Here is a 72,089-nt window from a genome sequence, read left to right on the forward strand (position 1 = left end):
TCTAGCATCTTCAAGAGGATAATTTTTGAACTTAATAAGATACCGTCAGATAATCTTACCATGTCGTAGTACCTTGTCTTCATGCCGAAGAATAGCTTCGGGTTGTAGCACCTCTTCTTGGTCTTCAACTTCGGAAGAGGTCTTCAATAATTGGTTCACTTGGTGGCTCTCCTTTGTAGGGATTAAGTAGGCTTACATGAAAGGCATTGTGTATGAGCCAATGGTTGGGCAACTTGAGTTGATAAGCCGTCTCATTGATGGACTTCAAGATTTGAAAAGAACCATAGTATCTTTTTGCTAGTTTAGCATAATACTTTTGATGGCCCGTAGGATTTTTGCCCGTCGTTTGCCTTAATCGAGCCTTAGGAAACTTGTGCAAGACCCAATCATTTTCTTTGAACATTAAGGCCCTTCTGTGCTTATCATCAACAACTTTTTGCCTTTGTTGAGAGATGGATATAGCCTCCTTAATCTTTTGAAAAGATTCTTGTAGGTCACGGCTATACTCACCGGCGGCGAAGATCTTCCCATGTACTTTGAGTAGCAAGGGACTTTTAGGTCTTCCCTCAATGATCTCAAAAGGTGCTTTTCTCGTAGAAGTATGTACAATATTATTGTAGGCATACTCTACAAGAGGTAAGTACTTTTCCCGTTGTGAGCGTTGATCTACTTCGGTAACATAAGTCTTGAGTAGATCGAGTATCGTAAGATTGGCTATCTCACTTTGGCCATCCGTTTGTGGGTGATAGACCGAAGAGAAATTCAATCTTGTTCCTAGATTTTCAAAGAGACCTTTCCAAAAATTACTGGTCATTCTAGGATCTCTATCTAACACGATGGATGTGGGTAATCCATGGTGCTTGAAAATCTGCGATATCAAGAGAGTTGCCATTTGATGTGCCTTAATAGTCTTTTTGACAGTAATAAAATGTGCTTGCTTGCTAAACCTGTCGACTATTGTCCATATTCCCGTATTCCCATGGATACACTTGGGTACTCCAAAGATGAAATCCATGGATATACTCTCTCGTGGTGAATTCGGGATAGGAAATGGCTGGAGTAATCCAAGTTGCTTCCCTCTATCATACTTGGTCTTTTGGCATACTACACAATTTTAGACATACTCTTGTATGTCCACTTTCATGGTAGGACAATAGAAGTATGTCTCTACTCCTCGGAGAATAGGTTGAATACCTCTATGCCCCGCATATGGAGGAGCATGGGATTCATACATAACTTTCTCACGAAGGGAATGTGTAACACATAGCCTATTTCCGTGGAGAAGATAACCATCCTGCAAGGTGAATGGTTCCTCTTTCTTCCCCAAAGCAAGGGCTGACATTATGTCTCTAAAGTCAGGGTCAGTAGCATACTCATCTATCATAGAAGATAGATCATTGTGAGTAGCTATAGACACCGCATTAACTTTTGGTTGTCGTGAAAGTGCATTGGCCACTTGATTGTGCTTACCAGCAATGTGAGCAATATGAAAATTAAATTGCAAAAGAAAATTTTCCCACCTCATTTCTTTGTCGGAAAGCTTGGTTTGCGTCATGAAATACTTGAGACTTTGGTGATCAGTTTGTAGAATAAATGGAGTCCCCAATAAGTAGTGCTTCCATGTGTCTAGGGCATGTAGAATAGCTAAAAGCTCTTTCTCATAAATGCCCAAGACTCGGATATCAATATTGAGCCTTCAGCTCTCATATGCTATGGCATGCCCTTCTTGAAGCAAACTGCTCCAAGACAATCACCACAAGCATCACATTGGACCTCAAATGGCTTTGAGAGATCTGGAGTACGAGGACTGGTTGGGAAGTAAGCTTCTCTTTGAGCTTATCAAAAGCATTTTGCTCCTTAGCAATCCATACATACTTAACGTTCTTCTTAGTTAAGTCATGTAGTGGTCCTGCTACTTGAGAGAGTTTTTCTATGAAGCGTCTATAGTATGCACACATACCAATAAAGCTTCTTAGCTCATGTAGATTCCTTGGGTTAGGCCATGCTTTTATTACCTCTAACTTCGATGGATTCATAAGGATACCATCTTGAGAGATAATATGACCTAAGTATTGAATCTCTTGAAGGAAAAATTCACTTTTCTTTTGGTTGAGAAAAAGCTTACTCTCCCTCAATGCTTGAAAAATCACTTGGAGATGTTGCTTATGTTCCTCCAAAGACTTGGAGTAGATGATGATATCATCAAAGAACACTCCAATGGATTTACAATAAGGTCTAAAATTTTTCTCCATCAGACATGAACATAGCTGGTGCATTAGTCAAGCCATGAGCATGACTATATATTCATAAAGACCAAACGTTGTGTGAAACGTGGTCTTTAGGATATCTTCATCCACTATCCTTATTTGATGATAGACACTCTTAAGGTAAGTCCTACTAAAGTAGGTAGAGCCTTGTAGCTTATCACAAACAGACCTTCTACCCAAGGCACGGGAAATCTGTTTTTGATAGTGATATAGTTTAGTGCTCAATAGTCCACACACATACAGTACGTACCAACTTTCTTTTGCACTAAAAGTAATGGGGAACAAAAGGGAGAGGAACTAGGCCTCACCATCCCTTTGTCTACCAATTCTTGTACTTGCCTCATGGTCTCCTCTTGTTGAGCTTGTGAGACTAGATAATAAGGAGACTTGTTAGGCGGCCAGCTTCCTGGAAGGAGCTCAATGCGATGGTCATCATCCCCTTGTTTTGGATGTAATTCCATAGGGATATCATCGATGAACACATCTTGGAATCCTTTTAGAAAATTAGACAAGTCTAACTCTTCTTGATTCCTACTATTTACATTTTATGAAAGTTTATGATCTTTTGGAGACTCTTTGACAAAAATCATGTACGTAGAAACTTAGCTCTTCATTGACTTATCAAAAGCAAGAGGATTTACAAGTGGAATAGTGCAACCACGCTCACTAGCATCTATATACATGTTCTTTCCCCTATAGGTGAAGTAGATTCTCCTTTCAAGGAACTTCATGTTGGCAGCCATGCAATCAAACCATGGCGCCCCTAGGATAGCATCCTCATGTTGCAGAGGAGAGATGAAGAAGTCTTCTTTGTCGACATAGCTTTGGACATGAAGCCTCAACTTCCCAATCAAGGGAGTAATGGAGGCTTGCTGTCCCTTGAAAGCTGCGTCAGCCATTACCATATCTCCCATCTCAAACGCTTGAATGCCCAACTTGGTGGCCAACTCCATTGATATGAAGTTGTGAGTAGAGTGAGGGTCAAACAAGATGAAGGCATCATGCTCTCTTACCTTTCCCCAAGCATAGGAAAGTGATGATCCTTTGCAATGAGCATCCTCTTTTGGAGCTTCGATGGTGGAAGCCCTAGGAGTCTCATTACGAGTATTCTTCTTGGGGCAAGAACGATGGTCCTTGCGAAAAGCTTCAAGCTCTTCAGGAGAGTTTGTTTTTACCTTTGTAAACTCCCTTCTCCTTGGACCAATTGTTGTTGTTGTCGTTGAAATTGCCTTAGGAAGAATTTTGAACATTGGTTTTCCCCTTTGCATCATTTTTGTCTTTGTTTTCCATCGGCTTGACATTATGTCTAGCCCCTTGATGGAAATTGATGCGTGAAGCAACCATGGTGTGATGGATTACTTTGCTAATAGTACCAGGCCGTTGAGAGTTGATGTATTAAGCCATCTCTTCAGGTAATACCGCATAGAATTGCTGCCTTTGCTTGGCAAAGTCTATCTTTTGAAAGACAATAGCCTTGAGATGTAAATCCCAAAACTTGTCTACATACTTGTGGATAGAATCATGGGAGAGAAGCTTCAAGCTGCGCCATTCAGTAAGCACTTTGTCCTTTGCATCGCTTGCAAGGAATTGCTTCATGATGGAAACTCATAGAGTTTTCCATGTCTTTGGGGCTTCACCATTGCCACGAAGGCTAGCCCACCATTGACGAGTTGATTTTTGGAAGTGCATAGCTACATGGCGTAGCTTGGAGGACTATGTGAAGCCCTCATCTCCAAAGGCCCCATCAAATTGATGGTGAATGAAGGCCAACACTTTGTCGGTAGCACCAAAGGTGCCATCATAGGTGAGAAAAGAGATACTCTTTCCTCCTCCTTGAACTTCTTTAGCTTTTGTGACCTTCGCCATGCAGGAAATGATTTGCGATGTCCTCCCCCTTGTATTCTCTAGGAGAATAGCCATAGCTTTCGTCGGAAGAGGAGGAAGGTGAAGAAGAAGGAGAAGAGGGTGACCTCTTCCTATCCCTTTTCTTCCTTTGTTTCCTCTCTTCCCTTTCGGAGTTGTTGGAATTAGGGTTGCAGAGAAACACACACAGCTTGGAGAAGACGAAGGAATCTCAAGGCACACAATAGAGAGTGTATTACTTGCTGTGCAATGGAAAGATAGATAGCCCTAGAGTGATCGGCGTATATACACTGCACGAGGGAAAAAAACTCCTAAAGAGGAAAAAAATGCCCCGGCGGTCCTAGTGTGTTCACACACATCACTACCACATGTATATGGTAACAAATCCCCCCTGGAGTGATGCGGTGAACGAGAGCTGGCACATGAGTAAGGGGAAGTGCCATGCCCTGAGGACAGGATCACTCCACAAAGGGGAGTAAGCCCAAAGCTTTGTGGAAAGCTTCAAGCTTCTCACGAGACAATGCCTTTGTGAAAAGATCTGCAAGGTTGTCCTGTGTTGGCACATAAGCCAAGTTGATCTCTCCTGCTGAGAGCCTCTCCCTGACATAGTGATAATGCACCTCAATGTGCTTTGTGCGAGCATGAAAAACTAGGTTCCTCGCAACTGCCAATGCGCTCTGACTGTCAGTGTAGATAGTGTTGGCAGTGTCCTGTCCAACACCCAAATCAGCCATAAGGCGTCTGAGCCGTACACACTCAACCGTAGCTGTGAAGACTGCCCTGTACTCAGCCTCACAACTCGAAGTGGCCACAGTAGGTTGCTTCTTGCTCAACCATGATATACATAAACTGCAAGCATGAAACAAAAACCACTTGTGGACACTCGCGTGTCAAAACAACTAGCCCAATCTGAGTCCGAAAAAGCATGTAAGTCTGGCGGCAATGATCCACCCTTGTGATAAAACAAGCCAAGATGTAAAGTGCCCCTAAGGTAGTAGAAAATCCTCTTGACAACCTGCCAATGCTTAGACCCTGGGCTATGCATAAATCTGCTGACCTGTGAGACTGCAAACTGAATATCCGGCCTCGTGTTGCATACATAAATGAGGCAGCCAATAGCAGTTTGGTAAAGAGTGACATCAGCATGATCACCAGCATCATGTAGACTCAACTTCAAACCTGTTTCCATGGGAGTGGAAATAGGTTTGCAATCCTCAAGTCCAAACTTACATAGCAACGTCTCTATGTAACTTTTCTGACACAAGGCAATACCACCATCACACTGCTTAAACTATATACCCAAATAATGATGCAACAGCCCCAAATCTTTCATCTTGAAAGTAGCATTCAAATCAGCCTTAAATTCAACAATATGTCTCTTATTTGGTCCAGTGATCAGCAAATCATCAACATAAAGAACCACAATGAGAAGTACATCACCCTCACGCTTTACATACAATGTGCTTTTTGTTGGACTATTACGAAAGCCTTGTTTGACCAAATGAGTGTCAGCTTTCTCATACCAAGCACGAGGAGATTGCTTCAACCCATAAAAAGCCTTGTTACATTTGCACACTTTGTTCTCTTGTCCTTTTATGACAAAACCGCGAGGCTGCGTTACATAAACTTCCTCAAATATGTCACCATTCAAGAAAGCAGTAACAATGTCTGATTGATGTACATCCCAACCAAAATGAGCTGCCAATGCACATAGAAAACGCACAGTAGTCATACGACAAGTGGGAGCAAAAGTCTCTTCATAATCTATGCCTTTTTGCTGTGCATAACCCTTTGCAACAAGTCGAGCCTTATGGCGATCGATCTCACCATCCGGCTTGCGTTTCAACTTGTAAACCCACTTCGTACCAATGGCCTTTTTGCCAGGAGGCAAATCACATAAAGTCCATGTGTCATTTTCTATAAGTGCATCATATTCTGATTGCATGGCAGCCATCCAATTTTCTGAATTTTGTGCTTCATCAAAATTCAGAGGCTCCTCAACATCATGTAAGCTAGACACAACCAAAGCATAACAATCTGATGCATAAGATGCATGGCGAGAGCCTGAATGAGTATGACTAGACAAAGGTGCATCCAATTTACTATCACGCAAAGTGTGCACCAGCCATTTTGGCATACCTCTAGCCTGCTCATTTTCAGCCCTTTCCTCATCAAGTACATCATGTACATCTACATCAGTAATAGGCTGATCTAGAACATTTTCAGAAACCCCCATAGGTTGTACATTTGCCTCATTGGAACTTACATTCGTATTTCCACCACTGAAAAGAGGCAACAAAGTGTCATAAATGTCCTGTGAGCTTACATTATTGTCTCTAGTACATGATAGCAAGGGCTGAACTGAATTTTCCACAAACACTACATACCGAGAAACTAGAATACGTTTGTTTGCGGATGATACAACCTGTAACCTTTGCATTCAGCACTATAACCAACAAAAATACATTTGACAGTCTTATCATTCAATTTTCTGCGCTGCACTTGTGGCACCAAAGCATATGCCAAACAGCCAAAAACATGCATGTGCTCAATAGAAGGTTTTCTATCATGCCATGCTTCATATGGAGTAATAGACTGCAAAGCTTTTGTAGGACACTTGTTAAGTACATAAGTGGCACACATAATGGCCTCAAGCCAAAAAGAATGCGGCAAAACTTGACTTTTGACCATACATCGTGCCATTTCCGTCAGTGACCTGTTTTTCCTCTCAGCAACACCATTTTGCTGAGGTGTATAAGGCACTGTACATTGGTGTTTTATCCCACGACTAGCCAGAAATGCATTAAATTCAAGACATATACTCCCCCCCTCGATCGGAACGGAGGGTGCCCATAGTACATTTCGAGACATTTTCAGCCATAGCCAAAAATTGTTTGAAGCACATAAAAACTTCGGACTTCGCTTTAAGCGGAAATACCCATGCATGCCTGGAGTAATCATCTATGAAAGTCATGAAGTATAGGTAATTGCCCAAGGACGGAGTTTGCATTGGCCCACAAACATCACTATGTACAAGCTGCAACCTGCATGTGGCCCGAACTGAACCATCCTTTGGAAATTTAGAACGCTGCATCTTACCCAAAATACAGCCTTCACAAACATGTTTGATAGGTGCTTCAAGAGGCGGCAAAGAAGCAACCATATCAGATTTATGCAAACGCAGCAAACTGGCAAAATTCAGATGACCAAAACGTGCATGCCAAAGTTTTGCATCTGAAATAGCCCTTGAATCTGCAACAACATTTGCAAAATTTTGTCCACACTTGTCATACAAAGTGAGCTTATACAGCCCACGGCACAAAAGGCCAGATGCAACAATTTCATCACCAAAACTGAGATCATGAACTGTACATCTGTCATCCACAAATTTGACTACAAGTCCAAGTCTAGCAAGTGCGGATACAGACAAGAGATTCTTCTTGATCCCAGGTACATAAAGTGCATCAACAAGTGTAAAGGAACTGCCATTAGCAGCAGTGAGCACAATCTTTCCAACTCCCTGAACTGGATAAGAGGCATTGTTGGCACAAGTGACTGAATTCCCATGAGGGACAGACTCGAGAGAGGTAAACAATTCACGATGTGAGGTAATGTGCTTTGTAGCACCACTGTCGAAATACCACACATGTGAATCTGCAGCAACTGACAAGCATGCATCATGGACAACAGGATTGTAAGTGCACTCTGCGCTAAACGCCCATTCTGCATCAACATCAGCAACACAGTCTCCTTTCACAGAAGACTCGACAATGGCTGCATTTGTAGTGGAACTAGCATTTGCAGTGGAACCACCCTCTTTCTTCTTAGCCTCTTTGGCCTTCAACTTAGGACACGACTTGATCAAGTGATCATTGGCTTTACAATAATGGCAACGCATCTTCTTTTTGCCCTTATCACCAGAATTGCCAGACGAAGTGCTGCCAGCAGAAACATTAGGAACATAATTTTTGCCACTCGCAACAGAACCATAAGAAGTGGTTGCATTACTGTTACCACCCTTTCTTTGAGAAGCAATAAAAGCCTGTTCAACTGCACCACGCTGCCTAGTCCTGTTTTTTCTGGAAAGTGACTCTTGCAACAACAATGTGCATAATGCATCAAACTTGACAACTTCAGGATTTCCTTGGGTCATAAGTCTCCAAGTACTGGCAAAAGTCTGGTAGGAATCTGGTAAGGCATCAAGAACAGTCTGCACAAGGGAACTATCTGAAATGACTTCACCTGCAGAAATAAGCTGCTCATTGATATCCTTGACACTAGCAAGGAAAGTGTCCATATCATCTTCCTCATGCATAATCTTCAACTCCAGCTCTTTACGTAGCAAAGCAATTTTAGCCTCATTGCGGCTTGCATAAAGACCTGCTAGAATATCCCAAGCCTGTTTTGCAGATTTTGTTGAACGGATGTGAGGAACAATGGTACGCTTCACAGACAACGCAATCAATGCATGAGCTTGCGCATCCTTAACATCCCAACGAGCTTGTTCTGCCATAGGCAAAAAAACTCTAACAGCTGCAATCCTTGCAGCAAGACCTACAACATCCTCAACATCGCCTACATCCTCAGAACCAGGACGTGCATCAATGCCCTGCACAATGTTCTAGACACCCTTTGACACAAGAACATGTTGCATCATATAAGCGCACATAGGGTAGTTGTCCCCATCCAACCTGTCCTCACATCAAACATCTTGAACACATTTGTGTTATTGTTGTCAGCCATGGTAAATGCTGCACCTGATGTGAAAACTGCCCGAAAATAGGAGAAACGGAGCGGGAACAACCTGTGCTATATAGCACAAACCGTAGAAGACTATATAAGGCACCTGTTATGCAGAAAACGGCACTGACAAAAATTCTGCACAAAATGACGAAATAGCCTGTGCAGTACTGCCTGTAGTGGAAACGGAGGCCGAAATGAGCCCAAATCAAAATTCTGAGCAGACCAAGCTCTTTGAGTCACCCCAAAATTTTAGTCGACCTGCGAACGCTCACCAAAGCTCACTGAAATCAGAGAAAGTGAGCAGGCGTGTGCTGGAGCAGCTGGCGACTAAGCCCGGGAGGACGTGACCTGCTCTGATACCAATTGTTGGAATTAGGGTTGCAGAGAAACACACACAACTTGGAGAAGACGAAGGAAGCTCAAGGCACACAATAGAGAGTGTATTACTTGGTGTGCAATGGAAAGATAGATAGCCCTAGAGTGATGGGCGTATATACAATGCACGGGGGAAAAAACCTCCTAAAGAGGGAAAAAATGCCCCGGCGGTCCTAGTGTGTTCACACACATCACTACCACATGTATATGGTAACAGGAGTGACGAGGAGAAGGACTATGTATTGATCTTTTCCTCTTGGGAGGAGTGGGCGATCGTCTAGACCGCCGTCTTCATGGAGCCATATCTTCAAAGGAACTTAAAATTTCATTGCTTTCTTGCTCTTTGGATTCCTTCTCTCGAATAAGAGAGAGTCTTCTTTTGGGGGTCTCTTCAAGAGGCCTCCTAAGCTCTCTCTCTTCTTGGAGAGGAAGGGAAATTCCATAAGCACGAAGTTGTTAAGTAACTTTGGCTTGCAAAGCAGGGTTGCCCATAGCTTGCTGCAACCTAGTGACGAGATAATTCACAAACATGGGAGCATCATCATTAGCACCTTCATGTGCAAAATCAAAGCTATCAATGTTCATTCTACTCTCTTGATTATTGTCATCCATTTTAACAAAATTTATGTATGTACTTAGTGTATGCTTTGGCAATTCAAAACCTTAGTTGCCACTCTTCTTAGCCTTTGAAAATTGGCTCTTAAGTATCTACACCCACGGCTCGAAGTGGTTAATTATAGAGAGTAGAGGAGTATGTCTAACATAGCAGAGTTGCCGAGGGCTAGCTCCTTTCGGACTTCTTATGGCTCAATAATGGTAAAGCCGTAGGCAAGTCTTAAAAGACTCCATTATTAAGTCCAAAGCTCCCGAGGTGTGCACCATATCCCACATAGTGGGCTCAACAAAACCGATAATAGATCCCATTTCCACTTATCCTAGCATAATTAACAACATCAACCATTTATAGGCTACTTAAGGACCTCTCTTCTTAAGCAAGAAAAGAGAAACCGAATGCTCTGATACCAATGTAATGGAATTGGCCTATTTAACTTGAGAGTAGCGAAAATTAAAGAGAGTACTTTTGAGAAATGACTTTGTGAGCATAGTGGGTGAACATGATTGAAAATAGCAACATAATCAAAGCAATTAGTTAACTTGGCATGAACAATACTTTTGCAAGAGAAAGAATTTAGAGAACATGACAACAGCTGAGGACCTGATTTATGTGGAGCCGGTCCCCCCTCCAATAGGCATTTGTATTATGATTTCTCCCATTAAGAGAGACTTGTTACAATACAATATTTGTGTTCCTTGTGACTTAGGCGATGCAATGAAGATGGAAAGCTTCATGCATCACAAGCGTAACATAAACTTGAAGAAAGCTTTAACTATCCCAAGCCTCAGTCTCAAGACCTCAAACACCTTCGAAGGTGGAGAGAGCTAGCAAGGAATGAGGGTAGGGAAGAGGAAGAAGAAACATTTCATAGGAGAAAGAATTAGTTCCTCACTTATCATAACTCTTCTTACTAGCATACATAATAGCATAGTAATGAAGAAGAAGGAGATGGCAAGCTTAAGCATTGAAGCATGGCTCTTGGCTGGATTTGCACTCCATAGCCAAGAGTGTTGGTGTAGGCTCTCAACCTCTACTTGCTTGGAAAAGGAGAGGGAGCTCTTGCACTTTGCGTAGCACACAATGAGAGTGTTTGTGAGTGTGTGTGGGTGAGTATTCCCTCTAAGCAACCCCCTAGCTTACTTGGGTCGACCCCCCCCCCCCCCCCCCCCCCCCCCCCCCCCCCCCCCCCCCCCCCCCCTCCCTTCCCCCTTGTAGCTCATGCTTGAAGCTCATTGAACCCCTCCAGGCCTAGCCAATCACAAGCAGGAGGCATTACAAGCAGCAAGGGTAGCCTTGGGAAAAGTGTCCCCCTTTCCCCTTTGAGAGAGAGGACTCGATAAATGCAAAATCAATTAATTAAATCTCTTTAATTATCATTGGACCCCTTGGGTGGCCAACCAATAGGCTTCAGGCACACCAGGAGGGCAACACGAGGAGGAACTTGACAAGTGTCCCTTTTGCTTTCTTTGTACCATTCATGCCTTGTGTGAGTGTGTGGGTGTTCTCTCTCATCCCCCCTCTTGTAGGGCTTGCCCCTTCCTTGTAGGGATTGAATCTTGACCTTTTGACACCTCAAGCCCCTTATGCATAGGTCCAGTTCCCACCACAAGCTTGGCCCTTAAGCACTTTAAGCTTGGGTTGGGTTCTCACCTCAAGTGCAACCCTAGCATCTCAAGCATGTCAAGCACCTCAATCATCAAGCACCTTAATCATCAAGCATGACAAGCACCTCGAGCTGGGTCTTGTTCCCGCCTCAAGCTCAGCCCTAGCTTACCTAAGGTCAAAGGAATTTTACACACATTATTGGAGGTCTTCAATGAAGCTAACCCTAAGGTCTTATGCTCAATTGGTTAGCCTTGCTCTTTGATAGACCATCTCTCATTCGGGCCCCTTTACCATTGGCCCCGTGTTGAGATAGATCTATAAGCACATGTCTATATCTTAACCCTTGTTCCCGTTTATTCTCCCACATTCGGTGATCAGTTTAATATGAGAAAATCATTTGGGTTGGTTAGATATTAGATTTTATGACACTCTTGTTATTTCGCCTGTAGAACCATCGCTTTTCAGGTATGGTAGCTTCTAGTTAGTATAGAGGCAGGCCCTTCTCTTGTAGCAATAGCAAAGCTTCCAGCTAACGCAGGGGAAAGGACTATAGCGGCTAAGGCATGGGTGCCTATTGGCCTGCAAGGCCTAGTGGTGGAGCCTCGCTCTGGACTCGGGCCTCGACATTCTCTCTCTCTCTCTCTCTCTCTCTCTCTCTCGCGCGCGCGCATTGTGGCACCTCACGCAGAGCACACTGTCCTAGAAGCTGTCGGATCAAGTTCATGGTGACACGTGGTCGAGGGAGGGGCTGGAATCCCTTCCGTCATTATACTTAGTATAGATAACAAATGTCTTAAAATCCTAGTGTCACTTTCTCATTTTCTCCCTTCCAAAGAAGCCTCTTACTATTAAATTCCTCTCCATAGCTTTACACATGCTATAGTGAACTTTCACCTTCTTTTGGTAGAGTTAGGGTATAAGGCAATGGTCACACGAGGCATAGTTATCAATTACTTTTCAAATAACTAAGCCTCGTTCGTGGTCATGCGTTGAATAATGAACATGCTTAGTACTACAATGCACCTCGCTTTGTTACTATGCCAATTTTGGCATAATTGCCTTCGTAGCCGTGCCAACCATTAAAGTTGCATAAAGCTTGCAATAGGCCCGAACTTCACTTTCTATGTGGCTGCGTTGCACTTGCTCGGGTGCGGCTTCTGTGCAGTGTGGACGTGGTAGCCACCGCTTCCGTAGTGCCTTTATCGGCTCAACAAGGTCAATTCAATGATGGCCACCTCCACGTGTTCGTGTTGTTCGATAAACTACGCTACGTGTATTCATTCAATGTTTTCGTCTCATTTATTAACGTGTTTATGCCATCCCTCCCCAACTCCCCCCAGGTGCGACCCGGCTCTTAAGCCCTTGCAACCACACCGTAGGATGCTACAAAATGTGGGCATTGGCTGCATTTGGTAGGTATCTGATGGAAACTGCTAAGGACGGAGAGTCAGAACAGCAGGCAGCACCCCCCTCAGGCGAGCTGCAGCTCAAAGCGGCGTCATCTTTCGGTGACCGCCCTCATCATCATCGTCTGCATGTGCCAGACCTGGTGCATCGCTCGTCGAGGTTGGTGGCCGCCTCTCAGTTTTTCTCCACTCATTTACTGCCCCCGGCCCCCCAGTTCTGAGCCCCGTTCTTACGTGCCCCTCTCCCTCTTTTCTCTCTCTGCGGCGGCGCGCGCGCACACAGCCTATTGCTCAGTTTGCTCTCTCTCTCTCTCTCTCTCACACACACACACACACACACACACACACTCTCGCGCGCACGCACATTACATGCATTGCTTCTGTCGTCCTTGACCGTCACCTGGCTTTCCTTCCTCTCACGTCTATTGGATGCTGCTAAATATGCACTGACAATGCTCTTCTGTTCTATGATGTCGTCTTCTCTTCCAAGTAGTAATGTCTCCTCGCTCGCCTCAAGCCTGCACCTGCAGAACCACAACCCTGTAGGAGCATCTTCATCGACATCAACAGCAACAGTCTTGTCGCCTCCTCCTCCAGCACCTACCAGCATTCCTAGTCGGCAGCTGCGGACTCCTCATAGTGGGTACGTGCACCTTTCCTGCTCCTTGAGTGCAACACACACATTCATCTAGGAGCTCGCTGGCTATGTTTTATGTGTCACTTGTAGGGTTTTCTTTTCTCTGCAGACACAGCTTTATATGTTTGATATTGGTCGTTTGCAGCCCTCTACAAGCACATTTGTTCTGTGTAGAGTCTGAAATACAGAAAATGCTGAATGTGCAGATATCACTTTGATGGATCCAAGCGACGATTCTTTGAGGGCTGGTATTTCAAATTGACCCTTCCTGAAGAGAAGACAAGCTTTGCTTTTATTTATACAATCGAAGACCCTGCATTCAGTGGCAATTACGGCGAAACTGACAGGCGGGAGTATGGGCCAAGGTTCCCAGGAGCAGGAGCACAAGTCATGGAAGGCAAAGATAGCTTTCTTTTCCAATACTCTCAGGACACTAGTTCATTCTGGGCAAGTGAGTAGCTTCTCTCCTGCTTGACTGTGTACATTTGGAAGGTTGTTCTTTTAATCTTAAATTTCTGACGCTGAATCATCTGGTATTTGAGGTTGATGCTGATTTTGTGACTTTAATTTAATCTCAGAGACGTCTGGTTTAAGCTCAGAGACCGATTTCTTGCTTGTTTCTGCCGTAGGGATGCACTGAATTTTGTGCTTGCTTGCTTCTTAATAGTCCTGATTCTGCTAGTCAAGGTTTTGTTTTTGAGATTCAGTCAAGTAGTCATGTTGACATTGGTTGCAACCGAAGTATGTTGGACAATGGACATTAATCAGGTCGAGTTTGTGTTTATGGCAATGAGAGGCCTCCTGTACGGTACACTTAATACTTCAACCCTCTATATGAAGGATATGTTGCCAATGTTCTTGTAGTTGCGGCAATTTTGTGGTTGAATGGTAATTGACTTGCGACACCTGACTCGTGAACTAGAACATTGCACTTCTGTTTTATGTCAAAACTGGGTGGGATTTTTGTCTCAACCTTGGCTAATATGATACATAAGAGTCCAATTCTTGCCTGTCTCTTCTGTTAAAGTGTTTTTGTAAGAAGATTTTTAAAAAGAAACTTTTAGTACTTCTATACCGAATTCAAGATTGAACCTATTTCTTTGGAAGATTTATGGTCTCTTGGGAGTGTTTCAGGACTTGTTCATGTTCACAGTTAGAAAGTTCTGATCTTTTTGACCTTACAAGTGTTTTTGGACTTGGAGAGCACTTACCATAGTACGTCTGAATCCTTAGCTAGCTAAATTATTTAGTCTTCAAGTATTTAGATCATTACATAAAAAACCTCAGTTTGGCCCTTTTTTGCTGCTCTCTGTCAGCTAGATTATTTGGTCATACTCTGTCTTGTTTCAAAGCATGCAAAGAGTATTTTGAAACTTCTTACCTGCAGTTTTCTCCTCTGTTCCTTGAGTAAGCCTTAAGATTGATAGTTATATGTTTGATCCTCCACTTACACAGCATAGCCATTGAGCAGGTAGGCATGAATTGGCTTTGGGAAACACATTTGTAGCTCGACCGGGGCAAACACCTCCAAGGGGGGAAGCCTCTAATGAGGTAAAGTTTTTGCTGTTTTGGGCCTCTATAGGAAGAAGAGCTGATGCATTGGCAAACATGCTTCGGAGTTAATGTGATGGGGTGTTCAAGAGCAGGATTTTCTAGCAAGAGTTGAGCAGGGCTATCAAGTCACTCCAGTCTGGCATCAGGGGTCCTTATGTGATGATGGCAGGTACTAACTTGATTAAGGGAAACGTATTGTCTCTTTTGATCAAGGCAAAGTGATATTTGCGAGGTTGATACTTAGTTGCTTGGTTTCGGTTGAAAGTCTGATATGTTTGCTGCTGAGTTTAGTTTAAAACTTACCTTCTGGCATTGTTCTAGCTACTAATTGGACCAGTGTTGTGACCAAATTTGGCCAAACTGTTTGTAGCAGTTAACAACATAAAATTCTTGTTGTGTTAAGGCACCATGCTTTCGCTGCCTTCAGAGCACTTTCGTGCATTTCAAGTGTGACTATGGTGATTCCTGCTTATTAGCAGGTCAAACAATGGAAAGGCAGTGAAACCGATAAAGTGGGCTTACAGCACGAAGCCTGTGTTTGGTTGGGGAGACACAATATCAAAACAGAAGGCAACTGCTGGCTGGTTGGCTGCACTTCCAGTTTTTGAGCCCCATTGGCAAGTTTGTATGGCAAGTGGTTTGTCAACAGGTATTGCTTTTTGTATCAGTTCTTTTGACTTGTAAGCTCTACTCTCTGTAGATGAAAGGTAATGGACAACTACATGGTGATTATGTAGCTGTTTACATTTGTAGGCTGGATTGAATGGGGTGACAGGAAATTCGAATTTCAAGATGTTCCTTCATATGTAGAGAAGAATTGGGGGGGAACCTTTCCAACAAAGTGGTTTTGGGTATATTTTCTTCACCTGGATTCTGCCGTGCTAATGCTTGTTGCTGATTTTGATTACAACCTGGTTCTTTTGAACTGTTTAAATCAGGCTCAATGCAATGCTTTCAGAGATGCTACAGGTGACATATCATTGACTGTTGGTGGGGGCCGAAGATACCTTCCTCTTACTCGATCATATGAAGAAGTGGCTCTGGTAGGTTTGGACTTGAAATTCCACTAAGTAAAATTACACAATGGAGAACCAGTAGACATATTTATTTTTAGATTAGAAGAAAGGATGTCTGAAGTGTTTGAAAGATTGTTCTTTACATTTGCACAACTTTGCTCAAATCGCACATAAAGATTCGACAATTTTCTCATGAACATGTCCATTAGCCCTCTAAAGTTACTTATCTTCTAGGCGAGTCTCGAATAGTATAGAGCTCAGCATTATATCCAAATGAACTGTAGACCTGTCGGCGTTCTGATGGTTGGGTTAGAGCAATTTTTTTATATTTGAAGCAATTGTACTTTTGTGTACATCTGTCATGATTATTATTTTTATCATTGTCACAAATCAACGAGGCATTTTATATTCACTAAGACTTTCAAGCTCTTCATGGTGGTGGATAGGAAAGAGGGTTGTTAGCCTTGATGTGGTTTGCATGTAGTTGTGTATTAGTTGTAAGTTTCATTTTGTACTCTTCTAGTTGCTTGTACTTTTGCTGTTACTTCTGTTTTAATATGTCTGTGCTCCTTTTCTTCTATATGTCTTTGATGTTAAGTGAACTTTTTATTCTGTGTTTCTGTTGCTATGCCATACTCATTTGATCCTAAGTTTTACATTATGTGGTCAGGTGGCTGTTCACTATGAAGGAAAAATTTACGAGTTTGCTCCATGGAAAGGCCCTGTGGAGTGGGAGATATGGCCGTGGGGCTATTGGCATTTGAAGGCTCATAATTCACATTATGAGGTTTTAATAGAATGTCATAGTGATTATGGCCAGAGCAGATGTATCAGCTCCTTTATACTTATTCTAGTTTTTTCAATACATTTCCAGGTTGAGCTGGTGGGAACAACAAATGATTCTGGCACTTCACTCCTTTGTCCAACTGAATCTGGGATGGCTCCTAAGTGTAGGGACACCTTTTTTGGTGATCTAAAGCTTGAGATTAAAGAGCGCAGTGAAAATAGCTCCAGAAACAAGGTGAACTTCTTTTGTCACAAGTACAATTTACCTCAAGTTGTTATTGCTTACACTTTCCTGGACCCTTGGAGGATAACAATGTGTTCAGGCTGTTTTTGCTGTAAACTCTCAGCATTCTGGAAACTTCTTTCCCTTGGCTGTCACCCATGGAGGATTTATCTGTGATTTCTTTTACATTATAGCCCGCACCAATTGTGATGATGAGGGAGAGTACCAAGCTGCAAACCTTCCAGAAGTGGTACACATAGTCAGAAAAAAACAGAAGAAAGAGAGTAGCAAGGTGCAAACCTTGCAGAAGTTGTACACATAATCAGAAAGAGGAAAAGATAACCTAACTATGCACGATGAAGTTAACGGTTAGATTGCCTTATGGATGACTACCACGAATCTATAGCTGCACTTTCCTTCATAGGTGAATTTGGGCTCTTCGTGGATTCATCTAGAGTGTGTGTGTATTAGCCATGCGTGTGCAGCATTTGTGTTGCCATTGGGTGCTCTGTCCTACTTGTCCACTGCTTCTTCTGCCGCTGCCACTCTCTTCAGATGCTGCATGTCGTCCTCGCTATCTTCCAGCTTTGCAAGCATTTCCCCCTTTTATTTTAGTGTCTTTCTTGCGCAGTAGCGTGTGTTTTCTCTGGTGGCTTCTTCACTTTTAACCTCCAGCTACCTTTGAGGCGTGAAGACATGTATCTGAGGGGAGGTGTGGTGACCTATTTCGCATAGAGAGGGTTTTATCGGATGGATTGGGCTGCACAAACAGATTTTGTCACAAATTGATATGTCAAGCCACTGAAGAACGGAGTAGACTGGCAGATCCTGACCGAGGGGCCTAAACCCTAGAAGAAGCAGAAGCAGTAGCAGGAGAAGCGAAAGAAGTTTCGACCAACTTATGGGACCCCGTCTGATGGGGCCAAAGTGACAAAGGCATTAAAATAAAGCAATCACAATCTCTCTCTCTCACAAACACACGCGCGCACGCGTAGAGAGAAGATGACATGGTAGTTGTACGGATTCTCGGAATTCGCGTTGACAGCTTGTACGGATTTTCGGATTTTACACTGACATGTTGACGTGGCAAAGTTGTACGGATTTTCCCGTTTTACGTTTATTGCTGACGTGACAGAGTTCTACGGTTTTCAGCTTTTGGGCAGCTGCTTTTGAGCGCGTTGCTTTTGAGTTTGAAGGCTTCTTATGTAAACTGCTTTTCAGAGGCCAAGGACCTTTAAGTATGTGTAGAGGGCTCATTCTCTGGCACACTTTTGTGAGAAGGTGCAGAGCGCGAGTACCGGCATTGTACCAAGTCCCAGTAATATAAAGAAATTCCGAAAGGGGCGCCAAGGTTTTGGGCCAATACTCTTTGGGGTGGAATTCCGCCACTCTATGTCGCGTGTGCTCTCTCTCTCTTTTCAGTTCAGTTGTTATTGAAGTGCTAAAAGTCTGTTCAATCTGTTTTTTTCCGTTGGCTCGTGGTACTCGTCTTGTGACAGTGGTATCAGAGCATCAGGCGTGTGCTTTTGTGAAAGCATAGTGGTCCTACAAAAGAGCAGACAGAGCAAACCATTGCTTCCAAAGGCTACTGAAATTTTATTTGAAGAATCTTCGTGCTCCGACCCGGGACTTATTAGGCACTCCCACCCTTACTTCATCGCGCACTGGGTGCATTCTCGTCTTCACCGCTCTGTCTTACAAGGCATAAGCCATAAAGAACCCAAGACATGGCGTTCATGGATTCAACAGAATATTTGCAATTTTTTCTCGACGAGCTTCGCGACGTCCTTTCGCGGCATCCTTAGCAAAATCTTCCGATGCTGAAAAGTTTTGAACAATTTTGCCCTAGGTGGTACCTCATCCTCCTCCAACACCAGAAAAGTAAGAGAGCTTCCAACAACCGGCAACCTTCCCAGCCATCTGTTCCGATCGGGGGAGTCTTTAGGAATATGGTGCAGCCATCTGACCCTGATCCAATGCAACCGCCTTTGCCACCGCCGTTGCCTCACCACCCCCACCACCAACGCCACCAGGCTACAATGGTTGGAGCCCATATGGATAACCTTATTATCCGTACGAGGGATACGCGCCTAAGCAACCCAAAGAATTCAAGGATGGCGGCACGACAGTTAAATTTCACTTTTTCCGTGGTGAAAGATTGGAAGAAAGCGTTGCAGCTCTACAACAATTCGACGACATCTATGCTTTGGGGAACTATAGAAATGAATCCAAGATTTCTTGAGCATCAGGATTTCTTAAAGATAATGCTATGCAGTGGTGGAGTTCCATCGCGACTTAACCGCATGCTCCAGGGACCTGGCAAGCTTTCAAGATAGTATTTGCACGCAGTTATACAACTTCTATGTTTGAAGCCCGGATCTTGGCAGAATGGGCAATTTCAAAATGCTTGCCACAGAGACCATGGACGACTATAACCAAAGGTTTCTCGACGTATACCTTCTGGTATTCTTCTATAGGTTCGTTCCCTTGGAGGCCCAATGCGAGCGATACACCATTGGACTACCATCACCATTGCGGGAATATTGTCTCTCCAAGCAACTCTCCACCATGCAAGAGCTTATGGACCATGCTGCGGTCGACTACAAACTGATGAAGGAAAAGCAAGTGAAACCGGCCCGTAGGGCGGTAGACTTTGGCTTTCACCCGAAACTTTACTCTTAAGCTTTAACACACAGAGAAACCTTGCAGAAGGAACCTATAACGGGAATTAACACTTCAAAGCACACACGGCTCGAAATCTAGAATGCTCCGAGCAGATGCCGACAACTTGCAGACCCCAAAAATTGGCGCCCCTTTCGGTATTTCTTTATTCCTTTAGAGGGTAAAATTACAAAACTAGAGTCCTGTGGATCTTCACTTGTATCCAACTAGATCACACCTGTTCTGGCAAAATTTGGCAACATAACGGCCTCAAAACTCGCGACGAACAATCCCCTTGTTGGAACTCGCTTCCAAAGACATAAACCCTCTATTTTCGGCCCAAAAACAGCAATTGCAGCTCACTGTATTTACTAGTTTTTACCGTGTTTTCAGCCCTAAACAATCCCAGAACTGTCCACTAATAGTGGGACATTATTCCCAATGCTTTTGGCATCTATACGGCTGCGAAACAATCCATAAACAGGGCATAACCAACACTAAAAATGCACCTGTAAGGTGAGGTTATCACCCTCACCGGTGCTTGCTTTTGGAGTAGTAAGCTACTCCTGTTCCTGCTCAAAGAGGCTCTTGCCTCGGCACAGAAGCATAAGACCACACAATTGTACATAGGTCAAATGAAGAGCCCTCTTGTGGGGCATCAAATAACTGCACAGAGGGGGGAGAGAGAGCAGTGTAGAGTGTGTAGGACATCACTTCTTGCACGACACTGTACATGAGAAGGAAAGCTTGTACACAATAGCTTTGATACCTGCAACAATCCACCATGCGGATGAAAAATGCGACCCCCACGCTTATTTCAACGCTTCTCTCTCTCTCAAGGTGGAAAATGCCCAAAAATGTGCCAAGTGGCACTCATGCATGGTTTTCCCGTTTTGTACCTTGGGGTCTAAAAATATCTCAACCGATTGCTCAATTGAAACTTGATTAAGCGGTAGAGTAATAAAAGATTCCTCTTGTCATTCTGGAGCTAATGACGTGAACAAATTTCATGGCCCAAAGTAGCAATTTCCTAAATTTTAGGAGATTCTTCCATTGGACTCTCATTGGTCATCTGACCATCTTTCTCCACTGGGACCACGCCCAAACATGCAATGTAGCCCAGTTCTTGGGTGATTTTCTCTTTGTGACCTCACCTTGGCACTGTGACTCCTTTGAGTTAGTTTCCTAGGATCCATCAACTTATTAAGTGTGACGAGGGGACCTAAATGACTTTGAATCGAGCTTAGACACCCTTTCACTACTCTAATTCCAGTGCCGACCAACTTCCCGTCTGCGGGAGAAACTACTGTTTCACAGTGGCCATACAATGTCCGGCCATTTGCAACTTCAAAAAGAGGGTCTAAAAAATTAAACGAAAATCATTGAAAAGAAACCAACAGACATATCCCCCTCTTGAAATCGCAAACGTCCTCGATTGCATACCATAAATACATGCCATTGATGATCTTGTGTTGTTAGCACTCTTTTATTATCGCATGTATTTTGCAAGAAAGATGATAAGACATAGATACAAATGACTTAATGAGACCTTCATACTTTTGTCATTTCCATCTATGATAGAAGTGAACATTGGACATTTAACATTTAAAGAATGATGCACACTTTTATGACACTGAATCCATATGTATGTTTGATGTGCTAGCTCTATTATTACCCCTCCTTTGCACACGTTGGGGCAAATGTAGGCTGTAACCCAAAGGCCTCAAGGTAAAGCTGCAATACATTTGGTGACTCTGACAGTTCATGCTCTTCCATCCACTTTGCATCCATAGGAGGATAATTCTTGAACTTCACCAAATAGCGTCTTGCAACTTGTCCTTAACTTTTCTTTCCTTATGTGCAAAAATCTGCTCAGGAACCAAAATTTCATGAAGTTCCTCAACCTCCTCTGGCATATCTTTTGGCACATCACCCACGAAGGGTCTTAGAAGACTCACATAAAACACATTATGAATCGTCCAAGCGTCATGCAATTTCAGCCTGTAAGCAACATTGTTGATCTTATCAAGCACTTGAAAAGGCCCATAGTAATGCAGGCTAAGCTTCGGAAATAATCGTTCCTTGCCCTTCATTTTCTTCAACCTTGCCTTTTCAAATGGCAAAAGTACCCAATCACCAGGTGAAAACAATAGCTCACGACGGTGGCGATTAGTAGCCCTTGTCTGTTTTGCCTGAGTCTTCTCCAAGGCAACTTCAATTTTCTTATACATTTCATCCATGTTCTCGACATATCGATCCACCTCAAAGATCTTGTCCTTTATATGCAAAATAGGAGGAACTTTCTTGCCGCCTTTATCAATCTCAAAAGTGCCTGCCAGTTGACGAATGCAACGTATTGTTGTATGCGTACTCAACAGATCCAAGACAGTAGATGTCACCAGCGTGTGACTACTATCTATCCTTTTTGTTGATTTCTTTCTTATTATTTATTTACTTTCACTTTTTGGAAACACCCCTCGGAAAATCTAACAGCCTTGCATTGCATTTCTAGTGTGGAACTGTCCAAAGGGAGTCCAGGCCTGAGGGCAAGAGAGCACTAAGGTTGGACAAGGACTATGGTTAGCCAAAGTGGGGTCATTGACTAGCCAAAGTGGAATCCTTTGCTACAGAGGCTACATTTCAATTCTGGGTGTGGTTGCAGAGTACAAAGGGGGTCAGATGACCTAGAAAGATACAATGGCAGTATCTCCTAAAATTTAGGGAACTGCTATTTTGGGACCTGAAAATGTGTCTGCGTCATTACCTGCGGAATGACAAGGGGAACATTTTATTACTCTGTCGTGAAGTCAATCGGGCAACCGGTCGGGAGATTTTTAGGCGGCAACCCCGAAACGGGAAATAGCTTGTAAATGTGCCAAGTGGCACATTTCTGTGCACTTTCCTCATGCAACAAGAAGTGGCGCTGAATTTATAGCTGGGAGGCTCATTTTGCAAGTTCCTGTCACAGGTTAAGAGCTATGGAGTGCTTCCTTTCCCTCTTATGTACAGTCGGTGCCAGGAGTGATGCCCTGCACGCTACGCAATGCCCTCTCTCTCCCCTATGGTAGTATGTTATGCCCCTCAAGTGGGCTTTTCAATTGACCAATGTATTGTGTGGGTTCATGCATGATTGCACAAGTACTGGATTAGCTAGCGGCTAATCCCCCGCAAGTATAGGTGAATTCGGAGAGGTTTCACGCCAAAAATCTCATCCGATTCAAAGGGCAAGTAGCCCTACAGGTGCGGGAGCTCGAGGACTTGCTACTAATGTGACCGGCACGCGAAACGGAGCCCGAAACAGTGAATTACAGCCTGCTGTGTATTTTTGCAGGTTTAGGGTTTTGGCCCTAAACGGACCCTAGTACCCCCAAGAGGTTCGGGGACGCGAGGGGACCGCTGTACAGGTGATTTGGCGCATTTTTGGGGCTGAAAACAGAGAATTCAGCGTGCTGCAGATTCTCGCCAGGTTTTGCAAAGTGCCCGTATGCGTGGGGAAAGTCATTCAATGCGTGGGAATACTGATTGTGAAGGGTCCTAATACAGTTATGGTGCCGAAATCGGGCCGGAACAGTTGAATTTCAGCCAAGCTTGTGCGGGGCAGCTTGTAGGGAACCACAACGTTTATTCCCTCTTTTAAACAATAAAGAAATACCGAAAGGGGCGCCTAAATTAGGGGCCAATCTGGTGTCGGTCTTCTCATACAGGTGCATTCTAGCAGCCTGTATCCCTTTCCCCTTTGTTGTGTCTTGTAAGTACAAGTAAAGTGGGCGACAAATTAAATGGGTGAAAGCAAATAAGGTTTAAGCCTAAGGTCTACCGCCCTTTTTGAAAGTACCGGCCGGTTTCATGGTTCCATCGCCGGGATTAAATCACTTTTTCCCATAGAAATGAGCCTTGGTCAGTTTGGGCTTGAAGACACAGAGGATCATAGACCAGACACAGAGAATTGCAATTATGGCTGACAGACCAAATGATGTGACTGAAGAGGTTTCCTCTTCACAGGGTCAACAGACACATAAAGTGGGTGAGTCTTGAAGACCACCACAGATGGATGATGATATATTCAGGACCCAGTTGGCTACTGCTGTGGCTATGTTCACACAAGTAATGTAGAATCCAAGGTTTTTAGCCTTTCTGCAACCTTCTCTTCCGTCTCCGCAAGTTGGGTCACTGGATCACATTCAAAAGCGTGTTAAGGCTCGAGCACAGGTGATTCATACTGCAGAGTCAATGGAAACACCTGTACACTTGACAGAGAACATGCAGTCTCCACAACCTGTGCCTAAGGTGCAAGCACAGGTGGCTGAGATGCCAGTCTTTCAAGCTGTACCAGTTTAGCCACACAGTTGGTGACTTTGCAAGTTCACCTTCTTCCATCCACTTAGCATCCACTGGTGGATAGTTTCTGAACTTTACCAAGTAACGCCTAGCAACCTTGCCTTTCACTTTTCTTTCTTTATGTACCAAAATCTGTTCCGGGACCAAGATCTCGTCAAGTTCCTCGACTTCCGGCTAATCTTCAACTGGCATATCCTCTGGCACATCACCCACATAGGGTCTGAGAAGACTCACCTGAAACGCATTGTGAATCTTCCAATTGTTAGGCAATTTCAGCCTATATGCAACATCACTGATTATGTCGCATACTTGAAAAGGCCCATAGTAACACATGCTGAGCTTTGGAAACAGTCTTTCCTTGCCCTTCATCTTCTTTAACCTTGCCTTTTCAAAGCGTAGAAGCACCCAATCTCCAAGTGAAAATACCACTTCACGATGGTGACGATCAACTGCTTTCTTTTGCTTTGCCTGAGTCTTTTCCAAGGCCACTTTGACCTTCTTGTACATTTCATCCATGTCTTGAACATACTTATCTGCTTCAAATATCTTGTCCTTTGTATGCAATATGGGAGGTACTTTCTTGCAACCTTCAACTATCTCAAAAGGTGCCTTGCCAGTTGATGAATGCACTGTATTATTGTATGCATACTCCACCAATGGCAAATACTGCTCCCACTTTTCTTTATGCTCTGACACGTAGCACTTTAGCAGATCTAGGACAGTAGAATTTGCCTCTTTTGACTGCCCATCTGTTTGAGGATGAAATGACGAAGAGAATGTGAGCGTGGTGCCCATATTTTCAAACAAGCCTCTCCAGAACAAACTTGTCATGCGTGGATCACGGTCGCTAACAATCGACTGTGGCATGCCATGATACTTGAATATTGCTCATAAACAAGCGTGCCATCTGATTTGGCTTTATCTTCTTCCTGACAGGAATAAAATGAGCCTGCTTGCTAAATCTGCAAATGATGGTCCAAATACCATCGTTTTCTGTCTGCGTTCTCGGAATATCAAAGATAAAATCCATAGCAATACTTTTCCATGGTTTGTTTGGAATAGGTAGTGGTTGCAATAACCCTGGTGCCTTTTGCTTGTCAAACTTGACCTTCTGGCATATTAGGCATTCTCGCACAAAGGCATCCACATCTCTTCTCAATGTAGGCCAGTAGAAGAATGTTTCAACCGCTTTAACTGTAGCATCGATACCACGATGCCGTGCATAAAGTGGGACATGACTCTCTTGCATAACTTTGCGTCGCAATGGCTTTGTGACACAAAATCTGCCATGCATCATCATGAACCCATCTTTGAGAAGATAGTGTTCATGACGTTGTCCATCCCTTAGCTGCTCGAAGACCCTTGCAAAATCTTCATCATTTGCATACTGTTCTCTCATATCATCAAGTTCATGATGATAAGGAATTGGCACAGCTGAAATTTGTGGCTTCCTTTGTGGCTTCCTTGACAAGGCATCAGCCACAACGTTCTTCTTGCCTTCCACATGCACAATCTGAAAGTGGAACATAGACAAGATATTTGCCAATTTGGGATGTCATCGGCAAATTTTGGTATGGCTGGAATTACAAATCAGCAGCCAAATATGGCATTTCCACGTCAACTTAATTGCGGTCAGGGAACACAAATGAACCCTAGCAGTGTTCCCATGTTTCAGTCACTTCCATATGACAACTTAACGTCGCTGGAGAGGCCAACTCCGTACAAAGAAGGTGGCAAAGGTGTGACATTCACGACCTTTACAGGGTTTGATGACAGGAAGAAGGCTCTCTCATTCCTCTTGCAGTTTGACAAGGCCTATGCCGGGGGAAACTTTACAGAGGCTTCAAAGGTCCGCAAGGCAGTCACTTTCTTGATAGGGAATGCGGGACAATAGTGGGCAACTTTATTGCTGCAAGGGCAAGCTTTGTCCACATGGATTTACTTCAAGCAGATTTTTGCAGCAGCATGGTTATCTGATGACTTTGAAGCAGATGTCATGACAGAATGGCACCAGCTTAATGTTGCCACTTGCAAGAATCTCGATGACTACAATCGGAAGTTTTGGAAAGCTCTACTTCCAATAACTTCCTATAGGTTTGTGCCATTGACAGAACAGATTGAAAAATACTGTTGTGGCCTACCCAAAGAATTGAGAAAGTACTGCACGAAGACCAAAGTCACTACTTTGACGCAGCTCATCGAGGTAGCAAACACTGGCAATGGTTTGCTCAAGGGAGAAGATTGTGAATTCAATACTGGCGTCAAGGAAGGATCAGCCAAGAAAAATTCAGCGAAGAAGCACGTTCCCAATGAGGTTCTTAAAAGGACTCAGGAGCCAGCTAATGCAGGGAAAGGCGAAGCTACGGCTGAATCAGAAAAGGGACCAACAAAGAAATGAAAAAGACGTTTTCCTCGAAAATCGGAAGAGCAAAAGAAGGTCCTGAGGTAAGAGAACAAATGCTTCATCTGTGAGCAGCCTGGCTACATTGCTTACAATTGTCCTACAAAGAAAAGGCCAGCTGATTCTGAAGACAAGGAGGACAGGAAAGGAAAGAAGCCCATGGTTGGTCTAGTGCCAGATATGGTGGGCGACAAGTCAAATTCAGATGCAAGTGAGCTTTGCAGAGCATGGGGAAAGGCCAAGGATCAAACAGTCCTTATCTTCTTTGATCCAGGTGCCAAAGCCAACTTCATTTCCCCAAAATTGCCTTCAAAGTTGGGAATCAGACCTGAAGAGATAAGGTATACAGCAGAGGCAGGTTTGGCATGTCCTGGCCATACAGAGGTTGTGACACCCATCATTGGAAAGTTGCGCCTACATATCCAGTCCTATGTAGATGCTGAAGAATTTTACATCATGCCACTAGACGGATGTGATGTGTTGTTAGGTATTCCTTGGTTATTTCGTGTACAGGGAATCATGGATGCCTACAACAAAAGATCACTGTACATAGTAGGGGAAAGACTCACATTCTGGATGTAAAGCTTAGAGGGGAGTCTATTCCCACTGTATCAGCTTCTGCTATTACTTCTGTAATGAAAAAGCATCTTTCTACGTACTTGGTTTTTGCACGTGAAGTGTTAGATTGTGATGAATCAAATTTATCTGTGTTAGATAAAGAAAGGTCAATGTTTTTACAACATTATAGTGACTGTTTTTGCGATTCATTACCGTCTCAATTACCGCCAGAGAGACCCGAGGACCATGCGATAGATTTGGTGCCAGGCAGTAGCCCACCAAATAAGCCTCCGTACAGGGTTAGTGCGGCTCAACAGAAAGAGATAATGAGCCAAGTATAGGAGCTGTTAGAAAAGGGGCTGATTCAGCCCAGTTCATCCCCATTCTGTTCTCCAGTGTTGTTGGTGCAGAAAAAGGATGGCTCATGGCGTATGTGCATCGACTACCGTGCACTGAACAAGAATACCATCAAGAATAGGTTCCCTATACCTAGAATTGATGATATTGTGGACAAATTAGGAGGAGTAGCTATGTTTAGCAGGATAGATCTAAAGAGTGGGTACCATCAGATCTGCATTAGATCAGAGGATGTGCACAAGACTACTTTTAGAACAACGTTTGGCCTTTACGAATTTTTAGTGATGCCCTTCGGTCTCACAAATGCTCTTGCTACGTTCAATAGGATGATGGACAGAATTTTCTGTCCACACCAGTAGTTTGTCGGTACATTCTTTGATGATATGATAGTCTACTCAAAGAATGAAGAGGAGCATAGGCATCACTTGGCCATTGTGTTCAAAGAGCTACGCAGTCATAGGTTGCTCATCAATGCAAAGAAAAGTGATTTTTTTTTTGGAAGAGATTCATTTTCTCGGACACATTGTCTCAAAAGATGGTGTCAGAATGGATCTTGCTAAAGTTGAAGCGATCAAGTCATGGCCAGATTTGAAGACGATGCACGATGTCTGAAGTTTCTTGGGACTATGCTCCTATTACAGAAGGTTTATCTGAAATTTCGCTGAGATTGCTTCACCTTTACATGCTCTTCAAAAGAAGGCAGTCACCTTTAGATGGACACAGAAAGAGATTTCAGCTTTTAATCTCTAAAAGGAAAAGATGACTTCAGATCCAGTCATTGTATTGCCAGATCTTAGGAAGTCATTTGTGGTCCAATGTGACGCCTGCGGTAGTAGCATTGGTGCAGTGCTAATGCAAGATGGCAGGTTAGTAGCCTATGAGAGTAGAATCTTGCAAGGGCCAGAAAAGACTATGCAAGTCTATGAAAAAGAACTGCAGGCCGTGATTCATGCGCTCTTAAGTTGGAAACACTACCTGCTAGGTGCAGACTTTGTTGTCCAAACGGATCATCATACCTTGCGATACAGGCAAAGTTATCTGAGAAGCATATGCGATGGGCAAATATCTTGTCCATGTTCCACTTTCAGATTGTGCATGTGGAAGGCAAGAAGAACGTTGTGGTTGATGCCTTGTCAAGGAAGCCACAAATTTCAGATGTGTCAATTCCTTATCATTATGAACTTGATGATATGAGAGAACAGTATGCAAATGATGAAGATTTTGCAAGGGTCTTCGAGCAGCTAAGGGATGGACAACGTCATGAACACTATCTTCTCAAAGATGGGTTCATGATGATGCATGGCAGATTGTGTGTCACAAAGCCATTGCGACGCAAAGTTATGCAAGAGAGTCATGTCCCACTTTATGCACGGCATCGTGGTATCGATGCTATAGTTAAAGCGGTTGAAACATTCTTCTACTGGCCTACATTGAGAAGAGATGTGGATGCCTTTGTGCGAGAATGCATAATATGCTAGAAGGTCAAGTTTGACGGGCAAAAGGCACCAGGGTTATTGCAACCACTACCTATTCCAGACAAACCATGGAAAAGTATTGCTATGGATTTTATCTTTGATCTTCCGAGAACGCAGACAGGAAACGATGGTATTTGGACCATCATTTGCAGATTTAGCAAGCAGACTCATTTTATTCCTGTAGAAGATAAAGCCAGATCAGATGGCACGCTTGTTTATGAGCAATATTTTCAAGTATCATGGCATGCCACAGTCGATTGTTAGCGACCGTGATCCACGCATGACAAGTTTGTTCTGGAGAGGCTTGTTTGAGAATATGGCACCACGCTCAAATTCTCTTCGTCATTTCATCCTCAAACAGATGGGCAGACAGAAGAGGCAAATTCTACTGTCCTAGATCTGCTAAAGTGCTACATGTCAGAGCATAAAGAAAAGTGGGAGCAGTATTTGCCATTGGTGGAGTATGCATACAATAATACAGTGCATTCATCAACTGGCAAGGCACCTTTTGAGATAGTTGAAGGTGGCAAAAAAGTACCTCCATATTGCATACAAAGGACAAGATATTTGAAGCAGATAAGTATGTTCAGGACATGGATGAAATGTACAAGAAGGTCAAAGTGGCCTTGGAAAAGACTCAGGCAAAGCAAAAGAAAGCAGTTGATCGTCATCGTCGTGAAGTTGTATTTTCACTTGGTGATTGGGTGCTTCTACGCTTTGAAAAGGCAAGGTTAAAGAAGATGAAGGGCAAGGAAAGACTGTTTCAAAAGCTCAGCATGTGTTACTATGGGCCTTTTCAAGTATGCGACATAATCAGTGATGTTGCATATAGGCTGAAATTGCCTGACAGTTGGAAGATTCACAATGCGTTTCATGTGAGTCTTCTCAGACCCTATGTGGGTGATGTGCCAGAGGATATGCCAGCTGAAGATCAGTCGAAAGTCGAGGAACTTGACGAGATCTTGGTCCCGGAATAGATTTTGGCACATAAAGAAAGAAAAGTGAAAGGCAAGGCTGCTAGGTGTTACTTGGTAAAGTTCAGAAACTATCCACCAATGGATGCTAAGTGGATGGAAGAAGGTGAACCTGCAGAGTCACCAACTGTGTTATCACTTTACCTTGAAGCCTTTGATTTGCAACCTACCTTGACCCCTTGAGTTTCAAAGCTACATGGATTGTCAGTGTGACAATGGCTTTTGAAACAAATGATGTACATGGTTTTTAAAGTGAGCTCAAATCAAGTACATGTTACATGAATGTTAGAGCTGTACAGATTGTCAGTTTGGCAATTGCTCTTATGGAATGTCCAAAAGTTTGGTTAGTGCTATAGAAGTGAGTATTTCTTGTCAGTTTGTCAAGGATACAGAAATTGCTTGTATGAAAGGGTACATGTGTAACTGCATTCTTAAACTGTCGGTTTGGGTATGCTCGAAAGTGTTACTGGGCCCAACGTGTACAATAAGACAGTGGCAAAATGCGTGCCTACCATTTTGTCATTGGAAAGTTAGTGACTCAAAGCAATGGCAGAGTGCGAAGCTACCACTATGTCATTGGGACAGGATTCACACGCAGGCAATACATGTGTCGACGAGGTGTTGAATACACCAGGGTTGACAATGAGCATGTATGTGTCGTACATATGTCGACAGGTGTTGAATACATCAGTGTTGACTGTGAGCATATACGACATAGATGCAAACGAGGACGTTTGAGATTTCAAGAGGGGGGTATGTCACCAGCGTGTGACTACTATCTATCCTTTTTGTTGATTTCTTTCTTATTATTTATGTACTTTCACTTTTTGGAAACACCTCTCGGGAAATCTAACTGCCCTGCATTGCATAGCTAGTGTGGAACTGTCCAGAGGGACTCCAAGCCTGAGGGCAAGAGAGCACTAAGGTTGGACAAGGACTATGGTTAGCCAAAGTGGGGTCATTGACTAGCCAAAGTAGAATCCTTTGCTACAGAGGCTACATTTCAATTCTGGGTGTGGCTGCAGAGTACAAAGGGGGTCAGATGACCTAGAAAGATACAATGGCGGTATCTCCTAAAATTTAGAGAACTGCTATTTTGGGACTTGAAAATGTGTCCGCATCATTACTTGTGGAATGACAAGGGAAACATTTTATTACTCTGTCGTGAAGTCAACCGGGCAACCGGTCGGGAGATTTTTAGGCGGCAACCCCGAAACGGGAAATAGCTTTTAAATGTGCCAAGTGGCACATTTCTGTGGACTTTCCTCATGCAACAAGAAGTGGCGCTGAATTTATAGCTGGGAGGCTCATTTTGCAAGTTCCTGTCACAAGTTAAGAGCTATGGAGTGCTTCCTTTCCCTCTTATGTACAGTGCGGTGCCAGGAGTGATGCCCTGCACGCTACGCACTGCCCTCTCTCCCCTATGGCAGTATGTTATGCCCCTCAAGTGGGCTTTTCAATTGACCAATGTACAGTTGTGTGGGTTCATGCGCGATTGCCGAGGGAAGAGCCTCTTGCACAGGTACTGTATTAGCTAGTGGCTAATCCTCCGGAGGTACAGGTGAATTCGGAGAGGTTTCAGGCCAGAAATCTCGTCCGATTTAAAGGGCAAGTAGCCCTACAGGTGCGGGAGTTCGAGGACTTGCTACGGATGCGACCGGCACGCGAAACGGAGCTCGAAACAGTGAATTACAGCCTGCTGTGTATTTTTGCAGGTTCAGGGTTTTGGCCCTAAACGGACCCTAATACCCCCAAGAGGCTCGGGGACGCGAGGGGACCGCTGTACAGGTGATCTGGCGCATTTTTGGGGCTGAAAACAGAGAATTCAGTGTGCTGCAGATTCTCGCCAGGTTTTGCAAAGTACCCGTATGCGTGGGGAAAGTCATTCAATGCGTGGGAATACTGATTGTGAAGGGTCCTAGTATAGTTATGTTGCCAAAATCGGGCCGGAACAGTTGAAATTCAGCCAAGCTTGTTTGGGGCGGCAGCTTGTAGGGAACCGCATCGTTTATTCCCTCTTTTAAACAATAAAGAAATACCGAAAGGGCGCCTAAATTAGGGGCCAATCTGGTGTCGGTCTTCTCATGCAAGTGCATTCTAGCAGCCTGTATCCCTTTCCCCTTTGTTGTGTCTTGAAAGTACAGGTAAAGCGGGCGACAAATTAAATGGGTGAAAGCAAATAAGGTTTAAGTCTAAGGTCTACCGCCCTTATTGAAAGTACAAGCCGGTTTCAATAGAATTAGCCTTTCAACAGATCCAAGACAGTAGAATTAGCCTCTTTTGACTCTCCATCAGGTTGTGGATGAAATGAAGACGAGAGCTTGAGCGTAGTGCTCATGCTCTCAAACAATCCTCTCCAAAACAAACTTGTCATGTGAGGATCACGATCACTGACAATTGATTGTGGCATACTATGGTACTTGAACACATTGTACATGAGTAACCGTGGCATGTGTTCAGATTTTATCTTTTTCCTGCTAGGGATAAAATGGGCTTGCTTGCTGAACCTGCAAATAATGGTTTATATACCATCATTCCCTGTTGGCGTTCTTGGAAGATCAAAGATAAAGTTCATAGCAATGCTTTCCCACGGCTTATCGGAAATTGACATTAGTTGTAACAACCTTGGTGCCTTTTTGTAAGGATTCTAGGTACTAATCCTTAATTCAGTACTTAAACTCATGATTAAGACTTAAGAAAGTTGAATTGAATTGAGAAACAAGACTTAGAAGACTTTGTCTTTGATTGATTGAAAGTGTTATACAAGGTCTCCTTATATAGGAGACGAACAGGTACATATGAAAATGTATGACCCTTCACGAAGAGACACATCCTTTAGGCGAGTAGACATGTCTTTAGGCGAATAGACACATCCATTCGATGAAGAGCCGCAACCATTGGTCGAAGAGGCATGACTAGTTGTCGAAGGAGTGTGGTTGTGGCTGTTGGTGAAGAGGTATGACTTTTGAGCGAAGGGTTGTGACCATTGGAGAACAAGAGTCCTCCCTGGTTAGTCACTCTTTACATCTGCATCTGTAATGAATTAAGAAGAGGGTAACAAGTTACAATCGTGACATTCCCTCCCATTTAAATTAAAACCCCGTGTTCAAAAGAAAGTCATCCGCATGTCAAAGAACTCTTGAAGAAGGTTAGGGTACTGCTGCATGTCTTCATCCATCTACCAAGTGGAATCCGACTCATCAAGATCCATCCATTTAACAAGAAATTCTGTTGTGATTTTTCGTCTTGTCTCTTTTTGACGAACATTAAGAATCCTTTTTGGAACAAGAATAATGCGTTCATCTTCAATTTCTAGCACATAAGAAGATAGGTATGGAATTGTCTTGTGGGTGACTACCATGGGTCTATACCTTGCACTTTCCTTCAAGGGTGAATCTGGGCTTATCCTGGATTCATCTAGGTATATATAGGTATGGAATTGGCAAATCTCCTTGCATGTACTGTTTGAGCCAAGAAATGTGGAATGTTTGATGAAGTTTTCCCCATGAGAGTGGAAGCTCCAACTTATAATTGACAATTGAATATTTCTTGATTGTTTTGAAAGGTCCATAGAAGCGAGGCCGCAACTTTGGAAAGACCGATTTCACAGTTTTTTAGCGACGAGGTGCTACATATAATAGGACCAAATCTCCTTCTTGGAAATCTACATGTCGTCGATGCTTATTGGCTTGTTTTTGGTACTTTTGTTGAACATGAACCAACTTGTCACGTACTTGAATAAGTATATCTTGCATTTCTTGAACCAACTGATATGCTAGAGCTACTTTGTGTTGAAGAACAAAGTTTGTCGGTGCACGAGGAGTATGTCCATATGCTGCTTGGAATGGAGTCATCCCAGTTACTGAATGGATAGAGTGATTATTTTGAAAGGTCCATAGAAGCGAGGGCGCAATTTTAAAAAGATCGATTTCACAATTTTGTAGCAATGACATATAACAGGACCAAATCTCCTTCTTGGAAATCTGCATGTCATTGATGCGTATTGGCTTGTTTTTGGTACTTTTGTTAGACATGAACCAACTTGTCACGTACTTGAATAAGTACATCTTGCATTTTTTGAACCAACTGATATGCTAGAGCTACTTTGTGTTGAAGAACAAAGTTTGTCGGTACAAGAGGAGTATGCCCATATGTTGCTTGGAATGGAGTCATGCCAGTTACTGAATATATAGAGTGATTATTTTGAAAGGTGCATAGAAGGGAGGGCGCAACTTTGGAAAGACCGATCTCACAGTTTTATAGCGATGAGGTGCTACAAATAACAAGACCAAATCTCCTCCTTAGAAATGTGCATGTCGTCAATGCTTATTGGCTTGTTTTTGGTACTTTTGTTGGACATGAACCAACTTGTTATGTACTTGAATAAGTACCATCTTGCATTTCTTGAACCAGCTGATCTGCTATAGCTACTTTGTGTTAAAGAACAAGTTTGTCGGTACAAGAGGAGTATGTCCATATGTTGCTTGGAATGGAGTCATGCTAGTTACTGAATGGATAGAGTGATCGTATGCGAACTCTACAAGTGGCAAATATTCTTCCCTCGACCCCAATCGAATTTGTATGTAATGTCGAAGCGTTTCTTTCAAAAGTGGATTCACTTCTTTGTCTTACCATCAATTTGAGGATGGTATGTTGATTTGAATAGCAAATTTGTATCAAGAGATTTGAAGAGAGATATCCAAAAATGTCGTGAACTTTGGATCTCTATCTGAAACAATAGGCTTTGGCAACCCATGTAATTTGAAATTGTGTTGCACAAACAATTGTGCAACGTCTGGGGCCGAAGGTGTATATTCTGGAAGCTGCAACTCTCTGTGAACCTGAACTAGAGGATGCTGTGAGATTTCGTTCACTGTATTGACTCGGCTCTCCGTCAGAGTATAGGCCAAGTGAGGGTACTGCCTCAGAATGTGCTCGAAATGTGGCAAATGAAGAGGTTCGCACGTAACAAGTATGTGCCCACCACCCAGATCTGGAATCGAGAAGGCGTGGTGATGTGTGACATACACCAAATAGTTCTGAGGCAAAACTGTTGCTTGTAGTGCAGGAACAGGAGCAGGTGCGGGCGTCGGAAGAGGTTCTGGAATTGGTATCTCCTCTGGACCACGTGCGGGTTCTGGAGTTGGGGAATCCAGAATTATGATCACTTTTGGTTCGAGTGCGGGTACCAGTTCCGGCTCCGGCTCCGGCTCCGGGGTATCGTGAATAATTATGATTTCAGGTGCCGGGAGAGGGTATGTTGGCAAGACTGCTTTTGGAATCTCGTCTATGTATGAGATGTATGGAAAATCTGTCCACTGGTGCTTGTCGGCCATAGCAAGAGGGTATACCGCGCACGGGAAGTGGGTGGGAGACAATCCAAATGGCCAGCGCTAATGCTGCGTGAGAGGGGAGAGTACAGAAATGGCCAGCGTTGCATATGTATCTTACGTAACATTTGCAAGTTTGTCTTTATTTTATTTTTTGTGAAGGGGTACCCGCCTTGAAATTTCCACATTTTGGGTTAAATTGGTCTAGCCAATTTAATAATGGCTTAATAAGTTGACCACTAGTGTAAAAACACCTAAATCACTGGATGCGTAATCGAAAGGCTGCGACTCTTCATTTGCAAGAGGTGAGCGCAAGATGCTACGCCAGGCAAGAGGCGAGCGCAAGAGGTACAACCCTTCGGAGAGGTGCTTGTTAGGATTGGCACCTATTCATGAAGAGGTGATGTTCTCCTATGAAGTGTCCAGATATTCGGAAGGGTGCCAGCCGATGAAGAGGTGCTACCCTTTGACTTGAAGAGACACCACTCGATGAAGAGGCATTTGTCGAGAATTTCAGCAGGTATGCCGCATATACACACCTCCTTCTCTTTATTTATTTATGTATCTAGAATAGAGGGTTTCGGATTACCTCATACTTGTCTGTGCATATTCCATCTTTTTGCTGCTTCCATGCAACTTCGGGAGAGGGTAGAGTGTAGTGGCAAGGGTTAGAGACTCACAACCTTCGGGTCCTCGAAATTTTTTTGCTCTGATACCACTGTAAGGATTCTAGGTACTAATCCTTATAAAAGTACTTAAACTCATGATTAAGACTTAAGAAACTTGAACTGAACTCAGAAACAAGACGTAGAAAACTTTGTCTTTGATTGATTGAAAGTGTGATACATAGGGCTCCTTATATAAGAGACGAACAGGTACATATGAAACGGTATGACCCTTCATGAAGAGACACATCCTTTAGGCGAATGGACACATCCATTCGATGAATAGCCGCAACCATTGGTTGAAGGGGCATGACTAGTCGTCGAAGGGGTGTGGTTGTTGGTGAAGAGGTATGACTTTTGAGCGAAGGGTTGTGACCATTCGAGAACAGGAGTCATCTTGGGTTAGTCACACTTCCGCATCTGCATCTGTAATGAATCAAGAAGAGTGTAACAAGTCACAATCGTGACACTTTTGCCTGTCAAACTTGACATTTTGGCAAATTATGCATGTTCGAACAAAGGCATCTAAAAGGCATCTATATCTCTCCTCAAAGTAGGCCAATAAAAGAATGTCTCTACCGCTTTAAATGTTGCATCAATACCATGATGCCTTGCATACGATGGGACATGACTTTCTACCATGACCTTATTTCGCAATGGCCTAGCAACACAAAGTCTGCCATGCATCATCATAAAACCATCTTTGAGGAGGTAATGCTCATGATGTTGTTGCTCTTGCAAGTGTTCAAAAATCCTTGCAAAATCTTCATCAGTAGCGTAATGTTCCTTCAAATCATCCAGCTCATGATGATAAGGAATTGACACAGTTGAAATTTGTGGCTTCCTTGATAACACATGAGCCACAACTTTCTTCTTGCCTTCCACATGCATATTTTGGAAGTGGAACATAGAAAGAATGTTTGCCCATCGCATATGCTTTTCGTATAGTTTTGATTGTGTCAAGATGTATTGCAAGGTTTGATGATCTGTCTGGACAACAAAATCAGCACCTAACAGGTAGTGCTTCCAGCTAGAGAGCGTATGAATGACGCCGATACTCTTTCTCATAGATTTGCATAGTAGTGGGTACCCCCTGGCCCCATAAATAGGTGCCGGGGCAAAGCTTGGAAAAAATCTCCCACGACCCAACAAGAAATAAATGAAATATGAGGGCGCCCGAACAAGGTGGACGGTCGGCCCAGACGTGGGCGGCCGGACAATGTAGCCTTAATGCATATGCAAAGGGTGGCGAGTCCAGAGGCACACTAGCCGTACATGCATGCCCTAGTCTTGTGAAGCAGCAAAGTGGTGTAATGCAAAGGGTGGCGAGCCCAGAGGCACACTAGCCGTACATGCATGCCCTAGACCTGTGAAACAACAAAGTGGTGTAAATCTAACACCTTTTACGTTGCCCGGAAACCCATTGTCCTCTCCCTTCAACAAGGCAAGACCAGTGTTGGCAACTTCCATAAGCTGAGTGACGATAGCCAGTCTGCTCTTTATACAATAATCTTGAAGCCCTTTAGGCAGCCCACAACAATATTTCTCAATCTGTTTTGTCAGTAGCACAAACCTGTAGGAGGTTACTGAGAGAACCACGGAGGTTACTGAGAGCACCGCTTTATAAAACCTCCGATTGTACTCTTGTAGGCTCTTGCAAGTAGCCGCGGTGAGTTGGTGGCAATTCGTCATGACATCGGCTTCAAATTTGACAGCCATGCAGATGCTAACATTTGTTGAAAGTATACCCATGTGGCAGGTGCCTGTCCTTGCATCAACAGTGTCGTCCACCAAGTAAGCGCATTGTCTTTCAAGTAAGTGGCAGCTTTCCTCACCTTAGAGGGCTCTTTAAAATTCCCCACTGCATAAGCTGTATCAAACTACTGGAGGAAAGTAAAAGCCTTTGCCTTATCCTCAAAGTTGTTGAAAGTTCTAAACTTTACAGTTGCACCACCTTCTTTGTAGGCTTTTGGCTTTATGAGTGCCCCTAAATTGTCAAAGGGAATTGTCTGCAACATGGGCACTGTATTAGGGATGATTGGCATTCCTTGGCCATTGATATTTTGCGTCATAAGTGCCATATGTGGCTGCTGTCCAGAAAAACCAGCCATGCCAAAATTGCTTTGTGGCACCCCAAATCGGCCCTCATTGCTCTGAAAGCCTTTGCATGCCGATATTACCATACATGGGGTTTGGCATCATGCCTTGCATATCCCCAAACATTGTCCTCGGCATATATTGCTGGTTTCCAGGCGCATAACTAGCCATACATATATTGCTGGTTTCCAAGTGCATAACCAGCCATACTTTGGAACACAGATCCACCCCCGAAATACCCAAGATGTACCGTGGATAGTGGAAAAACCTAATGCATTGCATGGAAACTGGTTCCCTGCCCATTTAACGCAACATGTGGACTTTGAAAGGTGGCGGGTTGAACTAGCAAAACTTGTGGAATTGGCATCCTAACCACCTGTTCATGGACGAACGGAACCTGTCTTGGACCCTTGACTCCGCAACGTGCTAGTGCTCCCTATCCTGCTGGGACGCCTTAAGTACCTGGGCTTGAGCCTCAACGGGCTCTACTGGTTGCTTGAATTGCCTTGTTTGCTGTGGCACTGGTGGCGGTTGCAAAAGCCCCAGAAACCTTGGGTTTGGCACCAATGGAGTGAAAACATTCACAGCGGCAACCAACTGAGTCTTGAATGCATCATCTTCAAGTTGTCTAGTCATAAAGCCCTGCTCTGGTGGAGCATTCACATGAACAAAAGGTACAGACAAGGGTTGTCGTGAACTCTCGCCAACCTCAAACATTGTCGGAATTGCCTGCTTGTCCTGCGAAGAGGAACCCTCTTCCACAATGCCTTTCCCTTTGTCGGCCATAGTGTAATCCGGCGTTCTTGTACTGTGTGTCTTCACTCAAAACCAGGCTCACTTCTTGAGGAAAAAGTGATTCTGTCGCGGCAACGGAACCATGAAACCGTCCGGCAGGGCGGTAGACTTTGGCTTTCACCCGAAACTTTACTTAAAAAACTTTAAAACACAGAGAAAACTTTGTAGATAAAACCTGTTACGGGAATTGACACTTCAAACACACACGGCTCGGAAGCTAGAGCGCTCCAAGCAGACCCCGACACCTTGTAGGCCCCAAAGACTGGCGTCCCTTTCGGTATTTCTTTATTGTATTCAAAGAGGGAATAAAACGTGTGATTTCCTACAAGCTGTCTCGCATAATCCGGGCTGAAAAAGACATGTTTTGGCCCGATTTCGACAGCATAACCGTACTACGACGCTTCACAGATAGTATCCTCACGTAATAAGTGACTTTCCAGGCACATACGAACACTTTACAAAACCTGGCAAGAATCTGCAGCACGCTGAATTCTCTGTTTTCTGCCCTGAAAATACGCCAGATCACCCGCACAATGGTCCCCTCGCATCCCCGGACCTCCTAGGGGTATTAGGGATCGTTTAGGGCCGAAACCCTAAACCTGCTAAAGGCTGTATTTTCGTGTTTTGGGCTCCGTTTTGCGAGCCGGTCGCATCCGTAGCTAGCCCTCGAGCTCCCGCACTTGTAGGGTTACTTGCCCTTTGAATTGGATGAGACTTCTGGCGTGAAATCTTTCCAAATCTTTCCAACACACTGTAGTTCACTTAATGAACTAAAAAAATCAGCCTCTCAATTTTGGCGCCCTCTCTTCGTGCTGGCTTAGCATTTTTGCTTTGTAGTAGTTTGCCTCTTTTGAGTTTATTTCCTAGTACCCACCAACTTATAAGTGTAGCGAGGGGGGCCTAAATGACTTTGAACTGAGCCTAGACATCCTTTTACTGCTCGGATTCCAATGTCGGTCGGCCGGACTACTCGTGGCAACAAGGCCTTGTTGTCTGCCATTGAAACTCTCGGTTGTGGGTCGTTTCACACTGGCCATACAATGTCCGACCATTTGTGACTTCAAAATAGGGGGTCCCAAAAATTAAATAAAAATCGTCGGAAAGAAACCAACAACCAAGGCTAGTAGTTGCCACGTCCTCGTGAGAGTAATTAGCAATTGCCACATCCTCGTGATAACTTCTCTTCTTAGAGATTATTCATAGCGCAGTCTGCTCAGTTTGGCTTTATTACTCTACAGGATGATCACGGTGCAGACAGCTTGGTCTGACCACACCTCTCCTTAGAGGCCCTTCAGAACGCAGACTGTTGAGTCTGGTTTTCCTCTTTTTTGGATTACCCTACCTACTGATAGGACACCATCCGATGGTGGTCGTGCGGTCTATCGATGACTGCTAGAACTTACGGTAGCTTCTACAATGCAAACCGTTTAGTTTGGCTTTCCTTGATTCGGAGGACGTTTACAATGTTAATTGCTATATCTGGCCTTCTTGGAGTTTACACAACTTAGCCACCTGGCGACCTTGGGTTGCAGGTTTATGCATTGACAGGCTTCCGGTCATTCTCATGACGGTTCCTGGGCTTCCCATTTTCTCCAGACGGTTTGATTACATACACCACAGATCCTATTGGGCAGGACACTTGCAGGCCTATTGGCCCTCCTTTCACAACAAGGAGTTGTTTTCACACTTAGTTCGGGACTTCACACAGTATCCTCACCCTGTATCGGCGGAGTAAAGTAGTTTGCTACTCCGCTTGTGACGACACTTTACCATGGAGATCTCTCGGAGGTTGGGCCACCCGAGACTGTTGCTACACTCACGGAGTTCGCGGTAGTATTGTCTTTCTGTGGACATCTTAGCAGACATCTTCATGATTTGCCACACATCTTCGGCTTGATGCGGTTTGCTCAACATCAGGTGCTGAGAGGCGGTGTTAGACTTACAACACTCTGCTGCTTCACAGGTTTAGGGCATACATGTCTAGTTCGAAAGGAGGCTTGCTCCGCTCCCGTTGGAATCTGAGCTGGTTCCCTCCGTTCCCTCATCGAGAATGGAGTGCTCTTCTTCTCGGAGTCGGGTAGTGGGTGGAACATTGTCCTCTCTATCGGGTTCACTGCTAGAACACATGCATGCTGCAAAAGATAGATCGGATCCCTCGAAGGAGAAGAATCTTTGGTTCTCTGATGCCATTGTAACAAGCTTGGATGGATACTCCAAGGGAGAAATCAATAGCAACACTCGTGAGAAATTGCAACAGAACTTGAAGAGAGAGAGAGAGAGAGAGAGAGAGAGAGAGAGAGAGAGAGAGAGAGAGAGAGACGGGCACCATGTGCCAACGGAAGAGAACAGACTGAACAACTTTTATCACTTCAATAACAATTGAGCTGAAAGAGAGAGAGCATGCTCGACACGGAGTGGCGGAATTCCATCCTAGAGAGTATTGGCCCCACACGTTGACGCCCCTTTCGGTATTTCTTTATATTGCTTCAACTAAGTACAATGCTATCCTTGCACCTTCACATTGAAGCATGCTAGAGAATGAGCCCTCTGCCCAAATTTAAAGGCCCTCGGCCATGAAAAGCAGCTACATGAAAAGCATTCAAACTCAAAAGCAATTGGTCCAAAGGTTATTAGTGCAAAAGCAAGAAAATCCGTATATCTCTTCCACGTCAGCCTAGCGTAAAATGCAGAAGTCCATACAATTTGCCATGTCAGCAACCAACATAAAATGTGGAAATCCGTACAACAGTTGCTACGTTGTCAAGCTACTCGCAAATCAGTCTGTGTGTTTGCGCGCGCTTGCGCGCTTTAGTCTTGTTTTTTTTTAATATCTTTGAGTCACTTGGTCATTCGGGGTCTCATAAGTTGGCGGGAACTTCTCATAAAGAATAGGCCTATCGGCAAGACTTTGCAAATTAACTTCTTATGTTGCTTCTGCTTCTTCACTAAGGGCTTAGATCCCTCGGCCGGGATTTGAAGGTTGGCTCTGTTTCTTTGTGGCTTGACACGTCAGAAGTTTGTGACAAGTTTTGTTTCCAGATGCATTGGCCCCAAAGCTTGGCGCTCCTTTCCGTGTATCTTTCTTTATTGCGTCACGAAAGTAAAATTGCCGAGGGTCCTCTCGTGATGCTCCCAAGCTAATCAGTCTGGAGAGAGGCCCTGGCACGCTTACATAATGTAAACAGTATAGAGGGGCCTTAAAAACATGGTGCAAAGTTGTGCTCCTGAAAGCCTTTCTCCCAAAGGCCACTTGGCTATCCGTACTCTCTCGCCACATTGATGGTGCGTTTGTACGATTGCCACATCGGCACTTTTTTTAAAAGCAATTTTGGCGATTTTAGAGTCGGACCTTCTAGGAACTTATAGTCCAGCCACCACTTCATCACACCTGTGACATTGTAGTAAGCCTACGTAGCCTAGTTGTCTGTAGCACTCGATTTCTTTTGTTGCGGCTGTGCCAATTAACCCGTTCACCTGTGTGTTGGGTAACAGAAAGAAGCCTACAAGCAAGAAAAGATCGAGAGACTTGACGTAGAGTGTGCAACTTTTTCCATTAAAAAAATATGTGTATAGTATCTTATAAAGCCCTCAAGGTTGATGCACTAACTACCTATAATCACACAATTGTCAACCACTAAAACTAGTGGTGCATGCTCTGCATGTTTTATGAGACCCAACCCATATAGGAGGCTTTACTACTAACATTGTGCTTATCCATGGAGTTATATAGTGTGTGCTTACCCATAGTGCAAAGCACCCCCATAGTGCAAAGCACCAAGTAACTCCCTTCCTATAGAGTTGCTACTTCCCACCTCCAGATTTAGACGCTAGTGTCTCCCCACAACCTCATGTAACTTCCTTCCAAGGCGCTACTACATTGAGCTCTTTTAAACTTTTAAACGCAATTAATTTTTCTACACATCCATCATGACAGTTGGGATTACAGAAGTGTTATAGGTAGACAACTGGGATTGACCATTTTTGGCATCTTGCGAAGTTGCACCAAAGGTGCTTGATCTTGGAGGGGTAGTATGTGATTTGGGAAAGTAGTTATGGCCTTCATGGATAGTGATCCTCTCATTTCTTGGAGTACTTTGTTTGGATTGTCTACCATTTATTGCCTTGCCGGTCAACCCCACCTTGCTTTGAGTCTGGCCCATGCAAGGATATACCGTGTGTAACTTTACAAGTTTTTGTAAATAATTAATTGATTTACTAGAAAATGATTATTTAAATAGTTGTGTGCACACTAGAATAGAACTAGTAGTTCTAGGGCCTTAGGTGCGCCTAAACGTGGGCGAGAGCACCTCAAGGAGACCTTAGCATAAAAATACCTTGATGTTCTAGTGATTGGGAAATTTAGCTTGCAAAAGGGGTAGACAATAGTCTCACATTGTTGGCTCAAAAAAGTTACGTGCGTCAGTGCAAGCACAGGAATGAGATGGGGTCCTTAGAACAATGATCTTAAGGTAGGGATAATTTTTAATAAGGCCTTAGATAAGCTAATTAAACTAAGTTTAATTATTTGTGCCCGGGCCAAATGGCCGGACAAGTGCGAATAGGTGATGCAAGAGCAGTGCCGGTACGACATTATGCTCGGGAGTATTTGATGTTTTCATAAGTAGCATTCATTTGATCAATTGTGAGTTAATTGCACATTTCATTAATGGCTTATGAACTTTTAAAACTTAAAGTTGAATGGTTCTCAAATTATTAAGAGGGCCACTTGACACACTTACCCATTCAAACTCTCTCTCTCTCTCTCTCTCACACACACACACACACACACCCACACACACACCTCTTCTAGTGTCCCCTCTTCTTGATGTATGTGATAAGTTACAAGGAGCAAATCCGCATTGCTCTTCAGGATGTGCATAAGACTTTATTTAGAACAACCTTTGGGTTGTATGAATTGTTAGTGATGCTTTTTGGACTCACGAATGCACCAGCAACATTCAACAGAATGATGGATAGAATTTCCCATTCATATAGAAGATTTACAGAAGTCTTCTTCGATGACGTCTTAATCTTCTTAGAGACGGAAGAAGAACATTACAAAAATCTTGCAACAATGTTTGAAGAATTACGCAAACACAAGTTATTGTGAATGCTAAGAAAAGTGAATTCTTTTTAGAAGAAATTCATTACTTTGGCCATATAGTATTTTACAATCAGGTGAGAATGGACCCTAACAAGATTCAAGCAATTGTAGAATGACCTACATCAACTACGGTACATGAAGTTCGAAGTTTTCTAGGTATCTGTTCCTACTATCGGCGTTTCATCCGAGCTTTTGCCGCAATAGCCACATTTGACAAAGAAGCAAATTCCATTCCATTGGGGATCTATACAAAACCAAGCTTTTGAAAAGCTTAAGTATTTACTTAGTCACGGACTCGTCCTTACCGTCCTTGATCTTCGCAAACCTTTCGAGGTGTGCTGTGATGCAATTGGAGATTGTGTAGGAGTAGTTTTGAACCAAGAGGGTCATGCCATAGCTTATGAAAGCCGGCGTCTTAAAGATGCAGAATTGCATGCTTCCATTTATGAGAAAGAGGTAACGGCTGTAATTCATGCTCTATCCATATGGAAACATTATCCTTTAGGAGTTGATTGTGTAATTAAGACAGATCATCAAAGTTTCGCTATTTTGTCACACCGAGAAAGTTATCAGAAAAGCAAATGAGATGGGCCAACTTTCTTTCATGTTTCATTTTCAGGTTTTGCACACTTCTGGAAACAAGAATACCGTCGGAGATGCCCTCTCCAGATGTCCAAAGGTCGTTGCATTGACAACTATTTATCATGAGGAACTAGAATCCTTTGGTGAGATGTATCCTGAAGATCTAGATTCTGCTACAATTTGGGCTGATCTTCAAGCAGGACATTCAACACCTCCTTATTCTATCAAAGATAATACACTTTATCATCAACAAACTATATGCGTACCTCAATCCTTATGACATAAGGTGATGGAAGAAGGGCCGGATCGGGATGCCTCCTTTGAGCCGACGCCCACTTTGGGTATGGCAGTCCTACCGGACATCCGCTGGACGGGGGCCTTTTTCTACCAGGCGAAAATCCTGGAGTACCTGGGCAAGATTCAATACGATGTGTGAGTTACAAGGGTTTGTCCCTCTCTCTCAGCCTTGGTCCTTAAATGCATCACTGAATTCGTTTGGTGATTTCCCGACGTTACCCTCGGGTGGCGTGACTAACAAGGGAACATGGACTGACTAACATGGCATGAAAAGACTTTTTACTCCCCCGAGGGGGAAACTTGCTTCCATTCCCCGTTGACATGCCACGATACGGCATGGAGGCGCTTTTCCCTTGTCGGCAAGTCGGCAAGGTAATTTGTCTTTGACTCGTTTGCGTGCACGCGAAGCAAAGGCAGTTCCTTGCTGGCTTGTCGGCTCTAGCCCAAAAAAGTAAAAGTAAAAGTAAAGTGATGGAAGAAGCACATAATTCTCCCTATGCAGGCCATTGAGGGATTTTTGCAACTGCTACTGCTCTCAAAAGGTTTTTCTTTTGGCCAACACTTCCGACGGACATTGAAAAATATGTTCAAGTGTTTGGTATGTCAAAAAGTAAAATATGACAGACATAAGTTTCTGGCAAGCTTGAATCACTTCCTGTGCTTGATACGCCATGGGAAAGCATAGCCATGGGTTTTATTATAGACCTTCCTAAATTAAAGAATGGAAATGATGCAATCTGGACTATTATAGACAGATTCAATAAGCAAGTACATTTCCTTATAGTTAAGAAAACGATCAAAGCTGACCACATGGTTAGAATCTATCTAGGTTAGATTTTAAACATCGTGGATTGCCAAAAACTATTGTTAGCGATAGAGATCCTTGCATGACTAGTTTATTTTGACAAGGATTTTTCGAGAATTTGGGAACTAAGCTTGATTTTTCGCCATATTATCATCCTCAAACATATGGTCAAAGCGAAATCGCCAATGCCACTGTTTTAGACCTTCTCAAGTGCTATGTTTTGGAAAGACAATCCGAATGGGAACAATATCTACCTTTAGTTGAGTTTGCGGATAATAATAGTATACATTCCTCCATTGGTAAAGCTCTCTTCCAAATTATATATGGGAAGTCACTTTTACTACCTATTTTGGTTACCAAAGAAAACATCTTTGCTGCAAACGAATTTGTGCGCGATATTGATACCGTCTATCAACAAGTAAAACAAGCAATTCTTCGTACTCAGAGCTACAAAAGAGAAAAATAGACAAGCATAGAAGAAATCTCAAACCTTGCAAAAGGACATTATGTCCTACTTAAGTTTGAGAAAGCTAGATTGAAAACGCGGGCCGGAAAAGGGTTCAACTTTTCCATAGATTTTACGGCCTTTTCAAAATTACAGATATGAAGTGACTTTTAGATTGGATTTGCCTCCTCATTGGCGCATCCATAATGCTTTTCATGTAAGTCTCCTCCGACCATATGTTGGTTCTCCTTCGTGGTTTTAGTACAGGAAGACCCTCCAGAATTCGAAGAGACTAAGGAAATCCTTCAACCAGGAGAGATAATACATGACTCCGAGGGACAACAGGAGACTACATCGAAAGTATTTAGTCAAGTTTAAAATTTACACCCCTTTAGATGCAAAGTGGATGATTGAGTCAGATCTCAAGGATTACCTAGACATCTTGCATAGTTATGTTGATGCTCTACAATGATTTCAATTCCTTAGAACCAAGAGGGATGTAACTATGTCCGTTTTTGTAAATAATTAATTTATTTTCTAGATAATAATTTTTTAAATAGTTGTGCACACACCATAATAGAATTAGTAGTTCTAGGGCCTTAGATGCGCCTAAACATGGGCTAGAGCACCTTAGGGAGACCCTAGCATAATAATACCTTGAAGCCTTAGTGATTGGGAAATCGGGCCTTCAAAAGGGGTAGACAATAGCCTCAGATTGTTGCTCAAAAAAGTTACGCGCGTCAGTGCAAGCAGAGGAATGAGATGGGGTCCTTAAAACAATGATCCTAAGGCAAGGATTATTTTTAATAAGGCCTAAGTAGAAACTAATTAAACTAAGTTTAATTATTTGTGCCCAAGCCAATCGGCCAGACAAGTGCGAACAAGTGATGGAGGAGCAGTGCCGATACGACATTATGCTAGGGAGCATTTGATGTTTTCATAAGTAGCATTCATTTGATCAATTGTGAGTTAATTGCACATTTCATTAATGGCCTAGGAACTTTTAAAAGATAAAAGTTGAATGATTTTTAAGTTGACGCTGCTCAGGATGGCATTCAACACACACACACACACACACACACACTAAGTAAGTGTGCCACTTGGCACACTTAGCCTTGCAAACTCTCTCTCTCTCTCTCTCTCTCCCCCCCCCCCCTCTTGCGCCCCCTCTTCTTGGTGGGTATAAAAGAGCAGCAACTCTCTCACTAGAGAGGTCAGCAATGCACCCACCTCCCCCTAATGTGAGTGTGCTCTACGTACTAGAGCTCTCCATTGAACTTGAGGATCAGCCCTTGTGGTGTATGTGGAGACCTTGAGCTCCCATCACCTAGAACAAGGTTTCTCTTGATCATAGGCTGTTATGAGAGAAGATTGGTCACGATAAGTGGAAAGAGACTTTTCTTCTCTTGCGATTGGCTGCTGTAAATTCTCTGTTTTCAGCCCCTAATCACCTCTATTAGGGTAAATTTCAGTAGAGCATTCTTAAAATCTCAGTCTGCTCTACCTCCCCTACGCACACACAAATTTTGGGCAATTCCATCATGAAAAGGGCCTCCGTTTCAGCATGGTGCGTGCACAGGTAAGAATTTCAGGTTATGTGCAGAAAATTACAGCAAGCATATGTGTGTGCGTTTTGCGTGTTTTCTTCCTTGTGTTCATTGCAAGAATGATTAGATATGAAAGGGACAAGTTAGCGGAAAATAGACTCTTTTCTTTGAGAGCTTCCGAGGAGATTTGTGGAAGATAGACTCTCGTTCTAGAGAGCTTCCAAAATCTCATAGAATAGGGAAATAGCCTCTTAGCAGTTAGAGAGTAGTCCTCTCACTCTCTTAGTTAGAAGCAGAAAAATGACAAGAAAGAATGGAGGACGGGTATTTGCTCCGTTCTTGTGCTTGTAAAGATTCTCCTTAATAATAAAGATAATCTCTTTATGGGGGGAGGGACCAACCCATTGTCTTGTTGTGTCAATCTCTCTCTCTCTCTCTCTCTCTCTCTCTCTCTCTCGCGAATTCTCTTGAGTATCTGAATTGCATTTAAAGTTAGTTTACGCTTCCGTCTTTTGTGACACCGTGCTCTTCTTTTATTGCTTTACGCTTGCATTGGGAGTTTGAACCGTTGCGTCTCCGTTTTATGTGGTGGTTGGCTTGTGCTGGCTTATGTATGGGCACATGGTCTTTAATTGCCAGGGTCTTTAATTGCTGGCAATTATATGATGTGTATGTCCCAGAAGTGTATGTCTTTTGGGACAAACGTGTTGTAGGGTCCTTGCTTCGTGAAGTAAAAGAGCGTCTTATTGTACTTGCTTCATCAATTGTACATTGAATACTAGCCCCTCAACCATAACCTTAAACCCTAAACCTTTGTTTTGTGAGTTAATAGCTTCTTTTTGTACTTCCACCTTTGACTGTACCTTGAATGTGGGAGATTTCTCAAGCGCAATTTTTGCGTTTAATTGTTGTATGGTTGTCTTGACCAGGTAATATTGAGTGTGACAAGTGACTTGGCAGCCCTGGAGGTTGGTGGTGGCCCTTGGGATACCACATGGAAGTGTAAAAGTGAATCATCAAGATTTATCAAGCCAATCTTGGGACTACCTATTGATGTCGGCTCGCTGCTTTCGCGCTTTCCTTCTTACATGCCACCGGGGCTTTGACTGGGATTGAGCTTGGAATTATATTTGTGCAAGATGTGATCGTTTTACGAGTGCTTTATTCCCTCTTATACATTGTGAGTTCAGACTATTCTGAACTTATGAATGTGCTTCGGACATAGGAGACACATTGTATATAATTTTAGTTGTATGTACGAAGGTATAGGAGGATTGACCTTAAAACTCCTAGCTTTGTAGGGTAGCGAAAATAAGCAGAGTGATATGCAAGAAAATTAATGATTTGGAACCAGGCATGAAACTTACACTTGGCGCTTATTTATTGGAGTGCTATGACTGCAGTGTATGCTCAGCAGAGGGCAGCCTTGAGTTAATTAAGTACTCTGATTAGTATCATTTTGGAGACGCATAGCTTTAACCGGAATACACTAGAGCAAAATTGGTTATCCCTGGGACTTTAATACCAGTCCAGGGAATGGCTAGAATGGTTTGGATTGTTTCAGATATCTCGTGCAATGGCTTATGCATGCACCATATAGTGAATGCGTTGATTCTCTCAGTCAACCACAACATGGAAAATACATGCAGGAGAATCAAAAGAACTTGCTGTGGAAGAATTTCTGAAGGGATTCCCTCTGGTTGTGAGACTGCGTACTGAGGAACAGGCAAATCTCCATGTAACTGGCCCTTGGATTGTTGGCTATATAAGGGGTATCAAAAGCACCTGCAGGACATTGCCGGGTAATTTAATGGATACATTGTGGAGGATGATCCCTCCATGCTGTGGGTCATTTGCAACGAATAGAGTTTTGAGCATGTCCATCATAATGACAACCTCCACGTTTTGAGCACTAAAACCCTAGACAAAACAAACACTTTCAAGGGGTATGATCAAAAGAATTCGGGAGAGAAATAGAATATCTATTTCAAGTAGAAGTGTACAAGTAGTGCTAAGACTAAATGTGAAGTGAAGGGTGGTGACATGGGTTCTTAGAAACTTGAAAGCACCAAAAAGGAGAAACACAAGCGTACCAAAATTGTCAAGGACAGAAAATGGATCCCAAAGAACGCTTGGGAAAAATTAGTAGAGGGTAGTGGTGAAGGTGAACCAAACTTGGATCTACCCTCTCATTTGAAGTGCTTCACAATACAGGAAAGAAAAATTATGTTGGAGAAACCCATTGTGGTAAGTGACTTAAAATTTTTTCTTGAAAATGCTGAAGAAGAAAATTGGCATGTGCGGATGACCAAAGATGGTTTAGAGAGGAAGGATCTAAAAGGGTTCAATCTTTTATCATACCATCCTATTCAAGCAGGATCTTGAATTTCTCCTTTGCTGAGAAAGATAAGTCATTGATTTATAATAGTTAATAGTTAAACAAGCAAGATCTCTTCAAGGGGGAATTACATGGCAATTATGTTGAATGAGAATCAATGAAATAAGTGGACAAAGTCTTCTTAAATGCCTATCTTTGAGCACAGAGATGGTACCTAAATAGTTGAAGGCATGATGGCATTGTTGGCTCTTGGGGACTTTAGCATGAACTAAATCTTTGAGTGAAGCATATGAATCGGAAGCGTTCTATGCAGGATAGAAAATGAGATATGGCTTACATCCAGCCAAGAAGAATTCCTTGCAAAAAAGAAGAGGCAAATGTTGGATTACTTATTAAAAGTATTGGTGTATTGTCAGCATGAAATATGCTACATATTTTCATGTGAATTCATGTAGTTACTAGAATCCTTTTTTGTAGCCATAAAAGGATTCTAGCTAGTTGATGTACAAAGAGTGTCAGTGAATGCCATCCTAGTCACTAGACGGCACTCGAACCCATGACTTCGGGCACGGAGGTTGAATACTCAACCAACCAAGCTAGCTCCTTTGTACATGGTTAGTGGAATCGTACCATGCCATTATGTTCTAGATCACTTGGTAGCAATTGTGAGTGGTGGTTGTAGCTTGATAGCTAGCAATCTTGTTGCTAGTAGCCAATTGGTATCACTATAGTTGTATGGTGTCTTTCAACTTTCTAATATAGGTAACAACTCTTACTATCGTATGACGAAATGTATTAGTGGTGTCTTACACTCTAGACCAAAGCTTAGTGCAAACAGTTTGCCTCCACTATAAAACTAAGGTTGTGATGGTCTACCTAGAACTACCTATTGCAATAAGTATTGGTGGATCCTACTCTGCATATCACACATCCTTAAACTAGTCGCTACATGTACCTCCCAAAATTTCAAAATTAAGATTCCATCTGCACAGTCATAGAGAAAAACATTCAACAATCATGATAAGGTCAAAATTTCAAGAAATATTGTTTAAGGCAATGAAATGCAATTTATTGTGATAAGCATAGCTATGCATCAAATCAAGTGCTATTTTCAATAGCCTCACACATTTTTGGAGAATCAGCATGATTTTCTTCTAGGTCTCTCTTTGCATAGAAATAAAAGACCCATTTGTACAACATACATCAAGAGGTACCAAATATGTCATCATGCATACTAACATCAATTTTCTTTGCTTTGTTAACTTGCACCAATCTATTGGACACAATTCAAAACCCGGACACATTTGTATCACAACTTGCCATAAACACACATGGCCTCAACCCTAGGCATGGATAAACACCATATCCATGCTTGCCATAAATTTGGACACAACTCTAAACATGGACATAGCCATATCCATAAACTTGGAGCCAGCAAGTGGACACAACCATATCTATGTGTCACGTGTGCATTCACTTGTGCCACATGGACATGCTTATGTCGTAGTTTAGCATGAGTCTTACCTTAGGACTGAGCCTAACACCTTATGTCTAGGCGATTGCACATGCATACCCTCTCTTGCAGAAAACTCTTATCCCATTATGAGTATTTTCCAGAGCATAGAATCCTTTTTTCCAAAGTACATATTTTTCACTTATTTATTAATAATTGACTTTTGGTGGAAAAGTAGGTAGGGCAAATTGCCAAAACATTTGTAAAAGAAACCCATTGGGCACTCAATAGCAGGAGAGGAGGCAACAGAAGGTGGTGCACCAAGTGTTGCACCCGGTAGGTGATCTCTCTCTCAACAGTACTCCAGCAAAACTAGCGTTTTGGAGCAGATTTTAGCCATCATCCTTTTTGCAACAGTCCCATCCCTTTAGCCTTGTCGCATCCCCGATTCCATTTCCGACAGTAGATCCTCGTCGTAAAGCTATCCATCGCGACAGATTTTAGATTTCAGTCTTAGCGTTTTTTAGCCTTGATTGTGTCGTCATCGACGCCATTGTCGTCATCGACATTGTCAATTGTCATCGTCATCACAGATTTTGGACTTGACGACGACCCATCGTGGTCATCCTCGTCATCGTTATGGCCACGACACATTATCACATTTTCAGCCCTTGAATCAACGCCAATTCTTAGCCTTACAGTTTAGCCAGGGTTTTTCGTATTCAGCCCTTAGAACAACAATTGTTGTCGACATCGTTGTCGTTGGCACAATACCCGATTGTAGCAGATTCCCAACGATCTCATTTTTCAGCCCTAGCGTTTTCAGATTTCAGCCTTAGCCTCGCATCGTCGTCCTCGTCATGACGACATCGTCTTGTCTGTGTGATGGTCGTCGTCGTCGTCGTCAGCATCGTTTTTGTCATCGATATTATTGTCTTCGACATAGACCAACATTATCTGTCGTCGACACCATCGTATTCGACATAGACCAGCAGTACCCGTCGTCAACATCATCGCTGTTGACATATACCATCAGCACCTCGTTGTTGACATCATCGTCTTCGACATAGAACCTCAATACCTCTTCAATACCCAATACCCAACATCAATAGCATCAATATCCATTTGCATCAGCATCTCATCACTTAGTGAGTGTAGTAGCATTTGTGCAAGAATAAAGAAAGTACTTGCTCTGGCAACAGAGCAAGGGGGCCCTTAAGGGATGGGACCCGACATCCCTGTGTCGTCTCTTTTCTCTCTCTTTGTTTCAATTTAGTTCAATTCTTTCAAGTGAAGTAAATTGTCCCTTGTGTTTGTGTGCGGAGTACTAGAGTGGAGCTAAATCCTTATTCTCTTAAGCTGCCCCTGACATTGGTATCATACCTCTGTGTGTCCTTCAGCTCTGCGAACTCAAGGGAAGAACCTAAAGAAGAACCATCAAGAACCACCAAGAACCCAAAGAACCTCTCCTAGTTTTTTTCTTGAAGAATCTTTGAGTCCTGACCATGGACTTACCATATCCCATCTTCATTTCCATGTCTTTGAAGGAAGATCGACATCGGATTTACAAAAACCTAGATCTTGAGCACCAAGATCTCCTAGCCTTGTATGCTTGCATAGACAACCAAAACCCTAAAACAATCACATCTATCCATGAATTTTGCAACAAACTAGGACATCAGCAAACCATACCTCATAGAAATATGAACCTTAAACATGGCATCATGTCTCGAGATGCCGCCTCCACAAACGAATCTGCTGAATCCATACTAATTTCCAAGAAACGTGTACTTTAGAAATAACCAAACATAACACAAACTCTTGTGATATAATGGACAAGACAAAACCTTAACATGGATAGAAAAATTTCCATGACTTGCCATAATCAACCATAGAAAAATTTCCATGACTTGCCATTCCTCGTTGGATGCAGCCGGATTTGTGGCTCCTTATCAACCCATAATCAACCATAAGTTTCCATAAACCTCGAACACCACCCTAAACCCATATCCACAGCTCACCATAATCCCATCATACACAACCCTAAACTTAGACACAACAATAAATATGGCTCAAGATAAAATCCGAACATGACCCTAAACATGGATAGAACCATATCTACAGCTCGCCATAAACTAGGAAACATCCATATCCATGGCTCCCATTAACCCAGACACAACCATATCCATGGCTCCCATTAACCCAGACACAACCATATCCATGGCTTGCCATAATCATGCTCGACATAGTCCTAAACCCGAACAAAACCATATCCATAGCTAAATAGAAATCCTTCCACAGTCCTATACATGTACAAACTCATACCATGCAGGCCCAACAAAAGCCCCTCGACAAACACAAAATCCCCATCTATGATCACTTATGCTAGCAAGGAGACAATCGTCACCTATGTAGGATGTTCTAGCCTCTGTGTTTCCAAATATATGTGCTAATAAGCTTTTATAACTTGCGTAAGTTTAAAATTTTTTGCTCAAATTTCTCTCCTCTCGCTCCCCTTCATCTCAAACCTGCATTTGTATATATTTCCCTCCCTTCTCTTGCATCGTATTCTCTCTCTCTCTCTCTCTCTCTCTCTCACACACACACACACACACACACACACACACACAAGTGCTTATACAATTGTGGCTCTACACCACAACAAGACCAACTTACAAACTAACTCTCACTACCTGACAAGATCGGCATCGGTGGGAAAAGTACTCTATATACATGAGTAATCCGGGACCCCTTCAGACTTAAACTAAAAAAGGTTTTAAAAAAACACCCGGTTAATTTTGGGTGGGATAAACCCCTTCACTAGTTGGGTTTCTTAAACTCTAATACCCATATGGCAAGGCCCTTCATCAGGCGCTTGGCCTCCCCTTGTAAGTTCTACGAGTAAAAAAGCTTTTTCCCATTTAGGGGGGACTTGGCTCATTTATGAGGCAAATCGTACTGCCGTGTGTGCACTCTACTCCTCCTTCTCCCCGGCCTTCTCTCTGCTATGCATGTGCACCGACTGAAGGGCTATGCCTCTCTCCCATAGAGGTGGCCATGGCAAGTGCCGGCTGTATCATGATGCCTTGGGATTCTAGCGCGTTGATGGATGAAAGTGGAAAGGATTCTCCTCACTGAACGCCTACTGAGTATTACCTTTGAAGGGGCTCCACTATTTAAACAAGGTGAGGGAGGTTCTGTATCCCTCACTTAGCCTTGTCTTTTTGTGTTCTGAGTACGGATGTGAAAGAGAGTTGTTTTTTTGAGAGCTTCGTCTGTTCAACTAATTGCTCTATAGCTATGGAGTTGGTGGAAACTTGGGGTAGTTCTCAGTAACTTACCAAGAACTATTAAAAAAAAAAAAACCCACTCCGACTTGGGTGGTGACATAAGTTAAGTTGGGTTTTTTTTCCGCTGCACTCTTTGGTTATATATGGTTTGCAAGAAAACTTTTTAACTAATTGAGAGGGATTGTTTGGCTTGGGGTTCATTAGACATGAGCTGTAGACAAACCGATCGATTTGATGCGTTTTCTCTGTTTTTTTAGACGACGCTGTTATACCAAGCTCTTTTAAAAAGCTTTTTTTTTTGACAGACTTTAGCTTGATATCTTTTGACTTGAGCAGTAAAGCCATTTGGCATGAGCAAATAAGTGGGGATTGGGTGGTTAGTCCCTTGCTATTGGCAAGCTTCAACTTACTAAATGAATACCTTTGATACTGTCGGCCCTAAAAAGGCGCCCATCAAGCCCATTAAGTACTTGTCCGATTATCATCTGTTGGAATTATTTAACTACCTAAGGCTTACTGCACCTTATTTTGTTTATGCTAAGGTTTTAAAATGTGGTCTGCATAATTAAGAAGGGCTTTTGTGATTCACATGCCTTGTGATTTATGACTGCATTGCTGTAGGTTTCTTTGCACCAAGGCTTTGGCTTGCATATACATTAAACAAACTGGGATTTGGCCATCCTTTGGATGAATAGGGGTAATTGGCATTGGGTCATACCCATGCACTTCACAACTGCGGTCATTAATGGGCAAGATACAACAAGGATTCATCTACGTACTGGCCGGGTATATTGGAATCACTACATATAAAGAGGACGGGTCCGATGGGCCTCTACTGCATTTGATACTTGTTTTTTTTTGGGTTGCTAGCGTAATAATGGTGTCACATTTAGAATGATGTATTGCGCACTATGGTCTGGATCATATTGCATACCATGATGGAGGTCTTTGATAATGATGTTGTGACTGAACAAACCATATTTAATGGGTTTCTTCACATGAGGCATGGCTCTATTACACTTTGTTTGTACAATTTCGATTCCTCTTACTCAATCTATTCTAGTGAATTTGTTTGGCTTGATATGCTTAGCTGAGTCTTTTTTGCCTAAGAGCCAAGCAACAAACAACTGTTTGATGTTTAACACATTGTTTTTTTGAGGGTCGTATTGGTTGCTAAGGACAAGGCTACTATGTCTTGCATGATGGTTTTAAAAGATGGAGGTGGTAAGAGGGTTACCGCATACACTTGATTAGTCTAGATGAATTGTTTGACTGATCTTTGCCATATTAAGTAAGAGCATGACAAACTTGCTATGTAAATTTTGATGGTGTATGGCTGAAGAGTAGGCACAAAGTAACTTTGGGCTAATGTTGGTATTAAGACACTTGGATCAGAAGGGGTGGTGGTCTTCTGATCAGAATGATATATATGTAAATATCTATTTAAGGTCTATTAAAACATTGGGCTATATAGAAACCATACATATAATAACTTCCATAATTCAAAGGGGTAATGGCCTTTTTTACAAAGCTTAAAAATATTTCTTAACAAAATTGAAATACATGTGCACTTTGGACATTTGTTTTAAGTAAAAAAAGTTATAAGTTGGACATGGATAATAACTGATATAGTCTGTTGAAACCTGTAAGACACATTCAAGGCTAACGTATCAGTTGTCTTGTTTGATTGGATGCAGGTGAGGACTCTATCCTTTCTTTGATATTTTTTTGGCTTGAAGCAAATGCCTCTCCTTGACATCACATGCTCTGACTACTTCTTGGAACATACTTTATGTCTCTCCTTGACATCACATGCTCTGACTACTTCTTGGAACATACTTTTTAGATAAGCTATTGTACTTTTACACTAGAATGAGACCTCATTCTTATAGCATTGTACAAAATTAATTTTAAGACTAAGTTGTTTTTGTACTAATCATTGTCACTTGTCTAAAGCCAGCTATCTTTTGAGCTTAAAAGTTCATTAATGTTTTATTATATTAGTAAAGTAGCCACGTCCTATACATAAGGCTTTCCCTTTGGAAAAACCAGGACACTAGCTTTGGAAACTAGCTTGAAAATAGTGCTAAGTTGCACCCATTGTCTATATATATATCTATATATATATATATTTGGTTGGCTAGTGTTAAGCGGTCCCTCTTTGACTATAGTTCTTGATACATGCTCATGGCTATCATAGTCTTTGACTTTGCCGGTTTAAGGATTGCAAGTCCAACCTACAGTACTAATCGTAACTTTCTATTAACTTTCAGGATCACAAACATTATAAATTGATTGCTTGCATGAGAGTTATCCACGACCCGAAGAAGCATACAAAGACTTTAGAAGAAATTAGGTTTTACCTAAAGGACCATCCTCCAAGATAAGCTTTGGTTGCTAGAACTAGACCCTTTCTAGCTCGACGAGCCAAAAGCATTGTTATATCTTACCCTAAGTAATATCTTGCTTACTATAATCTTGTCTATTGCAAACCCTTGCTCTTTCGCAAGGCCTGTAATTAACTTCCGAACCTCTCTCTGTGGAAACCTCGCTTGTCCTCAGATGTATTTGTAGTCTGGATGCTTCTCAACTAGTCTATGATTTGGCCTTAGCTACGGATAAAAAACTTTCTATCTTGCACATGCTTTCTTTTAATGATTGGGTCAAAATATTGGCTACCTTGGACAAGGACTCCAAAGATGGGGTTGCCATGATTTCTCAATACATAGCCCAATTACCTATACTTACCAACAAGAGCTAGTTGAAATCTCTTCATCTAGAGCTGAGCTATCTAACTCTCTCAAAAAGATATGCGGCCTCATCCATCTTTTATTAGTACCCCTAGTTCTTCAGCTATTGTCACAAACGGGAGCGCATGGCAATATAGAATATACTCAGATAAATAGAATTTATCACTTAATACTGAAGCCAGAGGATATAGAGAGAAATAGATAGAGAGAGAGAGATAGAGAGTGAGAGGATCGACATAGTACAGGGGACCAGAAGATGGGCTGGTGTTCCCCCGTAATAGTATCTTTATTACTGAGGAGAAGTCTATACAAACACTTGAACCGAACGTATTACCACGTTCGTTCTAGAGTAAAACTTGTTGGAAGCCTCGGCTTCCTATTCCTAGGGCAAAACCCTATTCCAAGGAACTTCTATTCCTTATTCCAAATCCTCGAGAACCAAGGTTCTTGCCTGTGGATCTCACCTTCCAGACTCAGGGCACGGCATCCCTGCAACTCTTTTCCGACTTTGTTTCCAAAGTCCTCTTCCCGTAGAACAACTCTGCTTTCCCGGACACGGAGTCCTTACTTGGGAATCTCAACTTCCGGATCACAACTCGAGAGACTACCTCTCTCCGATCCGTGGATCTACTTCCCAAACTCGGGTATGAAACCCTTGGGCTGGTCTGGCTCTAATTCCTCAGAGTGCTTTATCTGCTCCTACTCCCTCACTAAGAGGAAGTACACTTGCAAAAAAAAACTTAGAGATCATAACACAAAATCGTTACCTTCAAAGTCTCGGCACTCGAAATGCAACTCGGTTCTCGAAAAGAAATTTCCCGGAAGAGATTTCTACATAGAAAATCCTCTGTTCCAATCCTACACACAAAAGAGGTGTGTTCTCGGGTTCTTTCTCGTAAATTAGCCCCGTCTACGACGTTTTTGGGCTACAATAACTTTCGCGATGGAAACATGCTCTATAGGCACTTCTTCGCGAGGGAACTCGCGCATTGGGTCTTGGCGAGATCTGGTACACTTGGGGCAGCCCCACAGGCATCACCGGCAACGTCTTCCTTGCAGATGGAATCTGCAGCAGCATCTTCTTCTTGCAAGAACTGATCTTCTCCTCTGAGTGAGAGCATGTGATGCTTTTATAGCTCTTGGCCAAGACATGAATAGCTGAGCGCAGGCTGCTTGCGTAGAGATTGCGATCGTATTTAAGTAAAAATTATTATTATTATTATTATTTAATAATAATTATTTATTTATAATTTTTATTCTATTCTGCTAGAAAAAGAGAGAGAGAAAACGTTGGCTGATGTGCGCTCCTTGCCGCACTGTCGAAGCGAGGGACTTGCCGATACACCGTGTGCGAGCCACAAATGGCTCCAAGCACACAACAAGACTAATCTAGCAAGCTCAAAAGAGGGCAATGGTGTGTCACTCACCGCTCTATGCTCCTGCCGTGGAGGATTCCTCGCCGCGATGAAGAAGGAGCTGTAGTCGTGCCGCGCTCAACCGCTTCTCCGCCGTCGTGCCTTCGTAATGCTCGATCGCACACACACTCTCCCTCTCTCTCTCTCACATACACACACACACGAGGAGGTGAAGAAGAAGAAGAAGAAGATGGAGATGGAGATGGAGCAAGAGCACTCTTCTATTGCACAAATGAGAGAATGAGTGAATTTTAGGTTTAGTTGGCTTTTATATGAGCTCACCCCATTCACACTTGGGCGCCCATGCTTAGCCAACTAATCCCTTGAATGTCCCAGTTAGAGTGCGCCTCTCATCGGCGATCACTCTTACCCTTTTCCTATTGGTCCGACAAGCCCGGTACCTGACTCTACCAAATACATAATACACGTCCGTCGTAGGTGATGGGGTGTCCGTGAGCCGTGAGGGTTAACATGCCCCCCTTCCTGATGTAGATTCCGTCCTCAGAAGCTATTGAGTTGAAGCTGGTTCGTCGAGGTGGAGGAGCATTTGAGATGAACGTCCTTAGCCTTCTTCAGTCACTGCAAAATCAAACAACATTGGCACAGTAATTGCATTCTCTTAAAAAGCATATGCAGTTTTAGGTAGACAAATTGATTGGTAAAAGAATTTCAAACAATTTGTTAGCAATGAACATTAAATTGCAATGTAATCAAATGTATAAACAGATGTAAAGGTAAAAAATTAAACAAGTATGGGGTCGCTAATTTGACGGTCGAAAGGCACTAGAGATCGAATATTAATACCATGGGTAAGCTTCTTAATTATCTGTGGTCAATTAAGTTGTTTAATCGCGAGAGCCAAGTATTCATGTTCGAGGGCTGACTAGAGGCGATATTTAAAAGACCTTGTAGTTAAGCTACCATAAAAGGAATTTCTCATGAAATCATCGCCTGACTGATTACTTTTTCTTTGACCACCCGAAGTCTTTTCACAGTGATTCAATTTTGATGTGTGTGCTTATTTTGTATGCCTTGGGTTTTTTGCTTTTCAAGTAAAAGCTCCCATACTGGGAACCTCTAGGGCTCTAGTACCATAGGCAATACATGTGAGTGAAGTACCAAATCAAGCTGAGATTTCTCTTCCAGCTTAAGATTTTACAGTGTGGCACTTTGATTTTTTGTTTGTTCATTTTCAGCATTTTAATTTTGTAACTTTGGGGGGTCATATAACACTGATACACCTCCCAAGCTCATCACACCAGTAAACTCCCTTTATAATACTTAAGCTAAAGGTCAATAGGGTCAAGCCCACTAGAAAGCCCTAATACATTTCACACAATGCTGCCTAAATCGGATTAAGAACCTAAGTAACCATTAATTATTAGGAAGGCATTCCCCATGGTATTAAGAGAAGATTTCTAACACCTAACTTGGTCAAACTAGCTTAGTTGGACTGCTTGATTTTTAAACTTAGACAAGTGATTATGACAAAAAATTACATTGAATTAAATGTTTGATACTAAGCAAATGCGGTGAATATTAGGCTACCAATCACAATTAAAGCTGACAATCATAGATGCAAAAAAGATAAGGGGCAATGCTAATGGACAAGAAACACCTGTTTGTGTCGATGGTCGCACTTGATTTGAAGAGTGAGTCGAGATAAAGATTCCATGAAGGTCCAAATCCTACCAATAGCAACACGCTCCTGTACACACTAGGAAACAAAAGGAATACCTCCAGGAGGCACATTAGTGGAAAAAGGTACCAACACTTATTGAACACAACAAAAAACATAAGGAACCCTAACCTAATTATTTGCACTCCCTCTAGAGAGTCAAGGGAATAGGATATTGTAGAGGTTGGGGGGAAACCCTAAGGCTAAACCCCTATCCTCGTCGTCGAGATAAACAAAGTCATCATCCATGAGACCATATGTGCCATCCGTGTAGTCATGTAAATTTTCTTCTTCATCATAGGTGCCCATGTTTACTAAGAAGGTCACTAGAGGCCTATAGTCATATTGGTCAAAAGGGTAGGCTTGTGCAATGGGAGAAACGCTCTCTACTAAGTATGGATCAGACGTGGTCAAGAGACGTATCAGCCATTCTAACTCCTCAAAATTCCTCTCACATGCTAGCGTACCTATCAAATCCCATTCACATGCAAGCACTGGAAAGACCATGTGAAATATTTGTGAAAAGTAACGAGGGTACCTCTCACCCAAGGCAAGAGTGGATGACTCTAGCGTACTAGCCATATCTGTACACGCAAATAGATGATGGTTAGAGTGCAAATATTACAAGGGTCGTGTTCTTGTGCATAATTTGTTTTTATGATTTGTGTTATGGCTCTTGCTCTTTTACTTTTTTATCTTGTTTTTGTGAGTATAAGGCTTTATATATACATTCCCTAAGATCGGAGATTAAGAGGTCAGGGAGAACGGTTGAGAGGGAAGCAAGTGAATGATGGATGTCCACAAACACTCCCCCCTTCCTTGGGTAGCTCATACCGTTTGAAATGAGCTTGTCACCCTTTGAAACCAATTGTTCCAATTGATAATAGGTGAGGATTTTTGCCAGCAGTTTTCTATTACCCTAGGTGCCTCGTCAAGTCGCAAGGGTGGTAAGGTACTCTCCCAGGATCGAACTTGAAGTGGTTCATCAGGTGATTCTTGAACACTGGGAGGTGTGGATTCTTTTGTAGCTTCATGGAGGTCCACTACTATAGATGGAGGCTGTGTAGAAGCCTTTACCTCTATGGATGTATTACATGAGGAGCTAGAAGCTTCATGGAACTCCCCCCTTCCTGAGCTAGGTGGGATAAATTGGTTTTGCCTTGGAGCGCAAACTAGCTCTGGACTAGGTGTGTAGCATTCTGTGATCTTTCCCTTTCCACGGTCCGCCGTTGGCTTTAGCGTTACACTGTTTGACTCATATGGGTTTGTTGTCGATAGGGAAGGACACATTTTACATTTAGGTACCCAAATTTGCTCATTTCCATCATAGTAGCCTTGGGCTTCTAATAGTTGTTTTGGAATCCATCGTGATTTGGTCTTGACTCTCTTAGGGCGCGCTCTTGGTTTTCCCAGGAAATTTTTTCTTGGAATGGATGGGAGGGTTAGGTAGTTGGAAGTAAGGCCTTGGGGACCCATTGATATGTACTCTTAGGTCATGCAGGTTGAGTACTTGCAATATTACTGCTTGCTGCAACTACAAGTGTTGAAGTGCTAGATTCATGGGTAGCCGGCAAAGACGAGTTAACCACCTTGGCTTGTGAATGTTGGCTATCCTTCAACTTTGCTAGAGTTTGCAACGTAGGTGACTTTGCTTGAATGATAGGGGTAAGAGTCGGTGGTCGCGTCGTGACACTACCAGTATCCCAATCAATAGTGAATTTGGTTGCCAACATCCACGTGCGTCCCAGGTTTACGTTGCCTTGCATAGCTCCTGCGGGCATGACTAGAAACCTCTGCACTATGCTTCCATTGTCATAGACAATAGGGGTCTGAAGGACTCCAAGAATAGCAGTTTTCTTTTTATTAATGCCCTTGACTTGCATCATACTCGGGGATAGGGTCGGTTTCCCTAATTGACACCAAACTCCATAGGATAACAAATTGTGTTTAGCTCCCGTATCTAATAAGGCATTGTATAGTACTTTCCCATAGGGGCTATTTAGCTCAATTGGGTATCATAGGGGTGGCTCAGATTCTAATGAGTCATCATCTGTGTCCTCGAAAAATGCTTGCGTGATTCCCAGATTAGCCTCTCGTTGGCGTCTAAGACGTTGTTGTCGTTCTCGAGCCTCAACTCTTGCTTGGATTTTTTAAAGCTTTGCTTGTTCCTTGGCAGCCTTCTTTTGATGGATGGCTTGCAACTCTTCCTGGCTTAGAGGATCATAATATCTTTTGAATTTACTCCCATTAAGGAATCCAATGGTTTCAACTCCATCTAGAGTCTCCACACGAATGGTACCTTGCAGGGTAATTTCACACACTCGATATGGTCCCTTACCAGCGTATTTCAATTTCTTCTTTTCATTACGTACCCCGTACATAAGAACTTTATCACCAACCTTGATGTCTTTATCCTTTAAATGGCTATCAAACCACTTCTTTCTCCTATCCTTCTCCACTAGAGCATTTCGCACAGCTAATTGCCTTTCTTCATCTAGCCTTTCTAGGATATATAAGCGCTCCACTAAGGGGTTACCATCCCAACCTTCTTGAGAAGCTACTCGAAGACTAGGAATGACAAACTCCCATGGCATAACTGCTTCTTGGCCATACACCATCTTAAACGGTGTGCAATTAATAGCAACTTTATACGTAGTACGATAAGCCCATAAAGCTGATGTAAGCTTTAGGTCCCAATCAGTGCGATGAGCCTCGACTGTCTTTGTCAAAATGGAGATGAGAGTTTTGTTGGTACTCTTAGCTTGGCCATTTGCTTGGGGATAATATGGTGTAGACTTGTGGTGAGATATCATGAAGTTTGATGTGAGTTCTTTTATTACTTCATTTATAAAATGAGTTCCATTGTCACTCACAAGTTCAAAGGGGCATCCAAAACGTGTGATAATGTTCTCAAAGAGGAACTTAGCTGTTGTTTTTGCATCCGCCTTCCGTGTTGCTTTTGCTTCAGCCCATTTGGTTACATAGTCGGTAGCCACAATGATATATCGTGATTGTGTGTTACGTGCAGCCGGACTAATCGGTCCTACAAAGTCTAAGCCCCACTTTTCAAATGGTTGGGTTACCTTGATGGGATGTAGAGGCATCCTATCACTTCTTTGCGGCTTCTTGAATCGTTGGCATTCATCATATCCCTTTGCAAAAAGTGATGCATCCTTAAATAGAGTGGGCCACCAATAGCCTGACTGTAAGATCTTTCAGGTAGTCAAGTTTCCTGAAAAGTGACCACTAGCTACACCCATGTGTGCCTCTTGTAGAATATATAAATACTCATCCTCGCGGGCACAGCGTCTAAGAACATCATCTTTTCCTCTCTTATAGAGAGTTCCAGCCAGTAAGCAATAGGGTTCGCATTCCTTGATTAATTTTCGAGCTATATCTTTTCGCAGTTCTTTGGGTGGAAAACCATTAACTAAGAAGTTAACAATCTTTTCACTCCATTCAGGCATTGTCTCAACAATGAACAAAAGAGTATCAGACAATTCATCATCAACCCCCGTAGGAGCTTCGCCATTAGGGATACGAGATAAATGATCCGCCATGACATGTTTCCTCCCAGGCCTCACAACAACGGTGAAGTCAAACTCAAGAAGAATTAACAACCATCGTGTAATTCGACCTGTGGAACACGGCTTGTTTACCAAATATAGCAATGCTTGATGATCAACATAAAACACAAACTTGGTAGCAAGAAGGTAATAGCGAAATTTCTTTACTGCGTAAATCATAGCTAGACCTTCGCGCTCTGTAGTAGTGTAGTTCATCTCGGCATCATTTAATTGGCGACTTGCAAAGCTAATAGGGTAGTCCAATTTATGTTCTCCTGGTTGAGTTAGAACACACCCAATAGCAAAATTTGATGCATCAATATGCACATGAAAAGTTACATTCCAATCGGGTGTTCGCAGGATTGGAGCACTTGTTAGGGCCTTCTTTAATAACTCATAAGATTGATGACATTCTTCCGTCCAGTGAAACTCGATAAGAAGCTTGTATAATGGACGCGCTATCTCTGCAAAGTTTAAAATAAATCTTCGATAATAACGAACATGGCCCATAAATCTTTGAACTCCTTTATAGTTTGTAGGTGGTGGCAAATCGGCAATGGCTTTAATCTTACTCTCATCTGTGGATATCCGGTTCTTGGACACTATATGCCCTAGAATGACTCCATGCTTAACCCAAAATTGGCATTTGAAAGGGTTCAATGAGATGCAATAAAATCTGCACCTTTCAAATATTTTTCGTAGATATAACAAATGCTTCTCCCAAGAAGAATAAACACAAAGGTCGTCTAGGAAAGCTTCACAAAACTCCCTTAGAAATTCTTTAAACGCGGTGTTTATTAATCGTTGGAATGTAGCAGGGGCATTCGTTAAGCCAAAAGCCATAACACGAAATGCAAACACTCCAAACTCTGTGATAAAAGCAGTTTTAGCTTGGTCCTCTAATGCAATTGTGATTTGATTGTAACCAGAATACCCATCTAAAAAGCTATAAGCTTCCTTGCCCACAACTCTTTCAAGCACATGTTCTGAATATGGCAAGGGATAATGATCTCTCCTAGTGGCTGCATTAACTTTCTTGAGGTCCACGCACACTCTTAGTTTCCCATTCTTTTTTGGCACAGTGATTATTGGAGAAACCCATTCTGAGTGCTCAATAGGGTATATGAATCCACATTGGATAAGTTTTTCAATCTCCTCTTGTACAATTTTGGCGTACTTAGGATTCATTGGATAGGGTCGTTGCTGGACGGGTTTAGCAGTGTTGATCATGGGAATTGTATGTTGCACCACATAAGGTGGAACGCCCTTCATGTCATGATATGTCCAAGCAAAGATATCCTTGTATTCCTTGAGGAGCTCCTTAAGTACAGCCTCTTCAGTTTCGGTAAGGTCTTGAGCAATAAAGACTGGTTTAGACTCCTCACCTGGTTCTGCTAATTCTATCTCTTTAACTACCGCTGGACCATCATAGACTCCACTGCTTCCATTGGTAGGTATTCGTTGGGCTTTGGCATACACAACCTTTCGCTCCCCCGTGGTATAAGATTTAAAATGTTCAGGAGCCGTATGTAAGTCAGCAGGCTCTTGTCCTGACGGAGACCTTTCTTTTAGTTCTGCCCCCTTTTGTTGTTGTGCTAACTCTTGGTTTTGATGTCTTCTTATAGTTCGACTCAATTTCGGCTCTGTAACCTCCAATTGAGCGAGGTCAATGGGTCGCGGGCTGCACCACATGACACTCTGGAGATGTTCACCCCAATTGTCTACTAGCTTTCGATGAGCATCACATACCCCTAGATAGCTAAGCCATTCTGCAGTAGATCTTTCCTTGTTTATCCTAGCTCTCACATGACACTCTGGAGATGTTCACCCCAATTGTCTACTAGCTTTTGATGAGCATCACATGCCCCTAGATAGCTAAGCCATTCTGCAGTAGATCTTTCCTTGTTTATCCTCGCTCTCACATTTGCTCGATATCGTCGTCTCTTATATGACCTTTGTTTCTTGTTAAGGTTTTGATTTTGGTAAATGTTTGAACTCGACTCGCTTGATAGGTCTTCGCTTGTATCTTCTTCACTCTCATATAAATTACCATAGATGGTCGTACTAGACCTTGAGTGTTCAGTTTCTATACTTGGCTCACTCGATGTTTCCTCAGGTTCTGAATCCATTTCTCCCTGAGATTCTGTTTCTGATGTGTATTGGCCTGAAGCCTTTGAGGAATCATCGGTTTCACTCTCAGGTAGGTGTGCCTCTTTCTTATCATCGGATGTTACATGCGCTACACCTAACATGTTTACTGGTGCAATGTGTGGTATCTCTTCCCCATCTGGTGTTACCCAGGTTGTTCCTCTAGCTCCCCATGTATCTATAGTTGCCGCTAGGTGTACCCAATCGACATTGTCTGACTCAGCCATTCCGGGTAGGATATCCATATAAGGAGAGTTCTCCCCAATATCCGTGTCTTCGTTACACGTGTAACAATACTGTAATGGAGTTGAGTGAATTGTTGTGTCTGATCGATTATCAATGATGAATTTATTTCCTAGAGGATGCGTTCGACCACTTAAAAGATCAACTCGAATGACAGAGTCTTGGAACTGTAAGTAGACGTGGTTTTTGGACCAGTCATGCACCATTTTTGCTTCCCTCATGAATGGACGCCCTAAGATCATCTCAAATGACATAGGATGCTTGGAAAAATCCATAACAATGAAAGTCTGCCTTACCTTGTGTCCCAAGACCTTGATCCTGAGATCCTTAAGCATTCCAATAGGTGTAACAATAGATCCATTAGCCATTTTTACCACTACGCTTGTGGCTTCAAGGTGAGGTCGCCCCATAGACTCCCAACAACTCTTTGTCACCATGTTGACTCCCGCACCACCGTCAAGGACTCCCTTTACAGTTAATCCTTTAGTAGTGATTGGCAGAGTAGCATTAGATTCATCACCTTCAAAGTATTGCCCCAACTTGTTAACGGGTACTTCATTTACAGATTCATGTCCCGCTAGGTCACATGGTGGTGCTAAATGTTCCTCATCATTCATTACCGAGTCGGGTTTGTTCATATGTGCAAACTGTGGTAATCCGGCCTGTAATTCTCCATTGAGGAAGGCTCGAAGAGCTGAGACTAGCTCGGGGTCTTTATATAGTTTGGACATGATGGTGGTTCTAACTTCTGAAGACATGAAATCCATCAATTTGGCAACATTTAATGGAATCTTGTGGGACGTAGGACCCTGAAAAGAGAATGGTGAAGATGGAATCTCCAATTCCTCAAGGGGGTCAGGTATTCCCTCACCAAACATTCTCTCTAGTAGGAAAGGTGTGTGTCCACTTTCAGATGTCCTACCCTCAGTCTCTTCCCGAATGATACTGGGTATAGCTAACAACCTGTAGTTCTTGTGAGGTTGAACTTGTGTGGGAAACATTGTGTCCGACATTTGGATGTGTTTGGGTTCAGGTTCTAATGTTCGTTCAGTTTCTTCCACCAAACCCCTCAGTTGTTGGACTCGTTCAATTTCCACTGTTGGGTTTGGATAGGTTCCAATCTTTGTCTTGCAATCCTCATTTTTTGTCTCTCGTGGCTTATCTTGGGGGTTCGCAACTGGGTAGTTTAACTTTGAATACTCTTTTGGTGTTCGTCGTAATTCCCTCTCGTGATCCTCCTCACTAGCTTTTTCCTTTGTAGTAACAGTTTTGGTCTCCGTGGTCTCTATCGAATCTGAGTCATCCTCAGGGTCATTCATATACACGGGATCCTCTCCTGTCCCTATGTTAGTCTTTGAACTAGGTTTTGAGCTAGAAGCATTAAGGGATTTCTTTCTTCGTGTTTTCTTCTTTCTCGCTCGGCCAATGGATGCAGCATCTCTCTCTTTGAGGATGTAATTTTGCTTTTGGAGCATCGACCGTGTGAGTGCATTCACTGGTGCTATGTTTATAGTTGGTGGTGTCCCATCAACAATCTCTATTATGTTCACGGTGTGATTTTCGGTGCGTTTGGATTGTTAGGACACTGTGCGATCAAATGATCTATACCACAACGATTACAAGTGAGTATTGGCATTGCCAATGCACTCCCTTGACTTGTTTGCATTAGTGCAACATTCTTTTGTATTCTAATGGGGCACTCAGCTACTCGATGTGGTCCACCACATTCGTAGCACTGAAGAGGTGGTCTCTTGGTAAAACTATTAATGTTTTAGCCTCTTTCTGCTAGCGCAGCAGCTTGATATACCGGTTTGATTTGTCCCCAATGGTCTTCCATATAGTACATGGGACACTCCTCAAGCATGTCGACTCCATAGGTGACACTAGAGTCTATGTCCTCTTCGCAATCTACATAAGTACTAGATGACTCGCAACCTATTTGGTTCATAGGTGTAACTCTTGGATGAGGGGGTTGCGGTCCTAGCACTGGAGGTGGCAATGGTGTGGTTTGGACCACATTTTGGGTTCTAGGGACCATGTGCTGTAATGGCAACTGTTGCTCCATGGGTGGGGTAGGCATCAATGCAGGAACTCGAGGTGAGTCTGCCCAAGCTATAGGCGGTCTATTTTCCATGATGCGTTTAAGCATTAGGAAATCCTTCGCTTGATGGCCATACCTACCACACACATTACAAGTCCCGTTAAACTTTACTCTGAAAGTAGGGCATTCACTCGTAGTATGTGGGCCCAAGCAAATTGAGCACCATTGTTGCTCCCTTCTTGGATACATATGAGTGTTTTGTGGAGCATGATTACCCCTAAGGCTTTCTTGGATGGCCTTTGTGAGATCTGCCAAAGTCATCTCAGATATCGTTTGCTCTTTCACGATTGGCTTTATCTTCATTGGCTCATGCCCTGATGCTTGCGAGCTACTAGACTTCGGCTCGACATACACTCTTTCCCCTGCAATCATTAAATTATCCTCCAATTGGATTGCATTCATGGTGACTGCTTCCCAAGTAGTGATACCTCTAATGAATAGGCCATTATAGATACTTTCATGTCGTAGTCCCCTAATGAATCTATCGAGCAATTGGTTGTTGTTGAATCGCTCGTTTGGATTGCATCGAGAGTTCAAATTCTTTAGGCGACTAATGAAGTCTCTCACGGATTCACCTTCTTCTCGTTGGGCTTTCTGGAGCTGAGAGGCTACACCCCAAAGTACTCCCTCTCGTATGTATTCTTTTAAGAACAGTCTCCTAAGAGTAAAGTAGATCGTTTTTTCTTCTACTCTTAAGGTTCTATACTAATCTCCAGCCTTTCCGCTTAGGGTCAAACTCAAAGCCTTACACTTATGTAGCTCATTGTGCTCTTCCAAGGAATCGCACACATGTTCAAAGACTTCCATATGCTTTCTAGCATCTCCGTCTCCATTGAATTTCTGTGTGAGCTTAGCTACTTGAACTGCCTTGCTCCTAGGATCTCTATCAGGTGCACTACGCATGTTTTCCGCAATAGAGCGACTGATAGTTTGAGCAAATGCTGCCAGATCTCCTATTTGAGCAGGTATAATGGGTGTATGTGCTCCTGGAACCACATGTGAGATGGGAGTTGGCCTTGGCCTTGGCATACGCGTGGCTCTTGGGTCCCAAATTTCGTATGGTTGTGTACTAGACGGTGGTCCAAAGTTTACAGGCGTGGCCCTAGGCATAGGGGGTGCCTGATATGGCATGTTATTATTAAATGGCATGGCTCCACTTGCATAAGAGCTTGGATAATTCCATTGTGGATTGTAAGCTCTTGGAATAATCGGAGGTGTAGGAGCTACATGAGGCTGAGGTACGACAGGTGCACATGATTGATACATACATGTAGGTATAGTTGGGGGCACTGTGCTACTAGGCATCGGCGCAGTGTTAACAAATGAATTCCATGGTGTAATTCTTGTCATGCTCACCACTGGGATATGCATGGTAGCTGTAGTGTCATTAAGAGAAAGATGAGCTAGATCTGGGAAGGTAAAGCTGCCACTTGTGGGCTCAGATTGTACTGAGGCTCTTGGCGAAACAACATATGGAGGATCAATGGGGCTCACTGAGGGAGTCTCCATTTGTGACAGGGTTGGTTGGTTGGCCTTTCCCGTATCCAAGAATCTCATTAGGCCTGTTGAAGGCATGTTGATCCTTGTGTTCTGTCTTTCTAACTCGACAATCCTATGGAGGACATCACAGACTTTCTGTTGTTGCTCATCTATGCTAGTAGCACCCGATGTGGATTGTAGAACATCTAACCAACCCACATGATAGGTGTGTCCTGTGTACCGATCAGTTAAAGCTTCTGCTTGTAGGTCATACTCCCAATTTTTGTTTAGGAATATCCCATCTAGGCCTGGTGTGCTAGAGGTTTCCCTTGAAGTGGAAGCATTATTGCTCCCCATAGCTTGCCCCTCCGTGACTGCTACCTTGGGAGCACTCGGTTGCTCGACTGGCATGATTGTTGTCATAGGAGCCTTTGCTTTCAGGGCTCGACTTTGTTCTAGCCCTCGTAGGTTCTCAATTTCCCTCTCCCTTGTTGCTTGCATATAGCGTTCGATCTCTTGTACTTTGGCAAGACTCCTACCATCGGGTAGTAAAACCTCAGAGGGAGATAGTCCTAAGGGATCACGAGGTGCAGTGGATGGAACATTCACATGCACACTCTCAAGAAGCATAGGGTCCATTTTAGGTAGGAATGACGAATTTACTTCCCCACTCCCTTCATTTATTTCATTAACCGCATGTTCGGAGGGAGTAGCTCTACTAAGGGTCTCTTTTAAGCAGCTAAACACGCTGGACCCGGGCCGTGGGCCCATGGCATGCATGTCTTGACTTGAACTATCAGGGTTTGGTGTAGGATACCCCTCCATGACTTCGTAGTTAGAGGAAGAATCACTAGATGCGATATGAGGATCTTGGGTCGCACTACCTTGAGTCCAGGCCGAAGGTCCAGAACCTAGGGTGGAGGAATAATGGGTGCCCGCGTAAATGGAGGCACTACCAATATGCTCGTGCTCTAACACTCGTCCAGAGCGTAGGTTCATATGACTTGGATCCCCTAGAAGTGTCAGTGAGGGCCCGTGAAGGCTGCTCACCTAGTAATTTTGGGTGTTTTGCAACCCAAGTCTTTTCTTATTTTTTGATTTTTTGGCCCTTTTTTTTTGACCCAGCTATAGAATAGAACGTATGATAGCTCAAAACGAGCGTCTCGGTTAGAGGGATGTGCCGTGCTTTACAGCCCTCCGTTTGGTCACTTTATGCCCTCGGAATCCCTAAAACTGTCAATTTCTAGTAGGGAACTAGGCCCGAATTCGAAAGTCTAAGGGTGCAAGTGGGAAGAGAAGGGAGGAGAGTGGAGGACTTGCCCCACATGCTCTCATTCCCTCTTGAGGGGGTAGGGTATATATATAAGAGTGAGTCTAGTGTACATCATAAGACTGAGGACTGAGGCTTGGGCTTAGGCTTGGGCTTGGGGAAATGATCCTGATCCCGATCAAATTTTTAGTGTAGCCCCCAGTCACTCACGCTTAATATTTTCGGTTTTTTATTATAGCTTGGGGAAATGATCCCGATCCCGATCAAAATTTTAGTGTAGCCCCCAGTCACTCACGCTTAAATATTTTCGGTTTTTTTTAAAATTTTTAAATTTTTTTAAATTTATATATATATATATATTTTTATAACTTTTTTTTTTTTGGGGCGACGACCGCGCGCGGATTTGGTGGCCCTTTCTTGGCCACACACACTCTCACCTACCTAACCTCCCAGTCAACAGCTCACAGACAACTCACTACCTTATCTACTTACTAACACTGCTGCTAACCACTAACTAATCCACTAACTAATCTGTTAACTGCTTGCTGACAGTGAGCTAACTGTCCACCTACTTCCTCTCTCACTACCTGCTGTGCAAACACTGTGTGCAGCCAAACCTTGACAGAAAACTGTGTGCAGAACTGTGTGCAAACAGAAATTGCTAACTGCCTTCCTACTTATTCATTCACTGCAACCAAGCTAATGACTACTAATTGTGCAAAAACTGTGTGCAAACAGAAAACACAACATTATGCAGAAATCACAGAACTTGCAGACAACACAGAAATTAACAACATACAGAAAAACAACTCATTCCTCTTCCTCTTACTCTTCTT

At 43.0% G+C, this 72,089-nt stretch overlaps 1 protein-coding gene across 2 annotated transcripts; it reads left to right on the forward strand.

Moving 5' to 3' along the window:
• The first annotated feature begins 12,876 nt into the window (after positions 1–12,876).
• On the forward strand, positions 12,877–48,979 carry LOC147420583 (tocopherol cyclase, chloroplastic-like). Of its 2 annotated transcripts, none has more exons than XM_086503996.1 (11): positions 12,877–13,035; positions 13,369–13,518; positions 13,719–13,963; positions 14,984–15,063; positions 15,159–15,235; positions 15,543–15,715; positions 15,820–15,917; positions 16,005–16,109; positions 16,753–16,869; positions 16,957–17,103; positions 48,452–48,979. In XM_086503996.1, exons 1-11 carry the CDS (start codon positions 12,893–12,895, stop codon positions 48,626–48,628), a joined length of 1,512 nt encoding a protein of 503 aa, XP_086360122.1. In that variant the 5' UTR covers positions 12,877–12,892; the 3' UTR covers positions 48,629–48,979. The 2 variants fall into 2 exon arrangements, with proteins under 2 accessions (XP_086360122.1, XP_086360123.1); XM_086503997.1 differs by having other exon boundaries at positions 15,546–15,715.
• Positions 48,980–72,089: the final 23,110 nt, after the last annotated feature.

Source organism: Adiantum capillus-veneris, chromosome 28 (assembly GCF_014529385.1).
Source record: "Adiantum capillus-veneris isolate H3 chromosome 28, ASM1452938v2, whole genome shotgun sequence".
Taxonomy (NCBI): Eukaryota; Viridiplantae; Streptophyta; class Polypodiopsida; order Polypodiales; family Pteridaceae; genus Adiantum; species Adiantum capillus-veneris.

What these genes read in the sequence shown, in the direction of transcription:
- LOC147420583 (XM_086503996.1), top strand. Translation starts at nt 12,893, where the DNA reads ATGGAAACTGCTAAGGACGGAGAGTCAGAACAGCAGGCAGCACCCCCC. An exon ending in TCCTTATGTGATGATGGCAG is followed by an intron (nt 15,236 to 15,542) that starts GTACTAACTTGA and finishes CCTGCTTATTAG; the next exon opens with CAGGTCAAACAATGGAAAGG. An exon ending in CTCATAATTCACATTATGAG is followed by an intron (nt 16,870 to 16,956) that starts GTTTTAATAGAA and finishes ATACATTTCCAG; the next exon opens with GTTGAGCTGGTGGGAACAAC.